This window comes from Gasterosteus aculeatus, chromosome 8, assembly GCF_964276395.1.
Source record: "Gasterosteus aculeatus chromosome 8, fGasAcu3.hap1.1, whole genome shotgun sequence".
Taxonomy (NCBI): Eukaryota; Metazoa; Chordata; class Actinopteri; order Perciformes; family Gasterosteidae; genus Gasterosteus; species Gasterosteus aculeatus.
The window spans coordinates 5,598,751-5,669,996 of NC_135695.1; the positions used below are offsets into that span (position 1 = coordinate 5,598,751).

At 44.9% G+C, this 71,246-nt stretch overlaps 2 protein-coding genes and 6 long non-coding RNA genes across 9 annotated transcripts in view; 5 read left to right on the plus strand and 3 right to left on the minus strand.

The window, feature by feature from the left end:
* The window catches only part of LOC144411398 (uncharacterized), a 5,085-nt gene extending 2,018 nt beyond the window's left edge, over nt 1-3,067 (minus strand). Inside the window, exon 1 of the long non-coding RNA XR_013468554.1 lies at nt 1-3,067. This exon is cut by the window's left edge and continues 1,153 nt beyond it. This is a non-coding gene — a long non-coding RNA (uncharacterized LOC144411398).
* A 1,855-nt stretch (nt 3,068-4,922) lies between these two features.
* Nucleotides 4,923-6,292, plus strand: LOC120824416 (uncharacterized). The gene is made up of 2 exons (XR_005712952.2): nt 4,923-5,900; nt 5,987-6,292. It is a non-coding gene; the product is annotated as an uncharacterized LOC120824416 (long non-coding RNA).
* Nucleotides 6,293-9,220: 2,928 nt separating this feature from the next.
* On the plus strand, nt 9,221-11,687 carry LOC144411345 (uncharacterized). Its single transcript, XM_078107512.1, has 3 exons — nt 9,221-9,355; nt 9,428-9,833; nt 10,338-11,687. The coding sequence occupies exon 3, from the start codon at nt 10,365-10,367 to the stop codon at nt 11,430-11,432; it is 1,068 nt and encodes a 355-aa protein (XP_077963638.1). The 5' UTR covers nt 9,221-9,355; nt 9,428-9,833; nt 10,338-10,364; the 3' UTR covers nt 11,433-11,687.
* Nucleotides 11,688-15,631: 3,944 nt separating this feature from the next.
* Nucleotides 15,632-16,794, plus strand: LOC144411347 (uncharacterized). Its single transcript, XR_013468493.1, has 2 exons — nt 15,632-16,159; nt 16,232-16,794. It is a non-coding gene; the product is annotated as an uncharacterized LOC144411347 (long non-coding RNA).
* A 3,767-nt stretch (nt 16,795-20,561) lies between these two features.
* LOC144411399 (uncharacterized) lies at nt 20,562-26,072 on the minus strand. Its single transcript, XR_013468555.1, has 2 exons — nt 21,851-26,072; nt 20,562-21,774 (listed from the first exon to the last, which is right to left on the minus strand). It is a non-coding gene; the product is annotated as an uncharacterized LOC144411399 (long non-coding RNA).
* A 2,222-nt stretch (nt 26,073-28,294) lies between these two features.
* On the plus strand, nt 28,295-29,774 carry LOC144411400 (uncharacterized). The gene is made up of 2 exons (XR_013468556.1): nt 28,295-29,382; nt 29,469-29,774. It is a non-coding gene; the product is annotated as an uncharacterized LOC144411400 (long non-coding RNA).
* Nucleotides 29,775-41,109: 11,335 nt separating this feature from the next.
* On the plus strand, nt 41,110-43,992 carry LOC144411401 (uncharacterized). Its single transcript, XR_013468557.1, has 2 exons — nt 41,110-43,600; nt 43,687-43,992. It is a non-coding gene; the product is annotated as an uncharacterized LOC144411401 (long non-coding RNA).
* A 2,093-nt stretch (nt 43,993-46,085) lies between these two features.
* LOC120823387 (claudin-18) lies at nt 46,086-49,623 on the minus strand. 2 transcript variants are annotated; one of them, XM_040183297.2, is made up of 5 exons: nt 49,294-49,623; nt 47,345-47,509; nt 47,121-47,259; nt 46,936-47,049; nt 46,086-46,575 (listed from the first exon to the last, which is right to left on the minus strand). In XM_040183297.2, the coding sequence occupies exons 1-5, from the start codon at nt 49,511-49,513 to the stop codon at nt 46,434-46,436; spliced, it is 780 nt and encodes a 259-aa protein (XP_040039231.2). In that variant the 5' UTR covers nt 49,514-49,623; the 3' UTR covers nt 46,086-46,433. The 2 variants fall into 2 exon arrangements, with proteins under 2 accessions (XP_040039231.2, XP_040039232.2); XM_040183298.2 differs by lacking the exon at nt 49,294-49,623 and adding an exon at nt 48,529-48,796.
* Between the last annotated feature and the right edge of the window lie 21,623 nt (nt 49,624-71,246).

Consider the following 71,246-nt stretch of genomic DNA (forward strand, 5'->3'; position numbering starts at 1 on the left):
TAAGGGTTGGGAACATTTGGGGCTCGTGCGTGGACGGCTGCATTAACGGCTTTTAGGTCCTGCACGAAGCGCCACTCAGTTGGTTTGCCTGCATCTCTGATCTTTTTAACTGGAAAAATAGGTGTTCTTACCGGCGAGTCAGGACATGGAACAATGACTCCGGCCTTTAAGAGGGAGTTGAACACCGGTGTTATACCGTCAATGGCCTCTTGGCGCAGTGGGTATTGATGTTTGCGGGGACGGAAGTCTGATCGAGGAGTGATGACCACAGGTTGACATTTTTTGATGAGTCCCACGTCATATTTATGCGCTGCCCACAAGGTGTCTGGGACAGAACTGAGGGCAGGAGAAATAGAGGAGACATTAGTCAAAAATGTATCAGTGTGTGTGTCAGAAAATATGTTATTTTCATCCATGACATAAACAGATCTGAGAGCAGGTGTGCAAAATGCGAATGGCTGTTTAAAGAAGCCTGTCTATGGAGAGCGCATCACAAGTGGATCTGGTGTAGCCTCCCAATCTGCCAATGCCTCGCACGCTGCGACAAAGGGTCCCAAATCTCTCCATTGGTCTGTTGCTGCTTTAGACAAGGAGATGTGTGGGAAAGAAGAGTCCACATTAAAGAGGTGCTGCTGAGAGGGGGTGAGAGAAACGGAAACAGCACATTTAAGTGTGGACCAAAACAATGTCATACATGCAATTTGATCATTCAGATCCTGTAGAAATAATGCATCATATTGCTTATCTGGCCCATGTGACACATGAGCTGTGCAGTGGAGATATGAAGCATCCATGCACTCTGCCTCAGGCTGGACGCGTGATGCTGCCAGGTGGGACAATTCTGATTGTGAGTCAACCGGAAGCCACCACTGGTACACAAACATTGGATCACTTATAACTGTCTTTGCCATCTGGTCAATGGGTCTGCATCTCACCACTTGCAACCCTGTAGGAGTGGAGATGAGGCTAATGCCGAAAGAACACATGAGGTCTCTGCCCATTAGATTAATGGGACAGCAAGAGGACAGCAAAAAGGAATGTTTTACTGTGATGTCTGGTTCAGGGTCAGTTGAGTCAGTGTGTGTACTGGTCATAGGTGCCGTAAATCTCTCTACAATAGTCATCCCTGAAGCTCCTTGTGAGAAAACCTGTTTTCCACTAAGTTTCTGACCTGGAAAATACTTTTGTTGTATTACAGAATGTGTAGCCCCCGAATCAACCAAAAACGATAAAAGTTTCCCTTGAATTTGCACCATAGTGGTGGGCATATTTTCAATGATTTTCCTGAAAACTTTGCGTATGTGTGTTTAAGTGAAAGCTTTTGTGTTCTCAATTGCTCTGTGATGTCCATGAGAGCTTGTTGTTGCTCCGGTGTGTGAGTGTGAGTGTGAGTGTGCGTGCAGGGAGTTAGTGCAGAAAGCGTTTCTTCATTGCAGGCTGCGGTGTGTGTGTGTTTTACTTCCCTTATCATGTGAGGCCTCAGCATGGTTGCCGTCTCCCCCTCACATGCAGCCTCCTCCCCGTCCGCCTCACGTCAATCGGAATGTGCGTTGCCACCCCTTCCTCGTCTGGCCCGTCCACGCCCCCATCCTCTACGAGGTGCATTTTGTGGACATTCTCTGTTATTTTGATTTGAACTCCATTCAACATCGGCCGCACTGGTGTCTCCTGCAACCAGCTGGTTGAGCTTTTGGTAGTGAGTCGGACCCACGTGACTCATTAGAACACGTCGAATTTCAGCAAAGTTGGGCAGGAATTGCTTACAGAAGTCCATGAATGCTTCAGCAAACAGTCTTCCCGAGTGCTGTATCGGCGGGAGATGAGCCATTGCAGCTCTAATGTCCGTATCAGTCCAAGGCCGGAAAACAAGTATGGGACCTGAGTGTCCTGGTACTTGAATCATTGGGGTTTGGAGCACAGATTTTGCATCCGGGAGAACTCCCTCTGGGTCGAAAGAGGGGGAAAAAACATCTGATGTAGATGGTTGCTCTGCAATCAGTTTGTTGATGGCAGAAGTGTCCCCTCCGGTTGCTCCTGGAGAGCGAGAGCGAGTGAGGAGAGCAGCCTGTCTCTTTTCCTCCTCTTCGCCGAGGAGTCGTTCCTGTGCTGCTTTCACTGCCGCTTCCTTTTCCTCCCTCTGCCGGGTGTAGTGAACTTTGATATGTGACCCTGCAGACGGAGGTTGCTGGTTCGCAGATGAAGCAGGGTACGGCGGTGGGCATGTGTTGAGGAGAGGGCCGCCAGCCCCTGTGAGACTCGGATACAAGGGAGAAGAAGCACATCGGTCATTTTGTTCAATAACATTTGGATCTGTTTTTTCAACCAATGTGGTTTTTGCGCATGTCAATTCTTTAGCCATTTGTTTCCTTTCTCTACATTCACATTCATCCTCCCACCATTTTAACCATTTACTTTGTTTCTCAATGTCCTCCAAGTCTTTGCCTTTTATCACCCTCTGAGTTTTTATACCCTTCTCTTTTCCCTCTAAGCCTGTTTGTAACATGTTCAGTTTTATTCTACTGAAAGAACCATTTGCAGGGAACCCAAAATCTTTTGACCACTCGGGCCAAAACTCTAGAGATTGATCTCCATATTTCCTTCTCATCAGATCCACAATGGGTCCCTCCGGAGAACCCATTTCCTTTTTACCTTTACCGTGTACACCACCCATCTTTCAGGCGTGGTGAAGTATACTTTTATTACTTAAAATATAGTCGTCACTATAAGTCTTGATTTTCTTTTACGTAGGAAAAATACAAGTTAAAACCCAACCAGAACTATTGGTTAATAAATATAGGTCAAGGGCGCAAATATCTGTTTTCAGACTACTGTCCGAAAACCCCGATATTGTTCCTGTCTTCCTGTTAGGTCAAGGGCTGAGATTTTGCGATTTCAGTGAACTCTCAAAATCCCTCCTATCTTCCCCTTCGGTCAAGGGTCACAATTGTCAATTGCCCCTGTCTTCCCCTTTGGTCAAGGGTCACAATTATGCGATTTTCAGATAGTTAGTCTGAATACAATCGTAAATGCGCACATTGCTCCCTGTCTTCCTCAGTAAAAAGTTGGATGCTGATTAACCGGAAATACCGTACAATTACTCTGTCAGGATCCAGGTCTCTCTCTCTCTCTCTCTCCCCCTCTGCCATATACATTCACTGACACACTCATTTGCCCATTAGTCTCACCTCTACACACACACCCACTTCTCACATAGCCTTCCCATCCACCTGCCGCTCATTTCAATCAGTGACCGCGCTAAGAAGAGAGAGAAAAAAAATAATTAAAAAAAAAAAACTAAATATAAATAAATAAATGTGCAACTAAATACCCGTCTTTGTAATCTGTTACCACCCGTTATAATTCAGGAAGCCCCGTTTGAAAATCAGAATATCAACTTCTTACCCGATTCGTGTGAAAATCTTCCTCATCGGTTTGACCCCTCTCATGTAGGGTTGGGTACCGAGGGCCGGTGCTCAGCCGGTAACTACCGTACCGGAACGCAACTCCAGTTTCGGTGTAGGGTCCGTGTACCCTTTGATAGTCCCTTTTACCGTAAAAAACAGAAAATGAAAACATTCTTTTCTCGTTTTTCGTTTTTAATCAAAAGCGGTAAAACGGAAGGGGACAGTCGTTTTCTCGTTAATCCTTTAAAACCAAACTCACAACCCTTCTTACTCCGTTAATCCCTTTTGGGGTTTTGAAGGGACTATCAAAAGGTAAAGGGACCGTGTGGCTACAGCAGCTAGCTAGCCAGCTACCTTCTATTCACATGTATTTAAGTCGGTGTTTCCCCTCCGTTATTAAAGTCGAAAAGCGACGTTCCTTCGGGTGTTGTTTGTCGTTAAGCTGCATACAAATGTCTTAACTTCCTTCCGCAGATGACGGGAGATCTTTTGATTTATTTCGCTTTGTCTTTATTCTACGCAACCAAGGGTCAACTAAATATACAATTAATACATTCTGTCCTCTGCAGCTCTTCTGTGTTGCACGTCAATACTTTGAGACAAACAAGGTCAATCTAACGTAAGTGCTTTTTAATATATGTTACATATCTGTCCTTCCTGCACAATGAGCATGAATCTAAAATTAAATTATTAATATTCCCCAAATTCCAATTAACTACTCTTCTGGCTGTTGGTAGATAAACACTGCAATAATACTGTAAACTTTAAACAATTCATATATTGTTCATAGTTTGAAGTTAAACAATTCGAAGCTGTAGTTTGAAGCCAAGTGGTTTTTATTTGTCTATATTTAGGGTATTGTTCATTGTTCAATTTCATGTATGGGTTCAGACACTGGTATTGTTTTAAATGTGTCGGTTTAGCATCGGTAGCTGGTTAGCTTAGCATAACGACTGCAGACAAGAGGGCTCGAACGGGAGGTTTAACGACCCGGATTCAAGAGTTTATATATTTCCGAATTGAAACAATGGACCAAAATCAAAAATCGTTCTTTATTTATTCTTTAAAGTGTTTGCTTTCAAGATCAAGATGAACGGGTCAGAGAAAACAAACAGAGCAAAGTGTTTTATGCAGCATGTGAAGTGGATGAGCTCCATCAATACAAATACACCGTCCACACACACGTTTACTTTAAAGGCTCATTTCCATATTCAAGATACCTTCACTGTAACCATAGAGACGTGACATCATGATGGAACATTTCTCCATGTTCCATGTTCCATGTTCTAAGCTCCATGTTCCATGTTCTAAGCTCCATGTTCCATGTTCCATGTTCTAAGCTCCATGTTCTATGCTCCGTTCACCTCAGCATAAGAAACACTGTCTGTGGCACATTCAGTCAGTTAGTTTCAAACTACACACACTGAAGTTTTCCAGAGAGAAACTTGCAGAAAGTAACCGTAAGGCCTCAGGAGTGTGAAGAGGAGATGAAGACGCCTTCTGCTGCACTCAACAGAGCTGAAGGTAAGTGAGGAGTCCAGACAGACTGCAGCCGTACGGCTGTGAATGATGTGATGTGTCGGTGTATCGCGTGGTGAAAGCTGTGATTTACAGTTAGTACTTGAGATAAACCTCTGATTCCTGCTGTTATCATGTACATGTACACAGAGACGCATATAAAAGATATAAAAGTACTTACACAGAGACACTCTAACATGTTGTTATGCACAGAGACTCACTAAACATGAAAAGCATATACAGAAATACACTTTAACAACCACATTATATAATGTAGATACAAACATGAAATAACTAAATGAAGGTACATCAAATTAAAATAATTGGATCTATGAATGTTTTCTCACATCCCGATGATCCTCCTCACATCTCTTCTCCTTGTCTCTTACCCACAGGCACCCTCTCCCTTTTTTCCCCCTCTATCTGTTTCTGGCCCTCTCCCCACCCTCTCTCTTCTTTTCCCCCTCTATCTGTTTCTGCCCCCACTCTCCCATTGTCCCCCCACTGTCTTCCCCCCGCCCCCATCTCTCTCCCTTCCTCCCCACTTCATTTTTTTTGTTTTTCAAATGAACAAAACGTTTGACCTGGATTTGCTCCATATGTGTGTGTGTGTGTGTGTGTGTGTGTGTGTGTGTGTGAGAGACTTTCTTCAGGTGTGCTGGGGACGTCCCTCCTGCAGCTGACCATCATGGGGGTAAATGGCTGTGCCAAGCCAGTGTGGGGGGATCTTCAGTGGAAGCCAGAGCGGAACCAGAGACGCGTGAAAAAGGAAAAGGAAAAAGGAGCCGTACTCGTCTTTTGGCAATAAATGTTTCCTGATTCCTGTTGGAGATTTTGTTCTACACACTAACAACATTAACGTGTTACTAACTTTTCTTTCTTTCTTCTCAGGAACTAAACATGAAAAGCATATACAGAAATACACTTTAACAACCACAATGTATAATGTAGATACACACATGAAATAACTAAATGAAGGTACATCAAATTAAAATAATTGGATCTATGAATGTTTTCTCACATCCCGATGATCCTCCTCACGTCTCTTCTCCTTGTCTCTGCAGACCAACAGGACGCCATCAGGACGCCATCAGGACATCATCAGGACGTCACGTCACCGGGGCGCGCTGAGAGTCGACCCCTCAGGAGCAGCTCCAGATCCACACAAAGACTCACTAACGTTTCTATTTACCCACAGGCCCTTTTCCCCCTCTATCACTTTCTGGCCCTCTCCCCACCCTCCACTCTCTCCCTCTCATTTTCCCCCTCTATGTGTTTCTGCCCCACTCTCCCGTTTATTGTGGTTTTTTTTTTGTTAAATATGTCACGTGTTTATTATTATTTGAAAATAAATTTTAATAAAAATAAAACCAAATGAATCCATTTTCTTTTTTTCAGACCAAAGAGAATCACGTGTTTTTTATTACTTGTTGACTTAAATGAAGTGAAACAGCAATGATGTTGCTGCAGGACAAGTCGCTCATATTAAAATATTTTACGGTCACAGGCGTTTCTTGGGGCCAGCGAGGGTGCAGCAGTGCGTGAGAGCTGACAAGTAACCACCATCAGTGTTTAATGAAGAAAAATTGGTTCATTCCCCCGTACCAGCTAAGGTCATTTGATTCAAACAATATAAAAAAATCCGACAAAGTCCATTATTGAACATAAAGCGAGTCAGGAAAAAACGATTCCTTAATCCGACTTAACCCGAGTGAGTCCGTGCTTCCTCGTTGTGGTCCTTCCTGTAGGCACCCATCTACCACCTGGCCCGTGTGATGTCGCAATATGGACCCTAACCCACACAGACGGACAGTAAATTAAATTATGATAACGTGTTCTTAATCTCCCTTTTACCTTCATATATTTTACCCTCTGGATCAATTTGATCCTCAATTTAACCCTCCATTAAAATAATCCTAATTAAAATATTTCCAAGTATATGTGTCAGAAACTTTGTGCTTGTTGGTTGACCACCTATAGCATTTATATTAAGAAAAGACACACCCCCATAGTAATAAGTCGTAAAGTAATAGTTGGCTCTATAAAATAAGTAGTACTTCCTCATGCATTGTATGAGGGGAAGTGCGTGGAGATAACTAACATTACCAACAGAAAGTTAGGGATCTATCAGGTAACCATAATTCAATTCCAAAAAATAAATAAAACTTATTTGTTAGACTGGATCTACAGTTTTGAGGTCAAACAGCTCAAGAGAACATGTTTTGTAATTTACAGGTTTACATCATATGCAGTTGCTTCGATGGTCCTTATGTGAGAAACGTGCTGCAAAGTATGTGTGGCTTTGCTAAGTGGTGGTGATTGTCATCCAAGTTAAGGCCAATCAATTAAAACAAAAAATTGATATATTATATTGCAGTTCAAAGAGGCATTTATTTCTGCACTATGAACATCACAAGCTCAACACAAAGTCAAAGCGGGTGAAAGAAAGGATTGTGAAACAGCATCTGAGCTCTGATGCATCTCAACCGACAGCCACAGAGCAGTGATGCGCATCTCAGCCAGTAGGTGGCGCCACAGGTCCAAGGATGAGGATCCACAAATCTAAAGCTTCACCAATAAAAAGAGATTAGAGAGAGATTAGAGAAAAAGAGATTAGAGATAAGAGATATCAGGCAATCAAACTGGAACTAAAAATAACAAAGTGAGGTTTACTGAATTTAAGAAAGGTCAGCCAACACGAGTTATAACATCACTCGGATAGATCTCTTTTTCGTGCCATCTTTTAACCAAATGAACCACCAGTTGACTCAATTGAAGTCTGGTATTCAAAGGTTCTTACTGAGGCCTCCACCCCGGGTGGAAAAACGCATTTGCACGTAACCATGAACAAATACTTCACGTGAGAGGCTCCACAACCTAAACATCGGAAATACCTTGTGTAGAAGTGTTACAAACAATTCACAGTCTTCCCCGAGTCAGACTGGAGACAACAGAGCGCCGGCCGAGCAGCACCTGCTCTGACAGGGAAAACGACAAAGTAGAAAAGCAGCTGGTAAAAAGGTTCTGTCACATTGCCTTAATAACGAGACGTTACTACATTTAATTAAAAACAAGACATGTAATTAAATGGTACCACCTACTTATTACTTCCATTAAGTGTGCTCAAGAAATGGGATTTCATTCATCTAAAACCTCTTTTCTGTCCGTTCACTGGGAAATATAGAGATGCCCCAAAGGAGTAGAAGGAAGGATGTTGCCTTGGTATCAACGACCAGTCGAGAACTTCCATCAAACATACGCCTTCAATCTGAACGTATTCAATTAGAATGCCACAACTCTTGTATTCATCACGTAGTGCTGCAGGGCCGGAGATAAAGGGAACTACCATCGATAAACTATGACCAATGCATTTTCTATTGATAACACTAATTGGATAAACAACAGCACAACTTTAAATAGAGGTATTTCTTTCAGATGTTTTGATGATCTCTTGTCTGACAGAATATTTACAGATGAAATGGACGAATGCATAATTTTAATTTTGCCTGACTTTCTTCTGTTTGTGAAAGTTTATTTTCTTCTTAATATGAAGTCAAATGTTATGATCTATGCTACTTGAGGAGCTCTAACTTTTTTTAGCGATTAAGTAGTAATCAAGGTTAAACCTTAAAGGGGGTCAAAATATATAATGTCATCAATCTTTTGTTAGAGTAGGTATGACTTAGTTTCATTGACATACACATGCATGGAGACACGTGGTGGTATTACATTACATTACATGTCATTTAGCTGATGCTTTTATCCAAAGCCACTTACAATAAGTGCACTTCAACCATATATCCAATTAAGCTCACGCTAACCAACGTTATGTGGCCATTTAGGCTGTAATGTAAGTTTATGGCATATTTATGTGTCAGGTAAGACACGATCACATCTCTTTTCCTCCCGTCTAACGTTACTTTATGTGACAGAGTGGCTCAGTCCACTTCAATTTACCTGTCTAGTGGGTTGGTCTAACTCAGGTGGCTTTCCACCTATGCACCTCCAATCACGGTGGGATACCCAGCTGCAAACAATTATTCCCCGTCGTTGTGATCACAGGGCGGGGCTCTCCCCTGGAGAGTATATGTTTCAGTACACCTACCTGTGGTGGGTCTTCCTTTCCGCTTCTCGGGGGTATAATGGTTGCTTGGGGGCTCCTGTGAGACTCACCTGGTCGTGGCATTCGTGGGCTTTGGGTAAGTTAGGGTAATATCATTTGTTGGTCATTGTTTGGTGGTAGCTGATGCGCCTGTTTGCATAGTCAGCCGTGGTTTGGAGGTTGCGGCTGGGGGAGCGTGCCTGCAGGAAGCTGGTGTGGCAACTTCCCATTCTGTGCCATCAACGGTACTCACCAGCTTGTCGGCTGAGTTGGCTTGAAAGAGCGTGGTTCTCCAGCCTGGTGTATTCAAGTGTGACACCATATTCCGACGGTAGGCTGTCTCATCTGTACTGTGATTGCAGTTGCTCTGGCCAGCTGTTTTAAGCGATGTGTTAATTTGCAGCCAAGCGGCACTGGCCTGATGCACGGCTGACCAGCGGATCACCTGCGGAGGCAAGCCCCACAAGATATTGCGGAAACCCCCTCCACTGCTGTTCTGTCTGAACTCGTTTTGTGAATTAATCATTCTTTTCTTTGTTTTTGTTTGAGTGTGTGGGCCCCGTGGCCGATATTTTGTGTTTATTAATTGTTTTCTTTCTTTATTTAAGGAACAGGAGTTTCTTGGGCTGCTGGTAAGAGTGGTTGACTGAGCCTGGTGGTGGCGGTCCCCTTCGTTTGATTGATATTACTTCATCATATATTCAGCTGTGTGGTTTTCTTTGCTGTGACATTAGGGACCGTCCACCCCCACCTTTTTCTCAGAAGTCATCTCTGCCAGCGAGCCCTCAGTCTTCTGTCCCCTTTTCCTGGTTTGATTTATTTCTTTTTGTAACATGGATGACTTTTAAGCATTTTTCATTGTTTTGGTCTAATCGTGTATCAATTTATAGACCATATCACTAGCCTCGAGACTGTCTTTTAAGAACGATGTACTCATAAATAAACGTATAATTTTGTGTAATGGAATCACGTCTAGTGCCGGTGTTGTTCGAATCTGTGTCCTGTTGCTGACCATAATTAGGTGCTCCATGTCATTAATTCCGGGGGTGAAATTCCCACGGTGGCGTTGCTCGTATATTAATTAAGATTATTTGGTCGTCCTCCCGACATTGCTACAAACTTGGCGTTGCTGGCAGGACAGCACTTTGAGCCGGACGTGTATTCCTTTTTTTTTGTTGTAAATAAATATATATATTATCATTTTTATTATTATTATTATTTTTTGTTTTGTTATTTGTGTGAGTGGTTGTAGAGACAGAACAGCAGTGGATTAATTTGGCTTAACTATTGGATTTCTAAAATTTGCCTAGCAGGTTCTGCTCCTGTCCCTCTCTGGTACCATGGAAGAGGAACTGCAACAGCTCAGAGACCTTGTTATACAGCTGAAGGCAGACAATGAGCAGCTGCGCCGGGAAACGGATGCTTCGCAGGCTGGCCCAAGCTCAATCACACCAACCCTTTCAGCTCCGGTGAGTGGTGCTCCCTTAGCCGAGACTAGTGCTACCATAACCGAGCGACTGGTCGTGGTGCCACGAGACCGGCGGTGTCCAATATTTAATGGAAAAACCGGTATAGGTGTGGATGACTGGGCAGAGGAAATTCAAGCCTGCATGCGCACTCGCGGCTTGACAGCTGCTGATCAGGCCCACTTCATATTTGATCATTTAGAGGGAGAGGCAAGGAACGAGATCAAATATCGTACTAGCACTGAACAAGCGGACCCGGTCCAGATTCTTGCCGTCCTGAGAGAATTGTATGGTTGCACTCGGTCATATATAGTTTTACAGCAAGCCTTCTTCGCTAGGACACAACAGCAAGGAGAAACCTTGCAGGAGTTCTCCTTGGCCCTGATGGAGCAGGTTAAGCAGCGGGCACCTGATGGTCTGCTTAATTCGGCCGTTCTTCTTCGAGACCAATTTGTGGAACATGTCCTTGACGGGGCCCTTCGTAGGGAACTGAAACAGTTGGTCCGTCGTCAGCCGTACGTCACCCTGATAGAAGTGCGTGCAGAAGCTATCCGCTGGGAACGAGAGGGACTCCCAGGTGGCGTTAGAGAGCGAAGTCATTCTCTTCCAGCCGTGTACGGTCTACAGTATGGAGTACAGAGTAGTCCTCGTCTACCGCTGGTTCCTGCAACAAGCTCAGAATTGGGAGAGCTGAAGGAACTGTTGAAACCACAGCAGCAACAACTCAACCAGCTCACCCAGACGGTGGCCTCCCTGCAGACTTCCTCTTTTCCGCCTCACCCTCGTCGTACGGGCCCTGTAATATGTCGTAGGTGTCAGCGGCCAGGCCATTTTGCCAGGGAGTGTCATAGCCGACAAGCTCCCGCTCATGCTGGTTCGGCACTTGGTTTAAGTACAAGTATGCCAAGACCTTCCGCTCCTGCTTCCCATTCGGAAAACTGAAACCCTCTGAGTTCACGAGTCACAGCTCAGGTGGGGAGTCAATCGACTCAACGGGAGAGGCCGTGGGTAAACTAGTGTCATCTTGTCCCCAACTCAATCTTTTGATGGGAGGCATTAAGGTCCCATGCTTGGTGGATACTGGATCCATGGTATCCACTATAATAGAGAGTTTCTTTTTGGCGCATTTTTCATCTTGGGGCCAGGAGCGCCTACAATCTTGTCATTGGCTTCAACTTCGAGCGGCCAATGGCTTGGCAATTCCATAGATCGGCTATCTTGAGCTGGATGTGACGTTGTGTGACCAGGTGTTTCAGGGTTGTGGGATACTGGTGGTGCGAGACCCTCCTGGGGGGTCGTCTTCAGTCCCCGGAATCCTGGGGATGAACGTCATCCGACGCTGTTACCAAGAGCTCTTTGGAGCACATGGCACTGGGCTGTTCACGTTGCCGGTAGTTAACCAGGCCCCTGATTCAGTTCTTGAAGCCCTACAGCAATGCCACCAGTCAACCACCCAACAATCCAGGGACCTCTCTGGAATGGTGAGAGTTCGAGGCCCACAGGCAGTACGCCTGCCTGGTGGGGTCATGCAGTTCATCGCGAGCACCTGTCCAGAACAGCCCTCCAGTCCAGTGGTGCTATTTGAGCCCAGGGCATCTGGGCTTCCGGCAGGGCTCCTTGCATCCCCCTGCCTTATCAAAGTTGTCCGAGGTACAGTGTACATCCCTGTAGTTAACGTAGGGACTACTGAAGTCCTCCTCTACCCACGCACCACACTGGGCAGTCTTGGTAGTGCCAAAGTAGTCAGTTTACCCACTGGGGTTACTGAAGTGAGATCAACCATGGCTACAGTTTCCTCTTGCACGGCTGGTGGCCCTGTGCAGAGTGGTATAGAGGAGGTAGACTTAACAGCTTTGGTTGACCAAGACGAAGTTGATGCTCGGCACCTTCTGCGCCAGTATAGCTCTGTCTTTTCGGCACATGTGGGTGACTTGGGGTGCACCGAGCTTATTTCTCATAACATACCATTGCTTGACGATGTCCCGGTGCGACAACGATACAGGCGCATCCCTCCATCGGAGTATGAGGAGGCAAAGGCCCATATTAATCAACTTCTGGAGGCCAAGGTGATTAAGGAGAGCAGCAGCCCCTATGCTTCACCTATTGTTCTGGTTAGGAAAAAGGATGGCAGTCTACGCCTGTGCGTGGACTACCGGCTCCTTAATAGTAAGACCAGGAAGGATGCTTTTCCCCTCCCTCGTATAGAGGAGAGTCTTGATGCCCTCTCTGGTGCCTGTTGGTTCTCAACTTTGGATTTGGCCAGTGGGTATAACCAAGTTCCAGTGGCGGAACAGGATAAGCCTAAAACGGCCTTCTGCACACCCTTTGGCCTTTTTGAATGGAACCGGATGCCTTTTGGGCTGTGTAACGCCCCAAGTACATTTCAACGGCTAATGCAGAGGATGTTCGGAGCTCAACATTGCCAGTCCCTTCTCTTATATCTCGACGACATTGTTGTGTTCTCGTCTTCCTTCACTCAACATCTCCAACGTCTGGACGTTGTTTTGAGTCGCCTACAGAAGGAAGGATTAAAGGTCAATTTGGGGAAGTGCTCATTCTTTCAGAAAGAAGTTCGCTATCTTGGGCATGTTATTTCGGCGAATGGTGTTTCCACCGACCCGACAAAGATTGAGGCAGTTTCTAAGTGGCAGCGTCCCCGCCATGTTTCAGAGCTGCGTTCTTTTCTGGGGTTTGCAAGCTATTACAGACGCTTTGTAGAGGGATTTGCCCAGTTGGCAGCCCCTCTTCATAAGCTAGTGGCAGAAAAAGCGGGTACCAAGTCCAAACGACGCCAGAAACAAGATCTTGGTTCGGAATGGACATCTCTGTGTGATGAGAGCTTTGAGGCTTTGAAGGCCAAGTTGGTTTCAGCCCCAGTTTTGGCATATGCAGACTTTTCTTGCCCTTTTATTCTGGAGATTGACGCAAGTCACAATGGCCTAGGGGCTGTCCTGTCCCAAGAGCAAGAAGGTAGCATTAGGCCAGTGGCCTATGCCAGTCGAGGCCTTCGGCCCACTGAAAGAAATATGGACAATTATAGTTCAATGAAATTGGAGTTTCTCGCCCTGAAATGGGCTATGACTGAGAAGTTTCGGGAATACCTGTTGGGCCACAAGTGTGTTATCTTCACTGATAACAACCCGTTAAGTCACCTGCAATCTGCCAAATTGGGGGCCACAGAACATCGGTGGGCTGCACAACTGGCTGCTTTCAATTTTGAAATTAAATATCGATCTGGCCGGAGCAATAGAAATGCTGATGCACTTTCTCGGCAGTACATTTCGGACCATGGCTTATTTGAACAGGCTCTACCAGGCACATCAGTCCCAGCTGTACTTCAGCAAGCTACTCATTCGGACTCGCTACCCTCAGCATCTCAGGCGGTGATATCTGCTCTTCCGTCCTACTCGTGTGTGGACATTCATGCGATGCAGAATGGTGATCCCCTCTTAGAGGAGGTTATGGTTTTTTGGAGGCGGCAGGTTCCACCGACCCTGGAGGAAAGGCGAGAGTTGTCCAAGCCAGCCTTGGCATTGTTGCGACAGTGGGACCGCCTGGTTGAGACAGATGGTATTCTGTACCGCAGAGTGTTCCGATCAAATGGTGGAGAAGAGAACCTCCAGCTGATCTTGCCAGCTTGTCTAAAGCAGGAGACACTGAGGCAGCTCCACCAAGCGCACGGACATCAAGGAATCGATCGAACAACTGAATTGGTTCGAGAACGGTGCTACTGGCCAGGGATGTGCTCGGACATAAAGCAGTGGGTCCAAGAATGTGAGCGGTGTCAGGTCGCAAAGGATTCTGGACCAGTCATTCACAGCTTTATGGGGCACCTGTTGGCAGCCCGTCCAAACCAGATTGTTGCCATGGACTTCACGATCTTGGAGTCTTCCAGCACTGGCATGGAAAATGTCCTCGTAATGACTGACGTGTTCAGTAAGTACACAGTGGCTGTCCCAACTCGGGATCAGCGTGCTTCCACCGCGGCTCAAGTCTTGTTGAACGAATGGTTTTTTAAGTTTGGGGTACCGAGCCGCATCCACTCCGACCAAGGCCGCAGTTTTGAGAGTGCCTTGATACGGCAACTTTGTTGTTTGTATGGGGTGGAGAAATCCCGCACTACCCCATACCATCCTGCCGGGAACGGACAGTGTGAGCGGTTCAATCGAACCCTACACAACCTCCTGCGCACGCTTCCAGTTTCACGAAAGCATGACTGGACGTCATGTCTTCCGCAGGTCCTGTTCTGTTATAACACCACGCCCCACCAGGTAACAGGGGAATCTCCGTTCTTCCTGATGTTCGGCCGCGACCCTGGGCTTCCTGTTGACTTTTTGTTGGGTCGGGTCCGCGACCCTGTACCCGGGAAAGTACAGGATTGGGTGGTCGAGCATCAGGCCAGACTTAGAATGGCTTTTGAGGGGGCGCATGATCGTCTGTTGGCAGCGGCTGGTCGCCGCAAGGAGCGGTATGACCAGCGGGTCCATGATGAACCATTGCGGGTGGGACAGCTTGTCTATATGAGAGACAACAGTGTCAGGGGCCGTCATAAAATCCACAACATTTGGAGTTCTGTGGTATATCAGGTGCTTAGAGCGCCTCATGGCGAGGGTCCGGTGTATACTATTGCACCGGTAGACAATTTGGAGAGATTGAGGAATGTGCACCGCAACATGTTGAAGGCTCAAGTGGGGCCTGCTACGGTGGCCCTTCCCGTTCCTTCACCACCGTTACCAACAGTAACGGAGGGTAACTCCTCCAGCGATGATGATCTGTGGGTCATGGTCTCTGAAACCACTGGAACCGGCTACCCAACTACTAGGGGACCCGCTGTGGCGAAGGACTTGCCTGTCCTTGATGCGCCTCTGGCAAAGGGCCCGGCCGACACACTAAGTACTTGTCCATCTCCATCAGAACCGGTCGGTGTCTGTCAACCCGCTGTTCGTCGGACTGGTCGGTCCACTGCTGGCAGGCACCCTAACGTCCATCATCTTCCACGGCCTGCTGGTTGCTTTGACAATAACCCTGTTGAACCGCCGAGGGCTGTGTCCAATGTTCAGGTGGCCTTCCATCGGCCTTGGTGTTAACCTCTAGACCTTTCCCCCCCCCGTCCCGTAGCTTTTGCATCGCCGGGGCGACGATGCAAAAGCTGGGGGTAAATGTGACAGAGTGGCTCAGTCCACTTCAATTTACCTGTCTAGTGGGTTGGTCTAACTCAGGTGGCTTGCCACCTATGCACCTCCAATCACGGTGGGATACCCAGCTGCAAACAATTATTCCCCGTCGTTGTGATCACAGGGCGGGGCTCTCCCCTGGAGAGTATATGTTTCAGTACACCTACCTGTGGTGGGTCTTCCTTTCCGCTTCTCGGGGGTATAATGGTTGCTTGGGGGCTCCTGTGAGACTCACCTGGTCGTGGCATTCGTGGGCTTTGGGTAAGTTAGGGTAATATCATTTGTTGGGCATTGTTTGGTGGTAGCTGATGCGCCTGTCTGCATAGTCAGCCGTGGTTTGGAGGTTGCGGCTGAGGGAGCGTGCCTGCAGGAAGCTGGTGTGGCAACTTCCCATTCTGTGCCATCAACGGTACTCACCAGCTTGTCGGCTGAGTTGGCTTGAAAGAGCGTGGTTCTCCAGCCTGGTGTATTCAAGTGTGACACCATATTCCGACGGTAGGCTGTCTCATCTGTACTGTGATTGCAGTTGCTCTGGCCAGCTGTTTTAAGCGATGTGTTAATTTGCAGCCAAGCGGCACTGGCCTGATGCACGGCTGACCAGCGGATCACCTGCGGAGGCAAGCCCCACAAGATATTGCGGAAACCCCCTCCACTGCTGTTCTGTCTGAACTCGTTTTGTGAATTAATCATTCTTTTCTTTGTTTTTGTTTGAGTGTGTGGGCCCCGTGGCCGATATTTTGTGTTTATTAATTGTTTTCTTTCTTTATTTAAGGAACAGGAGTTTCTTGGGCTGCTGGTAAGAGTGGTTGACTGAGCCTGGTGGTGGCGGTCCCCTTCGTTTGATTGATATTACTTCATCATATATTCAGCTGTGTGGTTTTCTTTGCTGTGACATTAGGGACCGTCCACCCCCACCTTTTTCTCAGAAGTCATCTCTGCCAGCGAGCCCTCAGTCTTCTGTCCCCTTTTCCTGGTTTGATTTATTTCTTTTTGTAACATGGATGACTTTTAAGCATTTTTCATTGTTTTGGTCTAATCGTGTATCAATTTATAGACCATATCACTAGCCTCGAGACTGTCTTTTAAGAACGATGTACTCATAAATAAACGTATAATTTTGTGTAATGGAATCACGTCTAGTGCCGGTGTTGTTCGAATCTGTGTCCTGTTGCTGACCATAATTAGGTGCTCCATGTCATTAATTCCGGGGGTGAAATTCCCACGGTGGCGTTGCTCGTATATTAATTAAGATTATTTGGTCGTCCTCCCGACATTGCTACATTTAGTCATTATCAGCAACACCACAGCCGCCCCTGGCACCCAACAACTAATCTCTAAATGATAGATAGTGTGTTTGCAGTTCTCCCCTAAACACTGTGGTGGAAGATTTTGCACAGACAATCGTTAAGTAAGAATCAAAGGCTCTGAGTCAAGTATGTCTTTTCTCCGTTTATTTCCTTGCAAGGGAAAAAGGGTCACAACAGCTACGTGGTCAGTAGACTGTCAAGAACCTCCTTTTCTTCCCAACACATCGAGGCAGTTCTTATACCTAAACTTAGATATCGGTGGCGTCAACAGAGACGTTAACCATCTTGTTGAGTCTCTACAGCCAGGGTACTGGGAACACCTTGTCCATGTGAGACACATCAGTTCTTTGACCGTGTCCTTGCTCTCCCAACATGCTTAAACAAAGGTGGTCATAGACATAACAAACACTTTGTTCAATCTCTACAGCTATGACGCTGGAAACATCTAATCCAAGTGGGAGACATCAGTTCGTATGTCAGGGCCTTTGTGACCTAAGCACTTGCAACTAATAAACTGGTTATACAAATGAAGCATTTAAAAGGGTCACATATCATTTTCTCATTACATTCCACTCTTTTGATTACATAATAATCACAAACTATGCAATCAATTTAGAATGACTACTCTAAAAATTTACCATCTGATAATTTGCCACATCAAATATCACAAAACATTGACATCTGGACATCGCTCACAAAACTTTTCCTGCCACAGAACAAAAACTCCCTAAAAAAACCCTCCGAAATGGGAAAATAGGAAGAAATCTGTTTAGGAGAAGATAAAGACTGGAAACCTTCTCACAGGATTTGAGCGTTACACCCCAGATGTCATGTGTACAGTATTGAAATAAAAAAGGAATGAGAACATGTTTAAATCACAATACCAGAACTTGATCCCCTTTCACACAATATCCACCGCCTCAGATATAGAATATTGTTGAAAGGTCATTATATCAATCATATCTACGTTACATACTAATAAATGCAGGGATAAAAGCTGTTTTTGTGAGAATGTTATTTCTCATTGTTTTAGCAAGCTACTGTGAAACCAAAAACATTTAGAACACCAGGAATGCACACAGACAGTGTGTCACTATGTCACTATGCGTACGTGTCGAGGTCGTAAGTGTTCAGCTCGTCAAGGGAGTCCGAGTCACTGTTGGGGTTATTGTCAGAGTCGCGTCTAGGGAACAAGTTTGGTGGTGAGTCATCAGGTGACCCCAGGCTGTACATAGCCATTTGTTTCGCCAGGAGTTGGGCAATCGTATGACGGATCAATGGGATACCGCAAATTACGAATGCGAAGAGAACACAGAGGATAGTAGCTGCTTGTATTAGTGTTCCTTTCCATGAATACCACACCCGTGTGAGCCAATCTGGGGGAGGGAGATTTGTCTCTTGTCACAGATTCCTGAAGTTTTGTCATGTTTTGTATCGCCTGATGGATTATGCCTTCGTCTTTGTCATTCTCAGGGATAAACGTACAGCAATATTCTCCTACGATAGCACAAACACCTCCTTGGGCAGCGGTCAATTGGTCTAGTACCATGCGGTTCTGCATAATCATTAAACGCATGGCGGTCATTTCCTCGCGAATACCCTTAAGGCCAGCTAGAGTCATGTTTACAAAGCTTTTGAAACGGTAATCAACGGTTTCAAGTCGTAGCGTGTTTTTTCCCACTCCTGTCCATGGAAACAGTCCCCACAAAACTTTAACTGACGTACTGGCGTGTTTGAACTCGTCAGGCACATCGCTGCCCCAGATTGAGTTGTGTGGCGCAAAATTGACTTCCGGGTTAAGGCCAGTGTCCAATGCGGCCATTCGTTTTGTTCGTTTGCTTGTCCCTGTTGTAGCTGTGAGAATAAAAGTATGATCAGTAACGCGAACAGGAGCACATATTCCGCTCCACTGAGGGGGGAGAGACACGCGGAGGGTGGTGCCACACAGCCATCATCCCTCGGTCACTGGATAAGTACCGTTCTTCCCAGGGAGGAAAGTGAAATGGAAAACAGAACAATTAACATTGGGCGGGCAATCTCGTGGATTTACTGGAGTGAAAGTCCAGCCAGAACACGACCATTTTTGGAGATGAATGGGCACTTTTGCGGCCCTTTCTGCAGTGCCCTTAGCTTGGCAAAAGCTCCTGTTGAGGTTTTTGGCGCAGTCGTTTCGGAAAGGTGGGAAATGGTCTTTATTGCAATTTAAATCATTAAACGCATGGTTTCCTGCAATGAGGATCGTGTCACACCTTGCAGGGTCTGTTTTCCCCACTGGATGTGTCCCATCACGAGCATGGCAGAGAGGAAACCGTGTTCGGCTTTCCTGAGCCTGGAGTGCGAATGTAGACGTTTGGTTAGCCGTGTATCGTTTGATATCGTGAGATTGTGCACAGTCCAAATCATCTATTGTTTCCCATGGGGATAACTCATAAATAAACAAAGAATCTTTGTCGCTATCGTTGGATATATACAGGACTATGGGGGGCACATACCACCCACTAACCGAGAGCCCGCAGAAACATCCTTCAGACTTCCCCAGGGGGGCTACGGCTAGCCGTGGTTGATTAGTGCTGATGTGTAGCGGAGAACATACGTAACAGTCGGAAGCATTTTCTTTTGTCGCTACGTGTTGAGCATAGCGCCACCACATATTTGCAGAATATTTGTTCAATGGGTTCATCCCATTTTCGAACCGGTTGTCTAGGCGGGTCAGTGCTCGCTTGGTGCGGTTGCGAACGGTCGAGTTAGAGTGAGTTGAGTTGTTGGGTCGGTCAAGTAAGTCGTCTAAATGTTTCTGGTGGAGGACAAAATATGGAATCAACACAAATAAAGTGACACCTGCAAATAAACACATGGTTACACGAGTCCCCCCCAGTCGTCTGAGGGGGTTCCATGAACGCTGTCGTTCCATGATAAGAGAGACCCACTCTTTAGGCAGCGGACTACGGAATCACAAAAAGATGCTGAGATACAATGAAACTGAAGCAAGCAATAATATGAATAAAACTGTCGTGGCAAAAACGACTACTGTGTCTATGTGGAGGGGTCCTGGCCGTGTTCTTCTTCTTGTGTTGGTCCGCAGGTACACGTTGGGATGTGGAGTCTGCCAACCTTCTTTCTTGTGAGGCACCCGCGTTGTAGACAGTCAACACAGATCACAATGCACTGTGTGTCTGCCGGTCAACTGCCCGTCCGTGGTCACTGGATCGGTGGTGTCGGTTGATTGACACTTTTTGTGGAGGTAGGGTCGCCTGAGCCCACTGCTGGTACTGGATCTGGAACCTTCTTGCAATGGGATGCGTGGACCCAAGTTGCTCTTTCAGCTACCTTGACCGTTGTTTGGGTGACCAGGAGAATCTGGAATGGACCCTGCCACCGTTTAGCTTTCCAACTTTTCCTCCTGAAGTCCTTTACCACCACGAAGTCACCTGGTTGCAGTCGTTGTAGTGGACCCGTTGCTTCTCTCGGAAGTGCAGCTACAACCTGTTTTCTTACATCAGACAAAGTGGAAGACAGTCGAATGCATTAGGTTAACATGTCATTCTCGCACATTGTGGTGGAAGGGAGTGGTGTTCCTGGAGCTTCCACACCTATATGGGGAGGAACTGCGAAAAGGATTTCAAATGGGCTTAGGTTGCTGCGTGTTCGTTTCCTCATCCGCATGTACATCAGAACCAAGGGCAGTGCTTTTGTCCACGGTAGACCTGTGTCTGTGCAACATTTGGCCAGTTTTGTTTTCAATGTTCCATTTTCTCTCTCTACCGCTCCTCCACTAGCTGGGTGGTATGCGCAGTGTGTTTCTAAGTCAATACCCAGGTATGCACTTAATTCTGTGATTGCTTGGTTGACAAAACGTGAACCATTGTCGCTAGAAATTTTGCTTTGGGATTCCCCAGCGGGGAATGATCTCTGAAATCAAGGCTTTAGCCACTGTGGAGGCTGTCTGCTTACTGGAGGGAAACACCTCAACCCATTTGGACCACATGTCTACCATTACAAGACAGTGTTTCTTACCTTCCGATGGGGAGAGTTCCACAAAATCCATCATTACATGTTCAAATGGTCTTGCAGGCGGTGGATGTGCTGCATGATGTGACACCTGTACTGAACGACCTACATTGTGAGTTGCACATGTTATGCACGCTTGGCAGAACCTTTGTGCGTAAGCTGCAAAGCCTTTTGTGAACCATGTTGCATCAATGATACTTAACATTCCCCCTTTTGACACATGGTCTAACCCATGAGTCAATTTCGCATAGTGAGGGAAGAAATGTTTAGGTAAGCATGGATTACCATTTGGACCATACCAGATGCAGTCTATGAATTTGGAGCCTGAGGAGGACCAAAAACGTCTCTCATCTGAAGTAGAGAGGGACTGCACGGCTGCAAGAGAGGAGGGAAGAGAACACATGGCAGGAACTGGGCGTGATGGTTTGGGAAGAGGACGTCTAGCAGCCGGTTTTGCAGCTAAGTCTGCTCGCTCATTCCCCTTTGCGATGTCGCCTGTGCCGGATGTGTGCGCTGCACATTTACAAACGGCAATAGCTGTGGGCAACAAAATGGCATCCAATAGTTCTGCTATCAGAGTGTGGTGTAACACTGGTTTGCCATCTGATTTGAGAAAATTTCTGTGTCTCCACAGCGCGCCGAAATCATGAACCACGCCAAAAGCGTATCTGGAATCAGTGTGAATGGTTGTCGTTTTATCCTTAGCTAGTTTACAAGCTTCTGTTAGCGCGATTAATTCTGCTGCTTGGGCTGAGAGGTGACATGGAAGAGGGCCGGAACACAGAACAGCTGAGTCTGAAACCACAGAGAAACCCACAAGATTAGAACCAGTCAGGGGATCCTGTGTAGCAGATCCGTCAACATACATTACCATGTCACTGTTGAGCAGAGGTGTGTCTGCGAGGTCTGGTCGAGGTGTGCACTGAGCTTCCAGCTCAGCCAAACAATTATGCTCCTCTCCATCCTCCGGAGTGGGGAGAAGAGATGCAGGATTGAGGACATTGCAGCGTTTTACTGTAACATTCGGCATGTCTAGGAGACATGTGTGATATTGAAGGTAACGCGCTGCAGATAAATGAGACGACTTCTGTTCGAGAAGAATCCGTGAAACCGAATGTGGAACCAATAATGTTAGCGTAGCATAGCCTACAATGTCACGAGAGGCTGTAAGAGCCTTTTCAGCAGCTGCCACAGCTCGAAGGCACTGTGGTAAGCCTGCTGCTACCGGATCGAGTTTTGCGGAGAAATAAGCTACTGGTCGTAGTTTATCGCCATGGGATTGTAGGAGCACTGATGTCATACATCCAGAACGTTCGTCAACGGTTTGTGTGAACGGTTTGTGAGGATCAGGAAGACCCAAAGTCGGAGGAACTTGTAACTCGCATTTCATGTCCGTGAAAGCTTGAGAGGCTGCAGGGAGCCACTGAATTTTATCATGCGCGCTGAGATTTTTCCCATGTATCAATGAGGACAGAGGTTGCTCGAGTTGGGAGTAATTTGGAATAAATGACCTACAGTAGGAACACATTCCCAAAAATGACATCATCTGTTTCTTGGTTTGTGGTTTTGGAAGTGTTACAATTGAGGCAATGCGTTTTGGTGATAGTGTCTTCCCTTCACCGGAAATGTTATGGCCTAGGAAATGAACGTTCTGTGAAACAAACTGTAGTTTGGATAGGCTGGCCTTGTGTCCTTCCGCTGCTAAGTGTTGAAGCAATTTGAGAGTGTCCTGTTCACACTGCTTTTGTGTTGGAGCTGCAATTAAACAGTCATCAACATACTGCAAAAGCGCTGTTCCTGGAGACAAAGTGAGGCTCTCCAAACTTTCCCTGAGTGCCTCGTTGTAGATCGTAGGTGATTCTGTGTAGCCCTGACACAAGCGTGTGAAAGTGTAAGGCTTGCCATTGAAATTAAACGCAAACCAAAACTGACTGTCAATGTCCACAGGGACACTGAAAAAAGCATTTGAGAGGTCAATCACGGAAAACCATCGAGCATCAGGTGGAACCTGTGCCATAATGGTGTACGGGTTGGGAACATTTGGGGCTCGTGCGTGGACGGCTGCATTAACGGCTTTTAGGTCCTGCACGAAGCGCCACTCAGTTGGTTTGCCTGCATCTCTGATCTTTTTAACTGGAAAAATAGGTGTTCTTACCGGCGAGTCAGGACATGGAACAATGACTCCGGCCTTTAAGAGGGAGTTGAACACCGGTGTTATACCGTCAATGGCCTCTTGGCGCAGTGGGTATTGATGTTTGCGGGGACGGAAGTCTGATCGAGGAGTGATGACCACAGGTTGACATTTTTTGATGAGTCCCACGTCATATTTATGCGCTGCCCACAAGGTGTCTGGGACAGAACTGAGGGCAGGAGAAATAGAGGAGACATTAGTCAAAAATGTATCAGTGTGTGTGTCAGAAAATATGTTATTTTCATCCATGACATAAACAGATCTGAGAGCAGGTGTGCAAAATGCGAATGGCTGTTTAAAGAAGCCTGTCGACGGAGAGCGCATCACAAGTGGATCTGGTGTAGCCTCCCAATCTGCCAATGCCTCGCACGCTGCGACAAAGGGTCCCAAATCTCTCCATTGGTCTGTTGCTGCTTTAGACAAGGAGATGTGTGGGAAAGAAGAGTCCACATTAAAGAGGTGCTGCTGAGAGGGGGTGAGAGAAACGGAAACAGCACATTTAAGTGTGGACCAAAACAATGTCATACATGCAATTTGATCATTCAGATCCTGTAGAAATAATGCATCATATTGCTTATCTGGCCCATGTGACACATGAGCTGTGCAGTGGAGATATGAAGCATCCATGCACTCTGCCTCAGGCTGGACGCGTGATGCTGCCAGGTGGGACAATTCTGATTGTGAGTCAACCGGAAGCCACCACTGGTACACAAACATTGGATCACTTATAACTGTCTTTGCCATCTGGTCAATGGCTCTGCATCTCACCACTTGCAACCACTTGTAGGAGTGGAGATGAGGCTAATGCCGAAAGAACACATGAGGTCTCTGCCCATTAGATTAATGGGACAGCAAGAGGACAGCAAAAAGGAATGTTTTACTGTGATGTCTGGTTCAGGGTCAGTTGAGTCAGTGTGTGTACTGGTCATAGGTGCCGTAAATCTCTCTACAATAGTCATCCCTGAAGCTCCTTGTGAGAAAACCTGTTTTCCACTAAGTTTCTGACCTGGAAAATACTTTTGTTGTATTACAGAATGTGTAGCCCCCGAATCAACCAAAAACGATAAAAGTTTCCCTTGAATTTGCACCATAGTGGTGGGCATATTTTCAATGATTTTCCTGAAAACTTTGCGTATGTGTGTTTAAGTGAAAGCTTTTGTGTTCTCAATTGCTCTGTGATGTCCATGAGAGCTTGTTGTTGCTCCGGTGTGTGAGTGTGAGTGTGAGTGTGCGTGCAGGGAGTTAGTGCAGAAAGCGTTTCTTCATTGCAGGCTGCGGTGTGTGTGTGTTTTACTTCCCTTATCATGTGAGGCCTCAGCATGGTTGCCGTCTCCCCCTCACATGCAGCCTCCTCCCCGTCCGCCTCACGTCAATCGGAATGTGCGTTGCCACCCCTTCCTCGTCTGGCCCGTCCACGCCCCCATCCTCTACGAGGTGCATTTTGTGGACATTCTCTGTTATTTTGATTTGAACTCCATTCAACATCGGCCGCACTGGTGTCTCCTGCAACCAGCTGGTTGAGCTTTTGGTAGTGAGTCGGACCCACGTGACTCATTAGAACACGTCGAATTTCAGCAAAGTTGGGCAGGAATTGCTTACAGAAGTCCATGAATGCTTCAGCAAACAGTCTTCCCGAGTGCTGTATCGGCGGGAGATGAGCCATTGCAGCTCTAATGTCCGTATCAGTCCAAGGCCGGAAAACAAGTATGGGACCTGAGTGTCCTGGTACTTGAATCATTGGGGTTTGGAGCACAGATTTTGCATCCGGGGGAACTCCCTCTGGGTCGAAAGAGGGGGAAACAACATCTGATGTAGATGGTTGCTCTGCAATCAGTTTGTTGATGGCAGAAGTGTCCCCTCCGGTTGCTCCTGGAGAGCGAGAGCGAGTGAGGAGAGCAGCCTGTCTCTTTTCCTCCTCTTCGCCGAGGAGTCGTTCCTGTGCTGCTTTCACTGCCGCTTCCTTTTCCTCCCTCTGTCGGGTGTAGTGAACTTTGATATGTGACCCTGCAGACGGAGGTTGCTGGTTCGCAGATGAAGCAGGGTACGGCGGTGGGCATGTGTTGAGGAGAGGGCCGCCAGCCCCTGTGAGACTCGGATACAAGGGAGAAGAAGCACATCGGTCATTTTGTTCAATAACATTTGGATCTGTTTTTTCAACCAATGTGGTTTTTGCGCATGTCAATTCTTTAGCCATTTGTTTCCTTTCTCTACATTCACATTCATCCTCCCACCATTTTAACCATTTACTTTGTTTCTCAATGTCCTCCAAGTCTTTGCCTTTTATCACCCTCTGAGTTTTTATACCCTTCTCTTTTCCCTCTAAGCCTGTTTGTAACATGTTCAGTTTTATTCTACTGAAAGAACCATTTGCAGGGAACCCAAAATCTTTTGACCACTCGGGCCAAAACTCTAGAGATTGATCTCCATATTTCCTTCTCATCAGATCCACAATGGGTCCCTCCGGAGAACCCATTTCCTTTTTACCTTTACCGTGTACACCACCCATCTTTCAGGCGTGGTGAAGTATACTTTTATTACTTAAAATATAGTCGTCACTATAAGTCTTGATTTTCTTTTACGTAGGAAAAATACAAGTTAAAACCCAACCAGAACTATTGGTTAATAAATATAGGTCAAGGGCGCAAATATCTGTTTTCAGACTACTGTCCGAAAACCCCGATATTGTTCCTGTCTTCCTGTTAGGTCAAGGGCTGAGATTTTGCGATTTCAGTGAACTCTCAAAATCCCTCCTATCTTCCCCTTCGGTCAAGGGTCACAATTGTCAATTGCCCCTGTCTTCCCCTTTGGTCAAGGGTCACAATTATGCGATTTTCAGATAGTTAGTCTGAATACAATCGTAAATGCGCACATTGCTCCCTGTCTTCCTCAGTAAAAAGTTGGATGCTGATTAACCGGAAATACCGTACAATTACTCTGTCAGGATCCAGGTCTCTCTCTCTCTCTCTCTCCCCCTCTGCCATATACATTCACTGACACACTCATTTGCCCATTAGTCTCACCTCTACACACACACCCACTTCTCACATAGCCTTCCCATCCACCTGCCGCTCATTTCAATCAGTGGCCGCGCCGTTTGCTGTTACACCTGTTTCTCGTCATGTCTAATCACCCTGTCTATATCTTGCATGTGTTCCCTTTGTGTCTTGTCGGATTATTCTTGTGAGCCAACCCTTCCCCTGTCCAGCAGCCTCAAGACCTTCTCTGTTTGCGCACAGCCAAGTCTTGCTCGTCCGGCCTCCAGCGTCGTGCCTCAGGGGCTGCATCCTGCGGGCTCCTGTCGAGCTTCGTTCTCCAAGGAGGAGATTCCCCTGTCCCGAGGATTATCTTTCGTTTTGCCTTTTGCCTAGCTGGTCTCCTAGAGAATACATTTTTGTTCTATGTTTTGCCATCGAGCTCGGCTCGCTGTTTCTGTTGAACATTAAAACCCTTATTTTGTGACCTCCCTCTGCGCGTGGATCTTTGCCGCCCGTACCGTGACCGAACGTGACATACTCTTATAATTTTATACACATTTTTCAAATAACCGGATAAAAAGACAAGTTATCATCATTAGAAGCCCAATCAAATAACCGAAATTTGGATTTTCTAAGAAGAGAGAGAAAAAAAATAATTAAAAAAAAAAAACTAAATATAAATAAATAAATGTGCAACTAAATACCCGTCTTTGTAATCTGTTACCACCCGTTATAATTCAGGAAGCCCCGTTTGAAAATCAGAATATCAACTTCTTACCCGATTCGTGTGAAAATCTTCCTCATCGGTTTGACCCCTCTCATGTAGGGTTGGGTACCGAGGGCCGGTGCTCAGCCGGTAACTACCGTACCGGAACGCAACTCCAGTTTCGGTGTAGGGTCCGTGTACCCTTTGATAGTCCCTTTTACCGTAAAAAACAGAAAATGAAAACATTCTTTTCTCGTTTTTCGTTTTTAATCAAAAGCGGTAAAACGGAAGGGGACAGTCGTTTTCTCGTTAATCCTTTAAAACCAAACTCACAACCCTTCTTACTCCGTTAATCCCTTTTGGGGTTTTGAAGGGACTATCAAAAGGTAAAGGGACCGTGTGGCTACAGCAGCTAGCTAGCCAGCTACCTTCTATTCACATGTATTTAAGTCGGTGTTTCCCCTCCGTTATTAAAGTCGAAAAGCGACGTTCCTTCGGGTGTTGTTTGTCGTTAAGCTGCATACAAATGTCTTAACTTCCTTCCGCAGATGACGGGAGATCTTTTGATTTATTTCGCTTTGTCTTTATTCTACGCAACCAAGGGTCAACTAAATATACAATTAATACATTCTGTCCTCTGCAGCTCTTCTGTGTTGCACGTCAATACTTTGAGACAAACAAGGTCAATCTAACGTAAATGCTTTTCAATATATGTTACATATCTGTCCTTCCTGCACAATGAGCATGAATCTAAAATTAAATTATTAATATTCCCCAAATTCCAATTAACTACTCTTCTGGCTGTTGGTAGATAAACACTGCAATAATACTGTAAACTTTAAACAATTCATATATTGTTCATAGTTTGAAGTTAAACAATTCGAAGCTGTAGTTTGAAGCCAAGTGGTTTTTATTTGTCTATATTTAGGGTATTGTTCATTGTTCAATTTCATGTATGGGTTCAGACACTGGTATTGTTTTAAATGTGTCGGTTTAGCATCGGTAGCTGGTTAGCTTAGCATAACGACTGCAGACAAGAGGGCTCGAACGGGAGGTTTAACGACCCGGATTCAAGAGTTTATATATTTCCGACTTGAAACAATGGACCAAAATCAAAAATCGTTCTTTATTTATTCTTTAAAGTGTTTGCTTTCAAGATCAAGATGAACGGGTCATAGAAAACAAACAGAGCAAAGTGTTTTATGCAGCATGTGAAGTGGATGAGCTCCATCAATACAGATACACCGTCCACACACACGTTTACTTTAAAGGCTCATTTCCATATTCAAGATACCTTCACTGTAACCATAGAGACGTGACATCATGATGGAACATTTCTCCATGTTCCATGTTCTAAGCTCCATGTTCCATGTTCTATGCTCCATGTTCTAAGCTCCATGTTCTAAGCTCCGTTCACCTCAGCATAAGGTCTGTGGCACATTCAGTCAGTTAGTTTCAAACTACACACACTGAAGTTTTCCAGAGAGAAACTTGCAGAAAGTAACCGTAAGGCCTCAGGAGTGTGAAGAGGAGATGAAGACGCCTTCTGCTGCACTCAACAGAGCTGAAGGTAAGTGAGGAGTCCAGACAGACTGCAGCCGTACGGCTGTGAATGATGTGATGTGTCGGTGTATCGCGTGGTGAAAGCTGTGATTTACAGTTAGTACTTGAGATAAACCTCTGATTCCTGCTGTTATCATGTACATGTACACAGAGACGCATATAAAAGATATAAAAGTACTTACACAGAGACACTCTAACATGTTGTTATGCACAGAGACTCACTAAACATGAAAAGCATATACAGAAATACACTTTAACAACCACATTATATAATGTAGATACAAACATGAAATAACTAAATGAAGGTACATCAAATTAAAATAATTGGATCTATGAATGTTTTCTCACATCCCGATGATCCTCCTCACGTCTCTTCTCCTTGTCTCTTACCCACAGGCACCCTCTCCCTTTTCCCCCTCTATCTGTTTCTGGCCCTCTCCCCACCCTCTCTCTTCTTTTCCCCCTCTATCTGTTTCTGCCCCCACTCTCCCATTGCCCCCCACTCTCTTCCCCCCGCACCCATCTCTCTCCCTTCCTCCCCACTTCATTTTTTTTGTTTTTCAAATGAACAAAACGTTTGACCTGGATTTGCTCCATATATGTGTGTGTGTGTGTGTGTGTGTGTGAGAGAGACTTTCTTCAGGTGTGCTGGGGACGTCCCTCATGCAGCTGACCATCATGGGGGTAAATGGCTGTGCCAAGCCAGTGTGGGGGGATCTTCAGTGGAAGCCAGAGCGGAACCAGAGACGCGTGAAAAAGGAAAAGGAAAAAGGAGCCGTACTCGTCTTTTGGCAATAAATGTTTCCTGATTCCTGTTGGAGATTTTGTTCTACACACTAACAACATTAACGTGTTACTAACTTTTATTTCTTTCTTCTCAGGAACTAAACATGAAAAGCATATACAGAAATACACTTTAACAACCACAATGTATAATGTAGATACACACATGAAATAACTAAATGAAGGTACATCAAATTAAAATAATTGGATCTATGAATGTTTTCTCACATCCCGATGATCCTCCTCACGTCTCTTCTCCTTGTCTCTGCAGACCAACAGGACGCCATCAGGACGCCATCAGGACATCATCAGGACGTCACGTCACCGGGGCGCGCTGAGAGTCGACCCCTCAGGAGCAGCTCCAGATCCACACAAAGACTCACTAACGTTTCTATTTACCCACAGGCCCTTTTCCCCCTCTATCACTTTCTGGCCCTCTCCCCACCCTCCACTCTCTCCCTCTCATTTTCCCCCTCTATGTGTTTCTGCCCCACTCTCCCGTTTATTGTGTTTTTTTTTTTGTTAAATATGTCACGTGTTTATTATTATTTGAAAATAAATTTTGATAAAAATAAAACCAAATGAATCCATTTTCTTTTTTTCAGACCAAAGAGAATCACGTGTTCTTTATTACTTGTTGACTTAAATGAAGTGAAACAGCAATGATGTTGCTGCAGGACAAACTCTCCCAGCTGCACGTGCCCGACTCCACCTGCAAGTGGATCACTGACTTCCTGTCTGACAGGAAGCAGCACGTGAAGCTGGGGAAACATGTCTCAGCCTAAAGTAGATGTTTCCTACATGGAACATTTTGATTAAAACATGAATGTTTCTAAGAAATGAAGTCAGGCAACTGAAAGCACAAACAAATCCAATAAAACAAATTCAAACCCCGAGTTCAACAAGATGTGTGAGCGATCAGAAAAATGTGTGTTAACTGCTCCCAAAATGACAAATCCTAAATATTCTAATAGGCTAATTTACTCGCTCCAACGTTAATGGTAACTTGATCTCAACCGTCTCTAGTGATTGAAATCAGCCAACGAATCAGAGGGTTTGTTCCCGTCGTCGATGTTCAAGACAATTTTTGAACCCTGTAACACATCTAGTTGTCTTTTTATTTATTATGGTATAATACTAAATACTAAATTAATGTATTAAATAATAGTTAGACACAAATCTATCGATACGAATCTTGTTGGAGAAGTGATGAACTACTAGATAACAACTCTTGTGGAGCACAGAAGAGGCTGAAAAAGGTCCTCAGGCGGCTGTGATTGGGACCTCCGGTGTGCAAGTAAAACAACTTTCTGACCCCCTTCAGTCCTTAGAAGGGTTCCCAGGTTACAAATGAGTACGGCACATTGAGTTTAACCCTTGTATTATGTTGAGAAAAAAATACGTTTATTATGTTGCGGGTCATTTTGACCCGTATTGTCTAAAAGCACACAAAACAGTCAAAAATGAAGTTAAACCAATAATAACTTTGTTTTAGATTAAACAAACATTAAGAAGAGATGAGAAGAAGAGATATACAATTCAAACACTATATTAAAGAACTCCTGATATCATGTTTTTCTTCGTCACAAACACTTAATTTAACACTTTCATTTAACTTGCCCCATTCTCCTGGGGTTTTCAATGTTCAACATTTTCAGTGTTCCCCACATGATGGACAGAATGTGACGGTGTGCTTTCTGCAGATGTACTTCTTGCACCTCACACAACAGGTACTTGTTTTACTGTCATCTCGGGAGGGACAGACTTGGCATCTTTTGCGTTTCTTTGCACCTGTATCCGAAGGATCCATTGTGGGTTGGTCAGATGCCCTGCCCTGGACCTTTGTGATGACAGCTGCAGCTGCTGGGGTTCGAGCTGGCCTGGCCCAGTTCTGGATCTTGGGAGTGACAAGTGCTTTGCCTAGTTCTTCCAGGAAAAGTCGACGTCGGTACAGTTTGCTGGCATTCCACTGCTGGTTGATCTCAATCCACAGCACATAGGCATTGTAAGCAGACACATCCACAATGTTGTAGAAAACCACCAAGGGCCAACGGGCAGTCTTGCGCTGGCAGCTATATGTGGCTGTGACTTTGTCAAGATTGTCAACTCCTCCTTTGGTGGCGTTGTAATCCAGGATCATTTGTGGCTTCATGTCCTCTCTTGTGCTCAGAGAAGCATCTTTGTGCATTGTGCTCATCACAAGAACATTCTTGTTTCTCTTTGGGCAGTAAGAAACAAGTGTTGTTTTCTCCGTGAAAGCAAATTTTGAGGAATGCAGAGGTCTTCCTTGCATCTTCAAAATCTCACTGGGAAGTTCTGGTTTATTTTTTCTGACTGTTCCCAACATAGTCAGCTTTCTCTCCTGAAGTTCATCTCCAAGACGGTAGGATGTAAAGAAGTTGTCACATGTGATGTTGTGACCTTGCAGCCCTTCAGTCATCTCCAATACCACACGCATTCCCTGATTCTTCTCAGGTGCTCCTCCAGGTGGCTTTCCAGTATATACCTGCAGGTTCCACGCATAACTGGATTTTGCATCACAGGCTGCCCATATTTTGATGCCATATTTCGCAGGCTTGCTTGGCATATACTGTCGGAAAGGACAGCGTCCTCTGAATGGAACAAGGCGCTCATCGACAGTAACATGGGGGCCAGGATTATACAGTAAAGGCAGGATTTCGACCCATTTATCCCAGACATCTCTGATCGCTGCAAGTTTGTCTCTCTCGCGTCGACCAGCTCTGGTGTCACGGTTGTCAAATCGGATCACACGAGAGATCATGTGAAATGTCTCCAAAGACATTGTTGCTCGGAAGATTGGCCTTCCATTCTCTTCATCCCATAAACTTGCAGTTGCTTCACCCTTTGACCTGTATACTCCAGCTAACACCAGAATTCCAATGTAAGCATGCAAGTCAGTTGGATCTAGTGGCTTCCATTTTTCTTGAAAGACACGCCTCCCCTCCAAGTTGGTCATGTTCAGGATTATCTTCTCTATGGGTGGGGATATGAAGAGCTGAAATGCTGATTGAATATCATCAACTCTTGTGACAGCAAATCTTGTCGGACCAGGAGTCATTTTGATGACATTTGATGATGACAATCTGCCTCGGCTTTGGTGTGGTGATGTTGACCATTTTACGTTACCATCTTTAGATGTCCATGTCCCCTCTGTGGATGACGTTTCTTGTTTTTCATCTGATGAAGGGAAACCGGCAGACTCGTCCTCTGAATCCTCCTCATCGTGGGGAAATTGATAATCTGGATCATCAATAGCATTGTCCTCTGGCTCTGAAGGATCCTCTGTCTCTGAAACATCTTCCTCTACATCACTATCCCAGTTCATAAGCTGTGATAATACTTCTTCAGCTGAAAATCGTCTGGAGCTCATTTTTGGTGTATTTCTCAGAGAAAGGGCATTGAAACAGTGAGAAGGACAGGGGAGAGAAAGTCTCTCTTCCATAAACACCTGGTTCTGATTGGCTTTTCAGAGGCAATCATAATAAAGTACATCAAAGAGACATGTTTATTTGGGATTTGAACAGCCACTTTGTGTCTGGGTCAAAATGACCCGCAACATCATCTTTGTATACAAACTGTGTGCAGACACTCCACGACACATCAAAGTGTCCAGATTTTACACAGCAGTTCATGACCCTAGATGAGGAAAAGTCAGAAAATTTCGTGGAAAAAAAGTAAGGATAACCTGCACTTTGGTCAACACAAAAATTGAAATGGGTCAAATTGACCCTAAACATAACATAAGGGTTAAAGGTTAAAGAAATATTCATGGGTTTTGATTTTGCGACCAGTGCAATCTCCCCCACTCCCTTTTCATGTGGAATGTCCTGACGAAGAGCCAACCCCAGTCCTCCAGATGTCAGGAGAGTCCACCAAGCAGGCAAGAGGATGACAAGGGCCGAGGAACGGAGAGGACGACCACGTGGACACGGCCCCCTCCACTTCAGGCCTTGGCCCCTCCTCCAGATGACCAGGGAAGAGGACCTCAGGGAGGCAGCGCCCTCCACCTCAGGCCTCGGCCTTCTCAATGAAGAGCCGAGCAGATGAGTACCTGTTGTCGTCCAAATGGGCCGACTTTCCCTGTAGGCTTTGCTTAGGCTCAAAGGCATAAAGGCGGCAGCATATTTTGTGAGTGACGCCGAGTGCGAAAAGTGGTCGGTGGCAGCTTCCTTTGTCAGGACGGCAGGTTCCGGTGGTCGGTGGCAGGTTCCCTTTTCGGAGCGGCAGGTTGCATTGGTCGGTGGTCGGTTCTTCCGGTGGTCGGTGGAAGGATCCTTTCTCAGTGGAGACATGGACCCGCCCCCTCCTCCTCATGCAAATGACATGTTAATGAGCATCTTCACGGCCACGCGTTCGCCGTAAATCATTTTTTTCTAACTTTATTGAGAATCAGGCACAACACAGCGACCTGCAAGTAGCGCAGCGTCTTAAATAAAGTGACGTGTGTCTTAACCTCGCCAGCGTCCTATGATGTAACGGTCGGTCGCATGAACCGTCGCCAGCTTCCCATGATGAAATTGCACTTTTATGTTCATGTTGAGTTTGTATCCTTATGTTTGAAATGCACTTATTGTGACCTTAGTCGCTTTGGATAAAAGTGTCAGCTGATGTAATAAACGACCTGTCAGTCTGTTCTGGTCATGGCCTGTCAATCTCTGTGATTACATCTACCACTCATGAACGTTAGGTCAGTCTGATTCAATCCTTAACAATTTCCCACCAACTTAAATAGGATCCATATCAGTGTATTCCCCCTTTTGACCTCATGAAAATGCGGGTTCTAAATTAGACTAATACCACCACATTTTACCTCATTGATGGGGTCTTCAGTCGCAGTGTCCCTTTCCTGCCAGGAGGGGTCGGCGTATACATTTCAATTCATAATTGTCTAATATTTGATTGTCAATATTATAACATTAACTAATATGTCTGTGTGTAAAACAAAGAAACGATTCTTGTCTCAACTGTATCAAATATTTTGAATATTATTATAAATATTTTGTTTTCCAAAACCGATTATTCTGCATCCCATGCGCAAATTTGGCTGCAGAAACCGGGGTGAGGTGGGTCACTGTATATTCCCCGCAGTTCTCCTCTCTTTCCACATCCAATGCATCCTTTAAAAAGCACATACATATTGTAGGTTAACACAAGTCTCCGTCCAACATGAAATAACAGTCTCTGCCTGCAAACTGACATGTATCAAAAGTCATTACATTACTGTAAACACATGGTTATGCAGCACAACATTTTCATTAATACCTCCAGAAAATGATTTGAATTTTCTCCAACAGCCTGCACATGTCTGAATTGTTTACATTTCAATTATTTCTCTTTTGTAGCTTTTGGAAAAATTTTCTGGAAAGACCAGCAGGGGTCTACTGCAGTAATTTGACTGTGACAGTGTCAAGGTACCCCCTTGAACTCTGTCACCTCTTTTTCAGAATAAAACCTCTGCTTGCCTTCATTTTTGTTATCAACGTAAAACAAAAAGAAAGCATCATGCCTAGGATGCTCTGAAACTCAGCCTTGATGACAACAGAGACATAGAGGGGGATGTTTCTGAAGGTCCTGAAGAACATTGATTGGCTTGTTGGCTTGATTTGCCTTGACTTTTAGTTAGCAGGTCATTATGACCCTGAGCAGCAGAGGTGTCTCACATATGTTTATCTCCATAACACAATGAAGAGAAGAACAATTCAAAAGGAAAAATAATTCAAAGAAATATATTGTTATAGTAGGGGAATGGAATTTATACATAGGTTTTAAAGATGTAGCAAAAAAAAGTGATCCAAAACAATACTTAGGAAAATGTGCGATTACATAATAGAATAAGTGTTGCAGGTCTCTCAACCAGTGTGTTTGTGTGTGTTGGGCGAGGTGGTATGGGGGGGGGGGGTGTGGGTGTTCAGATTTAAACTGAATGAGGATTTGAAGCAGAAAAACGGGTACAAATGTAGAATAAATTATTATTGATAAGAATCTATTAAGAGGTTATTTAATGAAGACAGAACTGACATTTTAGCAGCTATATTGTCTTCTCTTGAAAGATCTATTGAGAAAAGTAAGTCATGTTCTTCAACCAGGTAGTTGTGGACCAATACTAAAGTTTGATAGTGTGCTATTACTGATTCATTTGTTAACACAAAATTAACATTGTCATTGTGCTGAAAAAGGTGATAGGCGATCTCTGTAGAATATTTCCCAAAAAGAATTACACCGTGTCACATGACATGATCACCAGTGCATCCGTTCTTGTTAGTTGACCCTATTGTTACATAGTTTGTCCTATCAACGGATGATGACATTGCACAATTTTAACACATCATACATAGTTATTTGTTAAAAAAAAAGAAAAAGAACTAAATTGTACAAAAAGTGGATCCACGTAGAGATTGCTTTTATGGTCAATGTATCCCAGAAAGAAAACATAAAATAAATATGTAACGCCCCCGCCCCATGTGTAAAGATATACAACAGTATATAAGTATATAGATAAATAGTTTGACTAATACTACTTTCTTTTTATTATTTGATGTGTCACCATTGTCGCCCCATCTTCACGCTGATCTTCAACCAATCACTCGAGCTGTGTGAAGTCCCCTCGTGCTTCGAACGCTCCACCGTCATGGGATTAAATGACTACAGGCCCATCGTCCGTCTATGGTGATGAAACTTTGGAGAAGCTGGTGTTGGGGGATCTGTTTGTTTGTGGACTTTAGCTCTGTATTGAACACCATCATACCGGGGGGGCTTCTTCTACTCTCCCATCATGTCTACTCCCTGTTCTTCCATCGCTGTGTGGTTTGGATTGGCCACCAAACAAGACCACAGACTACAACGGAATCATCAGGTGCGCAGAGAGAATGATTGCCACAAGACTGCCCTCCATCCTGGACTTGTACATCTGAGGGGCGAGGAAACAAGCAGGAAAGATTACTGCAGATCCTGCGGACTAAGGAGACGACTTGTTAAATATAAGGTCAAATACATGTATCATTTTGAATGTATATTTTATATTGCATAGTTGATAAATCATTATTTCAAATTTAATTTAATTTTAATTATTTTATATATTCCTGTTTATTGAATGAACTGTGTGTTTTGAGACCTGACATGTAGGCAAAATCAAATTTGTACATATACGCATATATGGGAAATAAAACAGATTCTGTTCTTATTTCTGAGTGACACAAAGTTGTTCAAACAAGGACCCCTCCTGGCAGGAAAGGGACACTGCGACTGAAGACCCCATCAATGAGGTAAAATGTGGTGGTATTAGTCTAATTTAGAACCCGCATTTTCATGAGGTCAAAAGAGGGAATACACTGATATGGATCCTATTTAAGTTGGTGGGACCATGTCTCCACTGAGAAAGGATCCTTCCACCGACCACTGGAAGAACCGACCACCGACCAATGCAACCTGCCGCTCCGAAAAGGGAACCTGCCACCGACCACCGGAACCTGCCGTCCTGACCAAGGAAGCTGCCACCGACCACTTTTCGCACTCGGCGTCACTCACAAAATATGCTGCCGGGACGTCGCCATTAATGCTTTTGAGGTGGCCAATCTCTGACTGAGATCAATAGTTAAGAAACTCAGACATTTCTAATCACGTTACCACCAGAATGAAGGTTACATTCAGTATATTAGGCTGTTCGGTGGAGAGGAGAAGCAAAGGCAAATCATATTTTTACGTGTTCACGTGTCATCTCATAAAATGTAATGTTTATAAGAAACTTCCAGTTGTTTAAACAAGATGTTTTGTTTTGATCAATATTAATAATGTTAGAGACGAATTATATGGCTATAAACAGCTCATAATACATAATTAAAAATACTAATGACATTAGTTTTAATCCATACATATGTACTATTTTGTTTCCTAATCTTTTGAAGTGTTTTCTATACAGAGAAGCAGAAACACCCTGAAGGGCCTCAGCAAAGGAGAGGATGACCGGATTCAGCGACTTTGAAGGCTCACAGGTTTCAGAGCGGTTGGAATGAATTCAGCCACGTGGTCAAAAAGCCCGAAGCTGCTGTGATCGATCAGCAAGAGGATCACCATCTGCTCCTATGGATCAGCTGCGCGGACCCAAGTCCTTGGTGTTTGTTTACACATATTATAAGGTGCGGTCATGTGATCCGAGCGTCAACGCTGCATTCACTGCCTGAATAACTATTACTATAAGGCACATTTATACAAAGCGAACCTCTGATCTGCTGATGATGTACCGAGTTTGGCTCTCGACTCCTCCAGCCTCTGGATCTGGTTCTCGATAAAGAGCATCGCCAGAGCAAATGCCATTAGGTTAGGTGATGCCACGACAGTCACCCAAGGCGTTTCTTCCTCTCCTCCAGCTGTCTGAGGGGTGCCAGCCTGTCCCGGTGTAACGCCACCCAGCGCCCCCTGCCAGGCATCTGCACCCGGTAGACAACCTCTCCCAGCCGCTCCAGGACCAGACACGGTCCCACCCAGTGGCTTTCCAGCTTAGGGCACCTGCCTTTCTTCCGTTCAGGAGTGTATGTCCACACCAGCTCCCCAGCCGCAAAGTGTCGGCCCTTGGCCCGGACGTCATAATTCCTCTTTTGTCGCACGCCCGCACTACGCATGTGCAGAGTCCAAGCAGTCCTGCAGCCGCCTGGCGTAGTCCGGGCCTGTGAGTGGGAGAGGGCCCAGAACGTCTACCCCCAGCCGCTGCATGGGCCCCCCCACTGGAAACTGCTGTAGCTGAGCCCTGGACTGGCCCTGTGGTCCTTTGCAGGCAGTGCAGAGATCACAGCACCGACAAAAGTCTTCAACGTCTCTCCTCAGCCGCCCCAAATAGAAGGCTTGACAGACCCGCAGGAGTGTATTGGTCACCCCAAAGTGACCGGAGCCTGCAGAGCCATGCATGGCTTCGAGAACAGCCCCTGCATCCCTCTGGGTACCACCGCCTGCCACTTTTTCTCTCCCGACGCTGGTTCCAACCATGCCCGCTGAAGGACCCCATCAGCCAGCTGCAAAGAATTAGCTTTAGCCCACAGCCCTTTTGTCCATGGGGAGAGAGCGGCCACCTCCTCCCAGGGCGGCCGCTGCCGCGCCTCCACCCACAGCATCACTGGCTGCACGACCGGGTCTTGTTGCTGTTCCGCGGCCCAGATAGCATTGTCCACCACCAGCAGCTCTCTACAAGCCCCGACAGTCTTCACACTCCTTTCTGTCCTGCTTGTTTGGCCCCAGAACCAGCTGCTGTTCTCTGACCTTTCTGCGGTCACAATACCGGCAGTCGTCTTCACTGCAGGGTCGACGGGACAGTGCGTCAGCGTTGCCATGCCGTTCTCCAGCACGGTGAACCACGCTGAACTCGTAGCCTTGCAGCTCCTCCAGCCAACGAGCCAGCTGTCCCTCAGGCTCTTGGAATGTCATCAGCCACTGCAGTGAGGCATAATCAGTGCGTACAGTGAAGGGGCGGCCACACAGGTAGTACTTAAAATGCAGTGCGGCAAAGACGACAGCAAGCAGCTCCCTACGTGTGACGCAATACCGCCGCTCAGCTTTATTCAGGGCTTTGCTGTAGTAGGCCACAACCCTCTCTCCTTCCGGCCATGCCTGTGATAGGACTGCCCCCACTGCATCGCCGCTAGCGTCTGTGTCCAGAACAAAAGGCACTTCGGGGTCAGGGGCTGCAGAAGGACCAGCCCTGGACCCCTGGTCCCGCAAAAAGTCCAAGCCTAAAATACAGGCATCTTGTAATTCCGCTACCCACACAGTGTGTCTCATTTCCCCCAGTCAATATCAGCTGCCCTCTCCCTTTCATTGGTGCTAGCTCACCAGTTACTGTGCGGAGCTGAACTGCTGTGTCCTCCAGCTGTGTACCCACTGGCACCACCTCCAATGTGATCGTTGACCCTGTGTCCACTAGGGCGGTGCATGAAACCCCCTCGATGCAAATGGGAATAAGTCCGATATGGAAGTCCTTCCCACCACAACCACATTCTGCCCCCGGCCCATGCTGTACTGAGAGGCCCTGCTGGCCACAACCAGTGACGAATGGGACTTAAGGGTGGGGGCACGCAGCGTCCCGTCTACTGCGTCCCCTTGTCGTTTCCCAGAGCTTTAGTCGAGGCTGGGCAATTCCTCACCAAGTGTCCAGCTTGGCCACATCCCCAGCAGAGGCGCGGCTGTTGTTGTGGCCGCACCGGGGCCTGTGTTTGTTGACGCCTGGCAGGGGGCATAGCCAACCCCCTGATCATCTCGGTCACCTCGTCCACCCACAGCGGCCGCTCCGACATTGTCTCTCCTACCGCCCTGACCATTGGAGAAGCATCGTGCTGTGCAGCGCTCATGACCATCTCCCTCTCCAGCGCGTACTCCAGTGCGTCAGTCAGGGTTTGGGGGCGAGCCAACTGAGTGTGAGCCCGCAGATCAGATGGCGAGAGAATCCTGACAAACTGATCACGTGCAAGCTCCGTTTGCACTGGCGTAGGCATATGCGCGTATGCTCGTCGTGTCAGTCCTTCGATGTCGTTTGCCAACGTGATCAGGGACTCCCCAGTTCGCCTCTGACATCCATGCAGCTCCGAGCGCAGCAGCTCCGAACGAAAACATTGTCCAAACCGAAGCCCTAGAGCACCAGCCAGGGCTCCATAATTACCCCTCTCACTCAGGTCTAAAAGCAGCAGGCAAGACAGTGCATCATCCGTCAAACAAAGGGCGAGCTGGAGGGCTTTCTGTTCATCTGACCAGCTGTTTGCACGAGCTAAAAGCTCGAACTGAGCATGAAAAGCCTCCCAGTCTGGCGCATATTTCGCCGTTTTCATGCCTACCGGCACTCGCTGTCCCTGAGCGCCGCCATCTTTGTTTACGTTTTGTCCATGCACGTTCCCGGGCGGCAAATTTTCGCGCGCTGTGTAGCTAGCGTCAGCGCTAGCCGTCGCTAAGCCAGGACCCCCAGCGGATGTTGGTGGCTGTAACTCACGTATCATCTCCCTTCCCAAACTGTCCACGGAAAAACGTTGTCCTCCCAGCACTTGAACAGGACGAGGTTATCTGTACTCGTTGTCCTCCTCCTCCTTCTTGACACAAAAACCTCTGCCAAAAGAACGCTCCATCTCCACCAGAAAAAGCGTCCACCAAACAGTAGTCCGCCAATGCCCGAGCGGTCGACTACGTTATCACAATCAGAAGTTTTCTTCTGACACCAGTTGTAACGTTCCGTGTCAATAAAGAGCCAGTTTCTTATCACTCGGGTTTATTGTTGCCTGTTGTCGGCCACAACCACGCCGCTCCACAACACCCGGTCATTTTCTAGTCAGAACTCAACTTCCCGTGAACCCCGAAACTACAGACATACCCCAACCCTGGCCTACGTAACAGTAACATTAATCAGAACCATATGCATTTATGAACTTAAGACACGCTACAGTATGTTTGTGTTTGTGGTGTCTGATGTTATAATAGAGCAGGTGATCCAAACCCTCCATTGTCCAGTCAGACCAGTAACAGGAAGAAGTGAAGCTGGTGCTCTGCTATCTTCCCCGCTGACTACAGGTAAGCGCACACCCTCACAGGTGCAATGATCAGAGCAGCTTCTCGAAGCCTTTTGATGGAATATAAACGTGATTTTTGTTGAAGTCACCTGCTGTTAAAGCCAGCCAGCTATTTCATGAGCTCTGCTTTTAGGTTTGCAGATATTCTGCATTAGTGTGTCAGCAGAACTACAGCACTGCTTCAACATGTTTAGGAAAGGATTCTAAATTGAGATGAACGTGTCACCTCCATTCAGCTGCCAACGAAGAAAAAATGTATACAAGTACTTATGATAATTCAACCTCCACATTGAGAGACAAAATCACAGTATTTAAACCCCACGTTTAGGACTGTTACGTCCGGTCCATAAGGGAATAAATGCCTCTCTCCCCACATCCCGATCAGGCACGTGCACAGACATTGACCCAGACACAGAGCTTTATTTAGGAATAGTCGATTTGACCCCTCTCATGTATTTTTGGGTACCGAGGACCGGTGCCACATTGGTGCCCACGCCAACCGGTAACTACCGTACCGGAACGCAACTCCGGTTTCGGTGCCGGAGCCGATTGAAACACTTGATTTAAACACTGTGATGACTCCGTCCTCGCAGCAGCTAACGACAGCTCGCTACTCATCTACCTTCTATTCACATTCATTTAGGTCCGGGTTTGTCATTAAGCTGCATACAATTGTATTAATTTCCTTCCGCAAATGACGGGAGATCTTTTGATTTATTTCGCTTTGTCTTTATTCTACGCAACAAAGGGTCAACTAAATATACAATTAATACATTCTGTCCTCTGCAGCTCTTCTGTGTTGCACGTCAATACTTTGAGACAAACAAGGTCAATCTAACGTAAATGCTTTTCAATATATGTTACATATCTGTCCTTCCTGCACAATGAGCATGAATCTAAAATTAAATTATTAATATTCCCCAAATTCCAATTAACTACTCTTCTGGCTGTTGGTAGATAAACACTGCAATCATACTGTAAACTTTAAACAATTCATATATTGTTCATAGTTTGAAGTTAAACAATTCGAAGCTGTAGTTTGAAGCCAAGTGGTTTTTATTTGTCTATATTTAGGGTATTGTTCATTGTTCAATTTCATGTATGGGTTCAGACACTGGTATTGTTTTAAATGTGTCGGTTTATCATCGGTATCGGAAAAACCCAAACGATTCTCATCCCTACTCTCATGTCTGTGCGCTCAACGCGAAGCTAAAGCCAGCCGCTGGTTAGCTTAGCATAACCACTGCAGACAAGAGGGCTCGAACGGGAGGTTTAACGATCCGGATTCAAGAGTTTATATATTTCCGACTTGAAACAATGGACCAAAATCAAAAATCGTTCTTTATTTATTCTTTAAAGTGTTTGCTTTCAAGATCAAGATGAACGGGTCATAGAAAACAAACAGAGCAAAGTGTTTTATGCAGCATGTGAAGTGGATGAGCTCCATCAATACAAATACACCGTCCACACACACGTTTACTTTAAAGGCTCATTTCCATATTCAAGATACCGTCACTGTAACCATAGAGACGTGACATCATGATGGAACATTTCTCCATGTTCCATGTTCCATGTTCTAAGCTCCATGTTCCATGTTCTAAGCTCCATGTTCTATGCTCCGTTCACCTCAGCATAAGAAACACTGTCTGTGGCACATTCAGTCAGTTAGTTTCAAACTACACACGCTGAAGTTTTCCAGAGAGAAACTTGCAGAAAGTAACCGTAAGGCCTCAGGAGTGTGAAGAGGAGATGAAGACGCCTTCTGCTGCACTCAACAGAGCTGAAGGTAAGTGAGGAGTCCAGACAGACTGCAGCCGTACGGCTGTGAATGATGTGATGTGTCGGTGTATCGCGTGGTGAAAGCTGTGATTTACAGTTAGTACTTTGAGATAAACCTCTGATTCTTGCTGTTATCATATACATGTACACAGAGACGCATATAAAAGTACTTACACAGAGACACTCTAACATGTTGTTATGCACAGAGACTCGCTAAACATGAAAAGCATATACAGAAATACACTTTAACAACCACAATATATAATGTAGATACAAACATGAAATAACTAAATGAAGGTGCATCAAATTAAAATAATTGGATCTATGAATGTTTTCTCACATCCCGATGATCCTCCTCACGTCTCTTCTCCTTGTCTCTTACCCACAGGCACCCTCTCCCTTTTCCCCCTCTATCACTTTCTGGCCCTCTCCCCACCCTCCACCCTCTCTCTTCTTTTCCCCCTCTATCTGTTTCTGCCCCCACTCTCCCATTGTCCCCCACTCTCTTCCCCCCGCCCCCATCTCTCTCCCTTCCTCCCCACTTCATTTTTTTCATTTTTCATTTTTGTCATTTTTCATTTTTTTCATTTTTCATTTTTTTCATTTTTCATTTTTTTCATTTTTCATTTTTTTCATTTTTCAAACGAACAAAACGTTTGACCTGGATTTGCTCCATATATGTGTGTGTGTGTGTGTGTGTGTGTGTGTGTGTGTGTGTGTGTGTGTGAGAGAGACTTTCTTCAGGTGTGCTGGGGACGTCCCTCCTGCAGCTGACCATCATGGGGGTAAATGGCTGTGCCAAGCCAGTGTGGGGGGATCTTCAGTGGAAGCCAGAGCGGAACCAGAGACGCGTGAAAAAGGAAAAGGAAAAAGGAGCCGTACTCGTCTTTTGGCAATAAATGTTTCCTGATTCCTGTTGGAGATTTTGTTCTACACACTAACAACATTAACGTGTTACTAACTTTTATTTCTTTCTTCTCAGGAACTAAACATGAAAAGCATATACAGAAATACACTTTAACAACCACAATGTATAATGTAGATACACACATGAAATAACTAAATGAAGGTACATCAAATTAAAATAATTGGATCTATGAATGTTTTCTCACATCCCGATGATCCTCCTCACGTCTCTTCTCCTTGTCTCTGCAGACCAACAGGACGCCATCAGGACGCCATCAGGACATCATCAGGACGTCACGTCACCGGGGCGCGCTGAGAGTCGACCCCTCAGGAGCAGCTCCAGATCCACACAAAGACTCACTAACGTTTCTATTTACCCACAGGCCCTTTTCCCCCTCTATCACTTTCTGGCCCTCTCCCCACCCTCCACTCTCTCCCTCTCATTTTCCCCCTCTATGTGTTTCTGCCCCACTCTCCCGTTTATTGTGGGTTTTTTTTTGTTAAATATGTCACGTGTTTATTATTATTTGAAAATAAATTTTGATAAAAATAAAACCAAATGAATCCATTTTCTTTTTTTCAGACCAAAGAGAATCACGTGTTCTTTATTACTTGTTGACTTAAATGAAGTGAAACAGCAATGATGTTGCTGCAGGACAAGTCGCTCATATTAAAATATTTTACGGTCACAGGCGTTTCTTGGGGCCAGCGAGGGTGCAGCAGTGCGTGAGAGCTGACAAGTAACCACCATCAGTGTTTAATGAAGAAAAATTGGTTCATTCCCGCGTACCAGCTAAGGTCATTTGATTCAAACAATATAAAAAAATCTGACAAAGTCCATTATTGAACATAAAGCGAGTCAGGAGAAAACGATTCCTTAATCCGACTTAACCCGAGTGAGTCCGTGCTTCCTCGTTGTGGTCCTTCCTGTAGGCACCCATCTACCACCTGGCCCGTGTGATGTCGCAATATGGACCCTAACCCACACAGACGGACAGTAAATTAAATTATGATAACGTGTTCTTAATCTCCCTTTTACCTTCATATATTTTACCCTGTGGATCAATTTGATCCTCAATTTAACCCTCCATAAAAATAATCCTAATTAAAATATTTCCAAGTATATGTGTCAGAAACTTTGTGCTTGTTGGTTGACCACCTATAGCATTTATATTAAGAAAAGACACACCCCCATAGTAATAAGTCGTAAAGTAATAGTTGGCTCTATAAAATAAGTAGTACTTCCTCATGCATTGTATGAGGGGAAGTGTGTGGAGATAACTAACAATACCAACAGAAAGTTAGGGATCTATCAGGTAACCATAATTCAATTCCAAAAAATAAATACAACTTATTTGTTAGACTGGATCTACAGTTTTGAGGTCAAACAGCTCAAGAGAACATGTTTTGTAATTTACAGGTTTACATCATATGCAGTTGCTTCGATGGTCCTTATGTGAGAAACGTGCTGCAAAGTATGTGTGGCTTTGCTAAGTGGTGGTGATTGTCATCCAAGTTAAGGCCAATCAATTAAAACAAAAAATTGATATATTATATTGCAGTTCAAAGAGGCATTTATTTCTGCACTATGAACATCACAAGCTCAACACAAAGTCAAAGCGGGTGAAAGAAAGGATTGTGAAACAGCATCTGAGCTCTGATGCATCTCAACCGACAGCCACAGAGCAGTGATGCGCATCTCAGCCAGTAGGTGGCGCCACAGGTCCAAGGATGAGGATCCACAAATCTAAAGCTTCACCAATAAAAAGAGATTATCAGGCAATCAAACTGGAGCTAAAAATAACAAAGTGAGGTTTACTGAATTTAGACTGGAGCCATCTTTTAACCAAATGAACCACCAGTTGACTCAATTGAAGTCTGGTATTCAAAGGTTCTTACTGAGGCCTCCACCCTGGGTGGAAAAACGCATTTGCATGTAACCATGAACAAATACTTCACGTGAGAGGCTCCACAACCTAAACATCTGAAATACCTTGTGTAGAAGTGTTACAAACAATTCACAGTCTTCCCCGAGTCAGACTGGAGACAACAGAGCGCCGGCCGAGCAGCACCTGCTCTGACAGGGAAAACGACAAAGTAGAAAAGCAGCTGGTAAAAAGGTTCTGTCACATTGCCTTAATACCGAGACGTTACTACATTTAATTAAAAACAAGACATGTAATTAAATGGTACCACCTACTTATTACTTCCAGTAAGTGTGCTCAAGAAATGGGATTTCATGCAAATCATCTAAAACCTCTTTTCTGTCCGTTCCCTGGGAAATATAGAGATGCCCCAAAGGAGTCAAAGGAAGGATGTTGCCTTGGTATCAACGACCAGTCGAGAACTTCCATCAAACATACGCCTTCAATCTGAACGTATTCAATTAGAATGCCACAACTCTTGTATTCATCACGTAGTGCTGCAGGGCCGGAGATAAAGGGAACTACCATCGATAAACTATGACCAATGCATTTTCTACTGATAACACTAATTGGATAAACAACAGCACAACTTTAAATAGAGTTATTTCTTTCAGATGTTTTGATGATCTCTTTTCTGACAGAATATGTACAGATGAATGATAGATAGTGTGTTTGCAGTTCTCCACTAAACACAAAGAAAGGTTTGACCTTACAACAAACAGCTGGTTTAGACGTTGAGTCTATCAATATTTTTATTTTGTTGTGTCACATACTGAGGTGAATCATTTTGAATTACAACAAATAGAAATATCTTTGTTTCACAAAAAAATATCACTTCATGAATCACAAAACAGCATTCGCTAATTGCTAGTTGCGATTATACAAGCGTAGAAAAATAAAATGATAAAATCGACTACAATAAGTGTTCGGCAGCTCAGCCAAATTAAGGTAGAGAGAAATAAGAAAATAACCACATCATTGTTACGTAACCACCAAATAAAAATAACAAAAACAAAAAAAAACATCATCACAGAGCATCAGAAAACAGAGGTAACGATGAGCGACATGATTCTACACATAATCAAATTTCTGGTTGGACATCCTTCCGTCCGCGCTGTGCGCCCTGTAGGAGTCATTGAAGGCAGGGCGGGGTTTGGGGTCGGTCCTGTAGATAGTGTGGTGAGAGGAGGCTTTGTAGGCCATCCCGTCGTACCTGCAGAACATCAAAACACAAGCGGATTCAAATAAAGAACATCCCTCCACTCATTTACACATGCTGTTTTAATGGGGCCTCTTGAGCATCTGCAGCTGTGCTTTATATATCTAAAATAAATAAATATACACACACACACCAAATGACTCACATTTATATTTAGCTGAGTCCTTAGCTTTTAAAGGAGCATTTTTATAATTCTTTACTCTAGACACTCCTTGTGGACCCCCCCCCACCCCCCCCCCGTGCCGATAGCAGCCTCCTGGCCTCTGACACTTTGCTGCAGACAGAAGCTCTGGCGAAGTTGCCGCCAGGTTGTTGTTAGAGAGGTCAAGAAAGGTCAGAGATGACGCAGCGTACCGTTGCTTCGCATCCGAGGACATTCCACGGCAGGCCAGACACATCATGACGCCTCCGATGACCAGGACGGCTCCGCCGATCCAGCCCACGAAAAGAGCGGGGCCGAAGGTGTACCTGAACGAAAGACGGCGGTCAGTAAAAGACGCCGCGGCAGATAAAACCGGAGACGCTCGACTCGACTTTACCTCGGAGTCAGAGATCCCGAGAGTCCACCGATGCCCCCTCCTCCCATCATGCTGAACCCGCCATCGGCGTACGTCGTGAACCGAAAGCTTTGCACAATCAAGTTAGCAAAGGCCGACACCCCGGAAATGCCGCAGACGCCTGCGAATCACAAAGCAGGCGATGAGATGAACACAGAACTGAATCACAGGGACAACAGAACGAGACACTGCGAACGTGACGGCACCTCCGAGAAGAAACATGATGCCGGCTGTCAGAGTCATTGTGGCTTTGATGTTGTCCTCCATGTTCCCCATTTTCAAGCACTTGAGTGAAAATATGGCGATGAGGCCTCCGATGGCTCCGAGGACGATGCCGACGATCATCAAGGCCCGGACGGCCTGCAGCAGAGCTGAAAGTCAAAGTCACGCCGCTCAGAACGTCCCGCAGCAAACCATTCGCCAATAAAACCCGTCTGCAAGCCGTCAATACAGGTTGAATAGAGTATATTACTAAAATCAATACTTAATATTATACATATTAATACTATATAGTATTATGTATACTGTATAAAATATACTACAGAACAGACAGGACACAAGACTTGTTATCAATCAACGTTTCAAGTATTTTACTTAAGATATATGACAAAGAAAATAGGGATATCTCCAATAAACAAAGATTTTGTCATAGATCACCTTTAAAAAATCCTCAGTGAGTTCAAATTACCATTTCAAACAAAGCCAATACACACTGCATCCCTGTAATGCACACTCAGGCACGTCTACACAGGCACACGCATGTAAATTCTTACACCAAAACAAAAACGTTCTTTTTTTTTTACAAATTTTGTATACTAATGTTTTACCAATGCCGATTTATATCAAGAACATACTTGACGTATGCTTAGAGAGCTCACCACACTCGACATTTGCTTATGATTAAAAATAAATGTAGAAATTAAATTAAGATAGAATACGTTTTTCCAGCAGTAGCAATATAAAAACTCCTAAATCGAGGCACTACGAGTAAAACATTTTGACCCGAATGCCATCTTTCAATGGCCTGAGATATCGTACCTGTATTATTCCAGACTTAAGCCTTTAAGACCGTATGTACAGTATGCTCTTCACTACATTCAGCTGTTAAGTACAGATTGTGGAAATGTACTTTACATTGTGTGACACTCCGGTAAAGCTTGTGCTTGCTCAGCTAAGCTTTGGATGTCTCATCAAATTTCCATTTGATTCCGGAGAGACACCATCTTTTCTGCAGCCCGCTGCATTTTTAGGCGACGGCGGGAAAGAGAGGAAATCTGCCCTAAAACCTCCGGAATATTCTAAAGTACCCGCCGGAGAGCTCCCGGGAAAATGTTCTCCTTAATCCACCACGTGCAGAGCACGTTTGATAAACGTCTTGTCCCTCTCTTACCTGGCAGGCCCAGGATGGTGAAATAAGGCCTGCACTGCGTCGTACCGTACGACGTCCCCACACACGAGTTCCATAACCCAGAGTAGGTATAAAAATTTGTCACGACTGCAAAAGATCGATCCTGCAAGCTCCACATGTCCATCGCGGTCGCAGCTGAAATCAAGAATTGCCCCAACGCGGACAACATGAAGCCTATTAACTGAATCATCGAGGCGGCCATCTTAGATCTCCCAATGCTCCCACCAATGTCACGCGGCCGTGAAATGGCAGTGTGGGAGCTGCTGCTTATCTTTATGAATGCCTCAACAGGGAACAGGCCTTATCAGTTGTTTACCGCGTTTCTCGTGAGTCTTTTGTCCCAGTTTCGGGTTTACCATTTACACCCTTCATTAACAAAGGGCGCGGCTTCATCAGCATCATTTTCAGGAAGCTCTTTCTGAAAATCTCTTTTCTTAGTTCCTTCATTTTTGTATAAACAACAACTTAACAATACAATACAACGGCTTATCTAATTTATTCCCCCCCCGATATCCTAGAACAATGCCAGTAAGTAACAGCATAATATCCCCCCAAATACATGATGACCGCCACGCTCATAAAGTTCAGTTTGGGAATTTTCAGCTTTTAACCAACAAAAAATGTTTGACCTCAAATAAAATGTATTTTCTTGTGTTTTCTTCTTTTTTTTTTTTTTTAGGGGGTGGGGTCACTGAAGTATTTCCCTTCATTTTGCGCCTGCGTCGCTCATGACAAACGAAAGCGTACCTGGCAGTCCCAGAATGGTGAAGTACGGCCGGCACTCGGTGAATCCGGAGCTCTGCCGGACGCACGAGTTCCACAGGCCCGAGTACGAGTACACGGCCGTCACGGGGTTGTCGAAGAGGTCTTCCGTCGCCCACTGGTCCATCCCCGTCGCCGCTATTATTCCCGCCACCCCTAGCAAACTGAGAATGAAGCCCATCACCTGACAGAGGGTGGCCGCCATGTTGCCGTCGTCACTGTGCCGCTGAGGGAAGAGAATAAACCGCTCGCAGTCGTCTGCTCTGCGGCTCTGTGTTAGAATGTGATAACGGCGGGTTTGGAGACTAGAACCACTTGACCAGCGACCCGGCTTGTTTGCACACGGCCGTGTCGTGTACAGGAGTTGGGTGGAGCGTATTAGATGGACGACGAGATTGGTTGCTAGTCAGTAAGAAGTGAACGTGCGCGGGTCACTTAATGTTATTTATTACAAACGATACCCTGAGCTGCTGCTGCTGCTATTACCACTTTAAATTGAAAATGATGTCAATTCATCAAGTATTCAGTTTCTCACTATGAGCCGTCAGGTTCAAACAGGAACACGCAGTTTTCTATGACAGTTTTGGGGATTTCACATGATAAAGAGCTTTGTATTTGTTTTACCCTGTGGATTCATTATTTTGATAAATAACTTGAAAAATGAGTGCGCTTATCTACTTTTCCTGGTACGAATGTAACTAAATCTCATCTGGTGTATCTGAAGAAAACGTGTGGTGCAGAAAACAACTTGATATTTTGATGGTGGGTAATGTGTTTTTTTACCAACAATAAACTGTTGTTTTTAAGCAAATGGTACTAAACAGGAATCTGGATTTGTTAACTTTGTTCAGCCAGCTATTTCCCTCCATGTACAGTCATTGTGCTAAGCTAAACCAAGCTAACAACCTGGCCGCTGTGGTGCTGTTTATCTCACAGATGTGACTCATCTAACTCGCTGCCAGAAAGTGACCAAGCGTTCTTAACTTTATCTTTGGTTGTTGCTTTTTGAAGTTAATGTTTACTGTTTTGGTGGAATCTGCAGGGTTTTGAAAGAGCCTGAATGTTAGCGTTAGCTTGCTGCCATTCGTGTTCCTTTATCTTCTGACACACAACGTTCGGTCACGCGTTTTGGAAAAACCATGACACACTGCCTGGTGTCTACGGCTTCTTGCTTGAGTCACATCCTGATGGGCCGGGTAGATTCATCAGTTCCTTTAAGGTTCCTGTTTTTTCCGGTTGTTTTTAAGGCAAGATACTCAAGAGATGCGCATTTTCCCCCCCATTACATTGCAAAAACAGCAGGGCGACAATAAGCATTGCCCAGTTTTTAATAAGATATTTACGGCGTAGATGTGAGTTTGACGTTATAAAAATGAATGCTTCTATTTAGTTGGTTTATTTACAACTATTGATACATCAAGCAGTCAAAGCTTCTTTACAATTTCAACGTCTTATTATCCGTGTTATTATGTACAGATCTGATGCTTAATCTACACTCTTTTGACTGTTTTGTATTTGAAGAAAATGAACAGGCTTCCTGCAGCCTGGCTTAAGCGATACTGGATGACGATGTTGTCGGGGTGGCCCGGGCAAAAGTAAATACTGATATGATTGTAGCGAACTGAAACCAATTTGCATGTGACTGATATATCGAGGAGAACTGTAGACACCAGGGCCGAACAAAAACTGGGTTGGGGCCTCGTTCCGAGAAAAACACAGCCTTTATTAACACAGAATTTACATTTACAGTTGAGTAAACACACAGAACTGTAACTTTGTTAAATTTGAGTCAGGCAGGTTACTGGATTTGGTGTATAAACTTTGTTGAAAACGTCCAACATATTTTGTGCATTTTTTCAACATGAAAAGTAACAATGAGTTTTAACTTTAATAAAAGAAATTCTGAGTAAAAAGGCCAATGCCCGACAAAGAATTCTCTTTTTAGAACGGATATTATCCGTATTAATTATTTTAAGAATAATATAACATGCAAAATATATATATATATATATATATATATATATATATATATATACTGTAAGAATATATATAAGAATATATATACTCTTATATACTGTAAGAATATATATAAATGAATAAATATACACACATACACCTTAAAAGTGACCACAGCTAACTCATATTTATTTAGCAAAATGTATCTGAGCCTTTTTCCAGTTCAAGTATTCAGCTCTGTTTCTGCTGAGAGTTAAATTCACAGGAGCTAAAGACAAGTGCAAGGTTAAATAAATATGTCTAAAGGCAGACTTTCCTTCTCAGGTAAGTCTTTGTACACTGAATGACGAACAAAAGGATTGTTGAAGTACTGCAGTAATGACTGTTGCTGCCTGCCGTGCTTTAAGCCCTTTGTCCGCCAGCAGGCTGAACCTTAAGCAAACAACCTTCCCAGCATCTGCAGGCGCCACTGTTTGCTTCTCCTCGGCTGCCTGTTCAAATGAGACACTTCAGGCCACCAGGGTAAGACGTGTTCCTTATGGAGGTGTTGGTTTTGCTGTGAATACCTTTTTTTTTTGAGTACTGTAAGAAACATTGAATCAATGCACACTGTTTTCTCTAAACAACTTGGCCAGTTAATACAAACTCATGTTTTTCACCCAATAATCTCACAAAACGTGCTGAAAAAGCTCAGGAATATTTCCTTTAATATAGTGTATACCAGCCATAAAAACATCAAAGCGTTCTAGATTTCAATATTTCACACCATGCAAACATCACACAGCGAAACTCCAATGAAAAGTTCGACCGAGCTGATATAGAATGAATTGATGTAAACTTCATTGCTCAACAAGCTACAAACACTATATCGTCACAATATCGTCTGCCCACAAAAATAACCAGCCTGCCAGTTACTGACGTTTCTTCACACACACTCACGATGTTAAAACCAGTGTTTGTATCCCAATATGTATTTTAGTGATGTTAGTGAATTGATTTCCCTGCATTTGTTATGTTGTTTACACTATTTGGTTATTATATCAAGAAACCTCATTCCCATTAATTTCATCCACTGTCATTACAACTTAAGAATCTACATCTGAGCTAAATGCTGGCAACGTGTTTACAATTCTTCTTCACGAGGACATGGATTTATGTGGCCAATTTAAAACATCTGTTTAAACATTTTATTTAAAAAAAGTAGAGCAAAAGTCAGGCACGCTAAAGTTACAGGGATTCATCCTCAGGGAACCAAGATTGTCAGAAACCCTTTTAATGGCAGTCCACTCAGTAGAACCAAGATGGTGACCAACCAGGAGCCGTGTGGTCAAGTAGAGGGGATCTATAAGCTGAGTGCAAGCAGTGTATCAAGGGCTCATAACGTAATTTGGATTACTCCGGGATGCATTGCCCACAAACAGAATGCCATGAAGCATAATCTGCTGTCATTTTCTCTGACTTTTGTCAGAGAAAAAGTTTGGGTGACAGACCTGGAAAGAAAAATGTCCACAACATCTATTTATTCTGAAGTCGGAGAGCCAAGAGCCCCATTACCTTCCAAGCAACAATAAGAAAACACTAGAAAGAGATGTGCGAGAAATGATGAAAGGGGGGAAAAAAATGGGAGAAAAATGGCCCATTTACTTCCTTCCGCCTTTTTGGGTGTCTAAATGGAGTTACATCGCCCTCTCAGTGCACTGCCGCCCGGCGCACGCTAGAGAGCAGAGCGAGCGCATAGAACGCCTGCTGGCTGGCGCAGCAGGGAGCAAACTTGCAGAGAGTGTGATAAGAAGTCCTTTCACGAAGCGCGGCCCGCAGTCAATGTGCCACTTCTCCGCGGGCATCAAAAAGTACTGTACATTATACGCGGGGTCAGGAGGAGGACTATCAGGATTTTAGTACCCACTTCCTTCAGTGACGTTCGGTGTATACGAAAGAGATCCGGAGGTATTGACACAGTTATAACATCTGCTTGGAAAAGACAAAAATGTGAGCTGGCACACGTGGTGATCAGGTTTGAGGGGTAAATAAATCAAATGAGTTTCAGCGCTAACCCACTTCAGACAATGAACACTACCTGGGCAAACGCGCACACACACACACACACACACACACACGCACGCACATCTGTTACATTTGAAGAATGAGAGAAAACTTTAAAAATCCCTGAGCAATTAACCAATCACGGTCCAGCAGGACAGCGTGACAGAGTGCACACATCATTGGTCGACAGCCTCGCATCCGTTATGCTTTCAGTGGGGCGAGATCTAAATTAGAGAGCCAATTAACTCCACTAATAGCCCTCTCCTCTTTAATCTGGAAGACAATGGGGATTGAAGAAGAAGCTTTTACAATATCCTCTTTCTGCCACCATTCTGAGGGGTCCGCGTTTGCCTCCTTGTTTTCACTGCAATTAGCCCAGTGCTTTCTATGATTAAGTACCTATAATTATTTTTCAATTAAGGCTTTGATCTGGTGTGTACTGTATACAGCTCCTCGGCGTGCCTGGAAGAATGAGGATGAAACAGTGAATTTGTTCCCTTCTGTGTTGTGTTGATGAGGGTGCAAGTGAGATTAAGCTCGCCAAGCTGCTCTGAGAGCTGCTGCAGCCACAGAAGTTGGTCAGACGTTGACTAGATGAGTTTGGATTCTGAGCCTTCACCAGCATCCAACTTTCTTTTTAGACTCATCAATGCTGGTGATGTGAAACTCTTGTGACTTTACATATGATGGCATATTTGTTATTTGAATATATTTTTAACGTGTTCCGCCTTTGAAAGTTGTCACAATTTTAAATTGGAAAGGAATAAAATCCATCTTTTTCTTTGGTGACTCAAAGTTTTTGATTCATTTGCAAATATGTGCATGCAATGTGAAGTCTATATACTTATTTATTTGAATGTATTGCAAAATCTAAACCTAAACCAAATTGATGATTTCCCGCCGTGTTTCAAGCACATGTGCGTGTGTGTTTTGACATGAGTGCTATGTTGCATAAAATTGCCACAGCAGGGAAGAATGCGATTGTACGGAATGGCTTTCAATTGATATCCATCCACTCATGCATCTACTCGTATTCATCTGTCTAGTTTTTTACACTGCATATTTAAAGGCACAATATTTTTGAATGTATGCAAATATTTTAAAAAGCATCCTAAAAAGGAATTTGCACGCAGTTGTTGAGTAAAAGCAGTAGCCCATTTGTTCATTTTCACATGGGGGACTGGCGCAGTTTGTTTCGTTAGACTAGTGAACGGACCTAGTGATCCGCCCCACGAACGCCCCTCATGGTGGATCCAAGAAGTCGCAGACCAAAGTGAAAAGGTGTCTGCACAGCCCCCCTTTTCCCCTCAGATTCACTAAGAGCACTTGTCCGATTTCCACCACTGCTCATCAAGAGGAAGCTTACGCTGCATGATGTGCATCGTGGTGCTGCTTTAATGTGCAACGACGCCTGTACTTTAGCGTAATATGCGTTCACTCACTTTTGTCACACCTGTGTGTCAAGTTGGGTTTTTGTTCTGTCTCCATTTTTGTTTTCGTGACTTCCTCTTTTATTTTGGAAATTAACTCTCCTCTCTTTGTGTTCCAGTGTCAGGTATCAGTTAGTTTTAGATATGTAGCTTTGTTCTCCTCCTTTGGGAGTGACCTTATTTTTGGATCTATTCGTTTATGAATAAACTGTCACCCTGTACACCTGCTCTGCGTCTGAGTCCTGCCTCCCGACCAGTTCTGACAACTTTGACTTTACACATTCCTTCCTCAGCCGCTCGCGGTGATGCGACTAAACTGAGGTATATTTCAATCAGCCAAAACACGACGACAAAGGTGCCTGATCCTCTCATGCACCACCAGGTACGCCACTTTAGCCGGCCGAGCACAATTCCTCTGTTCACCCTGCTACCCGACCCGGGAGGCAGATCAAGAGCGTTGTGCAGGGTAAGATGACCCGGCCAAAAGCAGCGGAGGATTCTGGGTATTCACAATAAAAGGCAACCCGGAGGTTGGTGGAACACACTCTCACGGGGGGGGGCTTTGCGATACGAAGAGGAGAAGAGAAATGTCAAAATGTCAACCTGCAATCCCATATCTTATCATTATTATAGCATATTCAGTCCAATGTCAATTTACAGGCAATATGGATTTCAACACATCGCATGCGAACCCCATTTAAAGTTTTCGACAAACAAAAGTACATTCCTTACATCTGTTAGACTTTTTCTCCCACCGTGTTCAGGCCTTCCTGTATTTGAAACTGAGGCTCTCGTAGCGTAGCACAGGGTGAGAAACAGAACTCCATTGAGAGGACAGTAATTAACTCCTTTGCTGTAATTAAAAGACGAGAGTCTCTTAAGGGTGTCAGGCTCCTAATGAGCTGTGACATTTTTTTAGAGGCTCAGAACTGTGCCGTCACTGTGCTCCGGCATTTACAGGGGGGGGATGAGCAGGGGGCCGCGGAGGAAGGAGGTAAAATAAATAAAGGGAGAAGGGAAGAAAGCGGACGATGAGACGCTTTCATTGCCCTGGAAGGGAAGAGAGAGGAGGAAATAATGGAATATTGTGGCTTTGTGTAGAAAAATAAAAAGGGTGGGTGGGTGCAGGTAGTAGGGGTGCGGTTGGGAGGAGAACGGGGTGGTTGCGGGGGGGGGCGGGGGGAGTTGTGTCTGAAACGTTTTGTATGACCTCCTCCCTCGCCCATCCATCAGGCGGGCCGGCTCATTATTCTAACTAGCCAGCTCTTTTCTTCGGTTGCGGGACGCCATCAGCTGCAATCTGCATGCCAATTATCGGCCAGACCCCCTGATACCCCGGCATGGAAAATGATCTGTCAGGAAGAGAAAAAAAAAAGAGGGAGAAACGGAAAAGCGAGAAAGGCTCGTGCACCGTAGCCCCAATCTCTCCAACCCCCCTTCCCACTCCCCACCCCCCTTTTTATACTATTTCTCTCTCTCTCTCCGCTTCCCTGTACAGGCAGTGACAGGCCTTCCTAGAAAATTAATCTATGGAAAGAGAAGAAAAAAAATTATAAATGTAGCTATTCTCCCACTCCGGACCGCTCAGTTCTCTGGGCTCCGGAGGGCAGGGGAAGTGGAGTTTGTGATAATTGCCAGGGAGGGTGGGTGGAGTGTGGTGGTGTGGGGGGGGGGCGATAACAAAGGGACCCTCTTCCCCTGAATGTTACACTGAGGGCAAGAGCAGCGGTCATGAAGCAGCCATCATGCTTCTTACGCTCCCAGGTATCCTTCTCTCCCGTTTCATCCATTCCATCACCAAATTACAGATGAGACGAGCCGCCATCTCTGATCACACTCTTGATCGCTGACAGGAAGTGCCAGGAATAAAAAAAAAAGAAGTGATGTCAGCGGGCCAACTGGTAATCGCCACGACCACATGAACTGTGCCGGCTGATCATAAACAAAGCCAGGAGGCACTTTAAAAGTTACAGCTGACCAATCGTCTAGTATCCTTCTTTTTCTTTATGGTGCTGCACTGCATTTATGTGGTTTGCAGTCGTGGTGCACTACTTCTCTTGATCCCTTTTGAAACAATGTGCCCTATATTTAAGGAAGAGGATGGATGGATGGATGGATGGATGGAGGCAAAAGCAGACAACTCAATTGTGCAGCCATTAGCTTGCTGATCAGAGGTTGGTTGTCAGCGTCTGACTTATTAATGGTCCCAGCTGAGTCACTTCAAAACAAGTAATCTCTATATATATAATTGCGTATTTGATGGCTACAGACATAATGTTTTGCTAACAGTTACATATCCGATGCAAAATGGTTAACACCCTCAACAGACAATGATCCATGTGGACAAGACATGGAAATATAGCCATTGTTTTTTTTGGACTATCATTATCACTGGAGATGAAGCACACAACACTGGATAGACTAGATTATTATATATTCACACATATTACAACCTTCCTCTGAATATTTAATATTGAATCGAATACTTTCTGGCAACCGTTGACATTTAAATCACGTCCTTTAGGTCCAAAGAGCAGATTCTGAGTATACAGCACATGTTTAATAAGATGCTTAATATGATAGCTAAGATAGCCCAACCTACCAGTTATCCACACAGGAAGTGCAGCTGAATTGCATCAGGCGTGTCATTGATTTGTATTGATCACAATAACAGCAGTGCAAACAGTACAAAAACCTTGTCATGTCACATATTCACAGAGTACTGAAAAATGAGCACGTGTAACACAGGAAGCGACGGTCCTCTCGTACTCAGACCTTGAATGCACAGCTGTGATGAACATCGTTTTATCAGTGCTTGTCATAGCTTGTTGGTAAACAACCAGTTCCAAACTGGCATTCTAACACAATAACCGATTCGCTGTCAACAGGGATAAAACGCTCAATAAGCTTCGCCTACACTGTAAACAATTGCTGTTATTTCACAGCCAAGATAAATCTCCTGTATTTATGTAATATGGTTTTGTGCTGCAGTTAGCAGTGCATTGTGGGCAGGCCCATTTTGAGCAAATTTTTCACAATCTTCATTTAGAAAGCAGTTTTTCCAGAATAGGACACATTTAGAAGGACATGTGCTACATATCAACAAGAAGCCCTGCTTCATCCGCATCAATCTGGTTTCCTCTTAGTCACACAGGTTAGCGTTACCAAAAATAAGTTTTGAAATCAAATGAAGCTGTCTAGCTTGCCAATCTTTGATTTTAAAATGTCACTTGTTAATGTGTACATTTACCACAATGCTAAGATACATTGTTTGTACAGTTTACCACCTTTTCTCCAGATAGGTAGCGGTTGTTGCTAGCTAGCTAGCTAGCAATTGAAGATATACCTAGCTAGCTAGCTAGTTAGGTATCTTCAATTGCCCCGAGAAAAACATTTAACAAATTTGACGGTTGTAATGGTGAGGGGATCATTTAAAGTTACAACAGTGGTTTATATTTGAGAGTGTGAAGTATTTCTGTGTGAACATTGATACATGTTTTAGCTTAATTATCATGACAACTGAGTGTTCCTAATACTTTTTCATTGAGTTTCTGTTCTTAAACTATTTGAATTTTCGAATCTTCAGAGGTATTAACCAACGCTGCCACATTAAGCCATAAGGGTCGATGGTATCAGCTGTTAAGCACTGATTTTGCGTTATAGTTAGTTTGAATGATCATTTAGTTTGTTGCCGTTTTGAAGTGGCAACCCTGGAACAAATCAATGGAGACGAACAACAACCAGTTCTCTCTCTATCGCTATCTGACCCAGAAAATTCCTCTTTGAATTATGACATTCCACAACCTCTCAGACTACTTCATGCACCTTCGTCACTGCGCTTTTTTAAGCCTGAAAACCAAAGCATGTCTGATAATAGTTTGGAAGAAATACAGTGTATTTTAGAAATGCTGTAAAATAGAGACTGCGTTGCAGTAAATTTAGATATTGTAGATATTTTAAAATAGCTTTTTGAGAGAACATGAATGTAACTCACATGATTAATTATAAACCCATTGTCTCTGTATTTAGCCCAATTGCTTGATTCCATGTCAGTTTTGATTCACTTACAACAATCTTTGGAAGGAGTTACTTGTGGCTCAACTACTTTCATTTTTCAAGTAAGGGGCAGTGGTAAAATGCGGTTTAACCTTTTAATGTATGTCTTAATGTTATTTAATTTAATGTATTTCCAATGTATTGGGCAGACACTGTTTTTATTTTTCTACTCAAAACGTTTTTGGCTCATTTTGCTTGTGTAGTTATTCTTACAGTACCAGTATTTATTCTGGCAGTGCCCTGTAATGGTGAACTTTCACCTTACAAACCAATGTTATCCACCTGATGAAGTGTCCTTGGCAGAAGCATTTGATTTCTAGGTAAACTACAGGTAGTACGCTGGTAAAAAGGACATTTGAAGTTACGATTGCAAAGTCATGATTATTCGACTATTCCAGATATCTCTGCTGGCAAATGATGACTTCTGAGTGTATCAAACGATCTAACGATGGGATATAATTGAGACACTATTCATACAAAGTTGCGGCGCGGTCTTAAAGCTAAATCCCTGTTGTCCCGTCTTTGAGGGATGAGGCAATGACTCTCTGTGCGAGTGACATCGGAGAAAAAAAAGAACCCCACAGAGCCAACTTGATCCTGATTTCCAGCACAGAGAGAAAGAGGCACTGAAGCCGCGAGAGGAAGAAGAGTCACTCGGCAGAGGCGGCGTAGAATTGGGTTTGCTCTGTCTGCCTTTTGTGCTGCATGTGTGTGAGCTTTGATTAAAGACAGAAGATTCTTTAAGCACATTAGGGCCATTTTGTCCAATTGTTTCGCGCCCTCTTCCATATCCACCCGCACAAAAGATACAGACTGTGGCACAAAGCGATGCTCACCCTCTTTGCTCTGCTCTATCACACTGAGCAGGCCCCGGCGCCGGCACAAACAGGCAGGGACCAGAGGAATTATGCTCTTGTGCAGCGCAAGTAGCAGCAGAAGCCTCAGTGTAACGTCTTATCACTGCGAGGGCAGATGAAGAATTGACACACAAAGGCGAAGGAAACAAAAGGCACCGCAAACACTAGTCTCAAGTTTGAAGCCTGAAATGATTTATTTTAAGTAATAGTCAGGGATCAAACTCTGCGTATCAGATGAAGGATTCTCACAAAGGACAACCGTAATATCTTGTTAATACACTGGGTTGCAGCAGCACTGATAGTTTCCGTAATTGATGCTGTTGTAGTGTCGAAAAGAAACCCCACTTCTGTAGCCCGCAGTGCACTTTGTGCAACATCTGTGCAGCGTTGAACATTTGCAATCATCTGCCGAATTCAAAGTCTCGGGGTCTGGCAGGGAAACGTGGCGAACAAAACTGCATTTCAATGTTCACAGAGAGGAGGAAAATGACTCTGTTAGCACACTCGGAGAGAGCGCTGAACCCAGGCCAGCCAGCCACTCTACCCTAGAGTAATAATTAAGAATCCCGTCTCCGAGTTGTCAGTAGTCAATTACACCTCCCGTTCGCTCGGGCCCACGATCTGACTGCGAGCGATGCGAAGACACTGGAGCTGTCATCAGAGATGGGAAAAAGGAGGAAAATGACTGAAATGAAGATTACTGTGGAGTGGGGATTTTGAGCAGGGTTTAACAGTCTCTGTCAGGAGGTGAGTGCTGAATGCGAGTGACCAAACGCCCTCCCAAACATGAAACCATTATTGCCGATTACACAGAACGGGGACTTTGCTGGTGCATTAATTGAAGCTTTGGCTTGCATCAGTTTCCAATTACTTTTATGCTAGCCTACGGTTAATGCGGTGACAATGGGTGGTGGGAGCGTGCTTTGCAGACGGAGGACTTTGTATGAAGCGAATGGATGTTCCTGTTGCAGTGGGATTGAAGTCAGATGTGGGAGGCAGAAGGGCTGCAGTCCTCTCAGCACCACTACGGAATTATTCAACAAACACAACTGGTTTAGGCCGGACACCAACAGCTAAATAGAAAAAGAAGTTGATGAAGGTCCGTGCTCCTTCTGGACACATCCGGTTAAATTAAGGGGCTGTGGCCGTGTGCCAAGCTTCTCTTCCCAGATTAGTTTTCAGAGAACATATCTACAATACAACTTTTAATTTACACCATGGCAGTAATGTAAATGACCAAACATTTTTAAAACACAAGCTTTGAGATGGATTTTTGAGCGATGGGTGCAACCCAACTGCAGTCAACTCACAAACTGTTTAGCTGACTTCTTGCTCTTCTGCTCTTTCTTTCTTTATTCGTTTCAACTACGTATTTTTCCTCTTAAACCTGGATAAGAAGCTCCAATAGTGCATTCGGAAGAAGACCATGTCTCATAATCAAAAAGCTGCTGGCCAGCAACTGGGTGGACCTTTTGGTGAAAACGTTTTCTCAAAATAGTTTTCTTCTTTGAAATAAATTTGGAATACTTTGACTCTCATACAAGTGAGACCACTTCATAATTTAGAAAAAATGAAGAAAAAAGAACACATATGAATGCAAAACATAAATATACATACCACATGCGTATATATGGATGATGTAGTAAACAGTTTGACATATTTCTGTTTCCTGCAGTGCAAAGCTGATTCTTACGGGCGACGTACGGGCTTTGCTTCAGGGCACATTTAGGACAACAAGGCCGTCAGCTTCTCTTTTACTTTCCTGCAAAATTCCACCAAACACCAAAGAGCCAAAGACCTGAAAGAGAAGTTGTGTTTTCACACTGACCCAGTTTTGTGTCTTTCTTTCCCTTCACTGCCAACTGGAGCCACTGTAATTATTCCCTCTATAAAGAGCCACATTTAATGCCCTAATAGCTGGATTTGCTACAAACAGATTAAACAGGAGCAAGAAAGGCTTAGGTAATTTGATAATTGCTTTTGGCACCTGCGTTTTGTGCTCATCTCCCTGTAGCCGAGCAGAAAGGATCCCTGAGCAAGAGTTTTTTTGTTTTTTTTTTAGCTTCGAGGCAGAGAGGGCCGAGGACACCTGAGCGTCCTGCTGTGTGACGCCGTGAAGACGGGCTGCGCTCCCACGTCTGCCCCACATTGCCCTGCTCAGCATGTCTCAGATTCAACCCCGTCCAGATTTTTATCACCGCCACGAATTAAACCTTGATTTTCTGTCCACTCAGCAAGAGCGCTCCGCCAGTGATGCTGGGGATACATCATTTCACACTGCGGACAGGCAATTCGCAAAGGTATGCAAAGGAATATAAACTGATTTTTCTTTTTCTTTTTTTTTTCGTGGGCGATGGCCTCAAAATTGCAATAAAGGCTTTTGACACCGGGTTTGTATTTATTTATTTCATTTTCTTTTCCGCCTATCCGCGTACTCTAGCCCTTTCTGTTTTGACCCCGTCTCTGAGGATTCCTGCAAGAGAAAAAAAGAAAATTAAAATCCATCAGCTAATGTGTCGCCTGGTAATGAAATAAGAATCTGACACTCTCTCGCATTGAAATGCAAAAGAGGTGTCCTGGCGTTACCCTGGCAATTTATCATAAAAGCCAGTGAATTTCTACTTAATATACATGAGGTACAGTGAATTATTACAGGGTGTGCCATTATAACAAACTTCTCAAAGTGCACAGACAAAAAGGGTCAAGTATATTATTTCCCCTTACGTCATCCGGACGGATGATCTAAATGGCTTTCTGAAGTTGGGGAATTTCATACTTTCTTTGAAGATGTTTTATACTTTGTCCCATTTTGCACAATGCAACCCTTTTTACCCTCTGTTCCCTTTTAGAAGAGAGAAGGGAACCGAGAGGCAGGGCGAAGAGACGTCACCTGCTAGTATCAGAGTGCTTTTTCCACAGATCTAATTCATCTCCGCCAGCAGCATGTCTCCACTTTCCCTTTCTTCCCAAGCCTCACTAAAATGAGACCCATAAGTCCACTGATTCCTCCAGTCATCCACGTCTCAGCCTAAAGGTAGCATTAACCACAACAAGAAAAGAAAAAAAATGGGCTTTTGAAACAACAAAAATGATTAATCATTCCTTCTTAATCTTGTAATTCCGCCTGGTTAAAATAATCAACAGTTAACAATGCACGTGATTGATATGTGATGTTCAAAAAGTGAGGGACAATGGTGAATAATGCCCAATAACATCAAGTGCGCTTGCGCAGCATCATTTGATTGATGAGTTGTCAAGTGGACAGCCTCAAACAGTGTATGCATCTTTCATACGAATGATTAATGAAAAGGAAGCTAATATCGCCTCCAACAGGCCTTGGAACAACATCTGAAACGTCCCACTCTGAGTGTATCCGTCACGTACAAGTTGAATTGCGATTGTGCAACATGAGACAAATCCTGGCGCTTGATCAAATAAGGAAATATGTATTTTTTAAAATCAACGACCTCACTTGGGCCTGGATGGGGGACCTAACTGGCATTGACAAAAAGCATTATAAGCGACGCGTCCGAGTGTTGTGCGGTGGACTGTCATATCAACATATGATGCATGTAGCCACTGATAATGTATAATTTATATGACACATTTTCACTGAGGCGGGCATAATGCCATTATCATATTGGAGAATGTTTTTAGTTCTCCCGCGGGACCTCTCAACAAATCACCATGTCTCAAGCAAACCAGGGCCAAAGATTAATGATAAACGTGACAAGGACAAATTAGAATATGTAGAAGCTATAGCTACGTGCCGGGGGCCCCACTAAATATCCTGCAGCTAAATAAATAGACACACATCCTGATCAGTTCCCCGTTGTGCAATTTTATAAATAGTCCTGTCGGCCTTTAGATAAAGTTCTAGAATATGTGTTTTTTAAATGGACAAGGGGCGTCAGCTGTCATGTGTAATAATAATACGGAGGTGAAGTGAATGATTGGCTCACACATCCAGTCGGCACCGCTGAACTGAGCTCGGTGGAAGTGGTGGATCCTACACTTTATTTAAAATGCTGCTTTTAACACAAACGCTGTATGGAGATATACTCCTACTTTTTTTGAAAAAAAGCCTTGGCTTTGAAATTGTTTGATGAAATGATCAATACGTGTCCTATGTTTGTCCATTAAATATGAAACTATACAGATATTAGCTTAGTTTAGCCAAAGATGGAGAGCAGGAAACCGCTGGCCCGACTTTGTCCAGAGACGAACCAAAGCTGCTGCTCACCAGCTCCTCCAGAGCTCCTTTCACACCTTGTATTTAATTTGTGAAATCCCTACAGAAACGACACGCTGCGTCCTCCCAGAGCTTATCTTACAATTGTTAATGTGACGAGGAAAAAGTACCTCTAAAACGTATGTTTAAAACGCCCGATGGTGGAGATACTTCATGAAGCCCAAATATCTCCAGCATGAATTTGTTTCGCCCGCAGAACTTGACATTTCACCACTGCGTAGCATTCGCCGCCCCGAGTCTCTTAGCGTGAGAACCTCTCCGAGCGCCGCCCGGCCGGATCAGAGAGGTACAACTTCATTGTTTTTGATGGGGGGCATAAATCCCAATAACCATCAGCGGGCGAGTGCAGGGCCATTAGCCCCCCTGAGTGACTGTCACATCCAATGGAGAGGCCGCTCCTCCGTCTCTCGTGAGATGGATGGCCTGCCATTCCATCGCACGCCGGCTCATTTCTGCCCCGGTTACAGAAGTCATTGCTGATTAAAATATCCACGCCGGGTCCTTATTTCTATTACCGATTCACTCAGCCAGTCCAGACCCTCTCAATTAAAGCGCCCGGGCCCGGATGAATGGAGATGAGTGGGGGGTGAACGCTAGCTGACAGAATTACAAACGCTCACAGTCACAATTTATCCTCCTGACAATTAGGAGCAATTTGTTTCGTGCTAACTCATCCTTAAGGTTTCAGAAGGTCTTGTTTGATACCAACAAGAGTGGCTGCAGCTGTCACAATCCCCCGAGGGCCACTCTCCATTTTGATTATACACAGCTGACTGCACTTTACAGTACAAGTAATGGTGTCCTCCAACCTTTTCTTACACACAAATGAAACAGATGTTTATTATGCGGGGAAGGAGGAGATTAAGACCACCTCTGGACCCCTTGTGCGGAACTCGAAGATCTGCTAATCTTCTCCTTAAACCAGATCTTACTGCTGCACATTAGCGCCTCCCCACAATTAGATTCACAGCGGCAATTATCATAAAAGGGTCATGAGGCAACACAGAGATATGTAAGCTTTTTTTCCTCAACAACCTTTTTAAACTGCAGCCGCAGCTTTGAAAACTGAGGAAGGATGGCGACCTGGCAGCGAGACTGTCTTAGGCCCGGGCACAATGGAGTACAGCTCTCAATGACTGAGCCACTTTCTTTAGCGGAACCACTAAACTTCTGTGGCGATATTCCTTTGTGCTTTGAAAAAGGGGCTTTTGAAATGCATTAGCACTACACACTTTCTGAAGAAAGACCAAGCCTGGCTTTATACACAGCGACGGGACAGCAGAAAAAAGGGAAAGGAGATAAATAAATAGGAGCAGGATGCAATCATTTAAAAAAAAAAATACGATTTGTTCAGCCCCCTCCGGATCTCTCCGTCATTGTTTGCTGACGACTTGATGCTGCAAACTTCTATCTATTTTTTTTTCCGTCCCTCTTTTTCTTCAGCCATGGCAAATTTGTTTTCAGGCTCCATAAAATGGCCTTTTCTTATTTCAAGCCACAGTGTATGCAGTGGAAAATCTTTCACATAATATATCCTTAAAAGCACATTACTCTGTCCCATACACCGTTAAGAGTTAAGAACACAGTTAATATTTACATTTGAAAAAAAAAAAAAAAAGAAGAAGGAGAAAAAGGAAAAAGGATTTTGCCACGGAATAAAACACCCCCCACCCACGTATACACACTCACTCTCAGTGCAGCCGTTGAACAATTGCTATTCACAATCCTATCCTTAATGCCTAAGACCAACATAAAAGAGGGGAGTTTAAGAATATAGGGATAAGCCCTTTCAGCTTTTCTAAGTCTTAAGTCTGGTTTATGCTCCATGAATACTGAGCATCGGCAGCCAGTGCTGTTGCCACTCTAAATAGATATTACAATGATTTGGGAACAATGCATTCGACTGATTCCCTCAGACACAAAAATACATATATGTGTATATATAGTGAATAGGAGGCAAACATTAGCGCTCCCCGACAATACAGGCATTTTTTGATGTAGAAGGGTAGAGCAAGATTAATGTCTGAGCGAGAGAAAAGGCGAGATACCACTTTGGGTGTTTGCTGGAAAAGCTGCAGCGGGAAGATGCTTTGAGAGTCTAAATCCCCCCCTGAGTACAATGCAGGGCTGCTGATACAACCGGCAGACACGGGGTCACCTCCCCTCGGGGAGACAATGGAGGCACAACAACAAAACCCAAGTGAGGAAGCGCCGGGGACTGTGGCGGCACAAAGACGAAGGCGAATGGGCAGGGGGGGGGATGCAATTTGCCAGCGTTTTCCATCATTTATTATTATTGCTAATAAGCATCAAGGGCTGCTGAATGTCAGCAGTGGCGTAAAAAACGCAGTGACCACCCTCCAAAGTCCCATCCTTTTTTGCCGCGTTAGCAACGCGAGTGAGGCTCCTGCTTACGTATGGCAGGGTTTATTGCGCCCAAAGATGTTTTCATTTGAAGCGGGACGTCTTGCAGCACAAGAGAGGTGTGGATAAACAGCTCCCTTTTTATTTCTTTTTTTTCCCACTTAAGCTTTCCAAACGGCCTCGGGGCTCCGGAACAACTCCGACCCTTGTGTCCCCTCTCCCAATCCAAGATTAGCCTGTCTTCTTGTCTTAATCCAGCAGAAACGCTGCATCCTGACTCCAACACCTCTCCACAATTACTGCACTCCATAATCCCCTGCCTGCCTCCAGTTTTTCCCCTACTGCTTTAAGAGGGGTAAAGATCAGGGGTGAGCACTCATCCCCGAGCCCTCCCCTGCCTCTCACCATGGCAGTTAAGTGTCTGTGGAAATCACAGAATGAGTAAGCCTTGTGACAGCTTATTAATACTTCTCTCTTCTCCGGGGGTTTACCAATGGTCAGTCCTTAAGTATACTGTACTGGATTAAAAGGATTTGCTTGTAGCTCAGGTTGGCTTCGGCAAAGGAGGCGTTTCGCCGCGATCCCGCCGCTTTGCTCGTGCTAAGATGTCACTCGGAGGGGTCTCGAGTCGCATTGTGCGCCGGGCCGATGGCCTGTGAGATACAACGTGGAACACGAGGCTGAGGTCTTTTCTTTCTTTTTTTTTCTTTTTTCTCATGGCCGCTGCCTCCGACGATTTTCCGAGTGGCACTTGATCCTCACCGGGGGAAGCGCAGCCACTCGAGCCCAAGGCCCCCCGGAACACAGTGGCACAGATGAACCCAGCGAGCGGCCCTTTATCCTGCAAACTTTGATAGTTTTTACCGGCGTTTCCCAAAGAGTGAGCAGCGCGGTCTCTCCCAAAAAGCCGCGGCGCACACAGCCGAGCAACAATGACTGTGGCGCTTTACGGAGACGGGAGATGTGCTTAAATGAATCATCCTGCTGGCTTAGCATAGCTTGGCTGCCTCTGTGCTCTGGATGTCTTTAAATGCGTTTGTTTGCCTGCAGGCCCCTCCGATTCTTTCTTACCCCCCCGCTTTCTCTGCTTTCTAGCCCGGATAGATTATACGTTTGTTTTTTTTCAAATATTTATTTCAAACCCTAAATGGACTTGAATCGATCAATACCTCATTGTGTGTGTGTGTGACGGAAGCCGCGAGGGAGGGGGGTGGCGGCAACCAATATGACAGATGTTACAATTCAGATTCTCCTTTCGTTGGTTTTCAAGTAAACACAATGGCATATCGAAAGGCGTTCCAAAAGCTGTTTTAAATTGATTTAAGTTAGCTCCTCGTCACAAAGCTGCGTGTTCACAAGTATCACAAAGATGACGGGGAACGGAGAAAGAGAGTAAAAGAAAGCTGCCTCCTCCAAGGACTCTAAGCCATTTGTAGGCTTCTACCCAAGCCGCAGATTTAAAAGAAGGGACCAGGCCTGAACAGATTTGCTCAGAAGTCTTTTCAGAAGATTTTTCTTTTTCTTTTTTTTTTTTTGAGCCGCAGATAGTCATCGAGAAGAATAAACAACTTACTTCCAGAGAAGGAAGGGACATGAAAGAATACCGAGGCAAAAATGTCCCACTGGTAGGGAAATCAAGGAAAATAGAAGGGCATCGGGCCCCTGTGAGCCCGCATATCAAATGTCCCACCCGATGTGGAATTCACAATAAAAAAAGACAGCACCTTTGCATAATATAACCATTGACGTGACATATCACTACTGTGGAGGAAATAAAATTGGGGAAAAGCAGAGAGGCTTTTTTTTAATGCGCAGAACATATGATGTGATTAGGGCTTTTGATGCTGGGAGCCACGCATACCCCCCCCCCTCCACCCCCATCTCCCCCTTTTTCTTTCCATCAAAAGGTGAGATCTTAAGTTTCTTTCATATATCCAGTCCTCCGTCGTATCGTTCAATATCTTCAAAAACGATTACTGCCGCATAACTGAATTAATCGACGGAGGTACAATTGAGCTGGAGCCCCTAGTTGCCCGGGCTACGGGCACAATACCAGCGGTTCCTCAGCCAGTCTCATCTGTTCCATTTGGTCGACATGTTTTTTTCTCGGGAGCCTCTAATCTGCCATGTGTCATTCCGACAGAGCGGGAAGCGCAGTGTCCACCGCGTCCCTCACGTGTGATGGATGGACGAGGAGGAGGAGGACAGGACAGGAAGTTGGGGAGCGATAGCGCTTTACTTCTTGGACGCGGCTCGATAGTGAGATGCCCCCCCCACACGCACATACACACATACACGCACACAGACACACCGCCGCTCAGAAAACAAAAACATGCAATTAGCGCGCTGTGACGCGGTCATTACTGGAGCTAATGAGCGCGCCGGAGTGTCCGCTAACGAGGGCTTGTTCATCATCGGCGAATACAAGTCATCGCATAATCCTATCTGCTGTCCTCTCTGGGCCCGTGGAGGAGGTGGGGGGCAGGGGGGGCTTTGGCACTTTGAACTTGACCGGTGTACCCTGCTGTTAGCTTGCCATGCTAGCATCATGGCGGGTCTTTGTCTAAACGTTTCCCCAAAGGAGGATGAGCCTTTTTTTTCAAAGACGCGTGTTTGAGTCTCAGCAGAACACACAGTATAATTTACAGTTTTATTGGGGTTCGACACAACTTTAAACACTTCACTGTTTGAAGACCCCCCTTCAAGTCTCCACAGTGTAAGTTCCACCGGCCGCCACAAGAGGGCACTGCAGCCAAGCGTTGCCCCCCCCCCCCCCCCTCGCTGCTGCTGCTGCTGTGTGGCATCGCACGCTGTGAGCTGATGAAGACAAGACAGCCGGTAGTTGCATCAGATAAAAGGGGAAAGGGAACACGCTCCATAGGGTGCACAGATTCTTAAACACTTATTATCTGTTTGATTCATTCCTGATTACCAAAAATATTTTTCATGGGCAAATCCCCCCAAGGGGGGCACCCCCCCCCCCCCCACTCCACCACCCCTCTCTCCACAAACACACAAACACACACACACACACACACACACATACACAGGCTTTGCGTCCCTGTGTATCTATTTACCCGAGAAAAGAAGGAGTCTGTGTGTGTGTGTGTGTGTGTGTGTGTGTGTGTGTGTGTGGCAGGGTGAGGGGGGGGGGGGGGGTGTTGGAAAGTTTAGTAGTCTGCCACTGTCTCCGAGCAGCACGAAATTTGTCACAATGAGACGGAGTCTTTGGCATTCAGCACCCCAAACAGTAAATACAGCTTTACTGTAAAAGAGAAAAGTCAAGACAAGCATTTTTTAAAAGAGGGACTTACACAGGAGTGAATGCATCTGTATTCAAATGAAAGAATGCCAGAATGAAAGCATAAGGAGATGAATTTGGTTGGCTTTTTTCTTCTTCTTCTTCTTCTTCTGCATGTGTGTGTGCGCATTTGTCCCCCTCCCCCCCCTGTCTCCACGGGGCAATGTTCTGGCAGGCACAATCGGATGAACAAGTTTTTCCTGCACCATTGTTGAGTTTGTAACACTCCGCTGTGACTCACTCCAAACCCTGTGATTATGTTTGGAATAGGGAAGAAGAAAAACAGCCTTTAATTCTCTTTAATTGCGTAAAGCTGAGCCAACTGCCGACGTGAATGTGTTTAACCTTGGGCACCAATATAACATAAACCACCACCGCATGAGACCTCAAGATGGAAATAGTCGTTTGTCTTTTTTTCCTACGTTGTTTAGTGAAGATCACAATTTCTTGATTTTAAATTTGATAAGAATATAACAGAAACAATCCAGGTCAATAATTGTCTTTTTTTCTCTTGACGTGACACATTTGAATGGAAATAATACTATTAATAAAACCAAGCGGCGGTCTAACTGTTATGTGGCAGGGCAGCAGCCCCCGTGGAGGCAGCGTATCAGCGGTGCTTCTGATTACTTCCTCTCTATTCATCATTTTATCGTCCGGCCCCGAGGCGTCAATAAACAACTGCATGGATCCAAGTGAAGTCGAATCAGTCAGCTTTCGCAGCACAAAGCCACTAATGCAATTCAATTGTTCAATTACTTTATCATAATATTATATCTACTATATCTAAACAGGAAGTCTTACGTTTGATTATCTCGCAAATGTTTCGGTTAAAACCGGATTTCCACGAAGGAGATTAGCATCCTACAAACCAGGTGCTATCTCTCTTTTTGTGGCCTAATAGGGCGTGATATAGTCTATCAACTGTACCTTCAGTGTGTGTGTTGTATGCATAGATAGATACACACACACACACACACACACACACACACACACACACAGAGGCACGCGGAGTGATGTGCGATCAGAAGCATCAGAGAGTTTAGCAGCAGCGTTGCCCCCGAGGGACAACTGCTGCTGTGCCTGTGCAAGCATGTGCCCCCCCCCTCACCTGGGAGCGAAAAAGAGGTGAAGACAATCACGGTGAGCCGCCAGATAATCTCTGTTTAGGACACTACATGCATTCAGGCTGGAACGGAACGGGGGGAGTTTTAGTTTTGATCTGTACATGTTTGTTTAGCATCTGTATCCGTTTTTTTTCTCCCAGGGGAGTAAAAGGGGGGTGAACGCGGTGGCAGGAGAGGAAAGAAATCGTAGTAGAAAGAGGAGAAAAAAACGGATGTAGCTAAAGTATTTCGCCGCGTGAACGCACACTGGCTAGATTGTGCTCGAATAAATTCACAATTTAATGGGACTGCAGACAAAATCTGTGCTCGGAACCATTTCAAAGCGGCCATTTCAGGGGTCAGACTCATCTCAGCTGCGCCCGGACGGCAATCCGACTGCGTGCGCACAAATGATGCTTAACCACAATTAACCCGGAGGGCGTGCCGTGTACTCCAGGACCGTTCAATCTCACTTTCGCATCGCCAACAAGTTAGAAGTTAAGAGATTGTCTTGCCCCCGCCCCCCCCCCCTCTCATCAAGCATCAATAATTGATGGAGGCTCCGGGGACACA

Excerpts from the sequence above, each read along its gene's own strand:
- LOC144411345 (XM_078107512.1), top strand. The coding sequence starts at position 10,365 with ATGGAAGAGGAACTGCAACAGCTCAGAGACCTTGTTATACAGCTGAAG.
- LOC120823387 (XM_040183297.2), bottom strand. The coding sequence starts at position 49,513 with ATGGCGGCCACCCTCTGTCAGGTGATGGGCTTCATTCTCAGTTTGCTA. Across the intron at positions 47,510-49,293 it reads CACCATTCTGGGACTGCCAG|CTCTGCTGCAGGCCGTCCGG; the intron begins GTACGCTTTCGT and ends TTTGACTTTCAG. Across the intron at positions 46,576-46,935 it reads TCCTCGGATGCGAAGCAACG|GTACGACGGGATGGCCTACA; the intron begins GTACGCTGCGTC and ends GATGTTCTGCAG.